This window comes from Coptis chinensis, chromosome 2 (assembly GCF_015680905.1).
Source record: "Coptis chinensis isolate HL-2020 chromosome 2, ASM1568090v1, whole genome shotgun sequence".
NCBI lineage: Eukaryota > Viridiplantae > Streptophyta > Magnoliopsida > Ranunculales > Ranunculaceae > Coptis > Coptis chinensis.
This window is the reverse complement of record NC_141457.1, coordinates 44712058-44784146: the sequence shown is the minus strand read 5'-3', so window position 1 is coordinate 44784146 and position 72089 is coordinate 44712058. Positions and strand designations below refer to the sequence as shown.

The following is a 72089-nucleotide window of genomic DNA, read 5'->3' as shown; positions in this document are numbered from 1 at the left end:
CAGCAAGATTTGCCAAAACACATCAGTTGAGAGTCGGAAGTAATGTTTTTGGAGATGGTTGTTGGGGAAAGATGAGACTGGACTTCAGTATGAAGTTGCCTACGTACCCAAATGTATTGCTTAGGATCAAGTCTCGATGGCGTAGTTCTGGAGAATGACGAAGGTTGGATTTTATATGTCGGATTGGTGATAGTTACTTCATCGTCCTCCAATATTCCAATTGTGGGATAAAGTTGGAGAACTTGTTGGAGAACCGTCACACGATTTGAAGTTGATTGAAGTGAATCTTGAATGTGAACGAAGTTGTGGAAGTTGATTGATTCGGTCAAACAACTTCCTCTCAAATGTTCAAGACATTTGTTTAATTGAATAGACTTTGCGTTATGCGGGTAGGTAGGATATAAATTAAGTCTGAGCGTGGGTTTTATTGTAAATAAGCTCTGAGCATGGACTCTGAGCGTGGGCTTTATTATATATAAGCTCTGAGCGTGGGCTCTGAGTGTGGGTTTGTATTGAATTGGGTTTTTATTGGGCCACATTTGTGGGGGGCCAGAACAGAGGCAACCTCTACCTGTTATTAGAAAATGAAATTATCGATTACAGATTTTTTTATTCCTCTGTAAGAATAAGCAGGATTTCAGTATGTACAGCAAATACGTATCCGATTGTCTGAGTCCGAATCATACGTTTGAGCGTTGGGTCTTAAGGTTGCCGTCATGGCCGGAGAGCACTGGAATGGTAGGTTTCTTCCTAATATCGTAGTTTTAGTCTAGGCTTGAAAATGAGATGCCCTTACTTTTTTCTGCAGTGCACTATTACCTTATTTCTTACAGAACGCCTTGTAATAGCAGAGCCAAAACATTGTATTAAAGAACTAGGCATAAAGCAAGAACTAAGGGATTAAGGATAAAAGTCATCTCTGAACTTGTCCTTGATTGTCATTTACATCCCCAAACTTTTTTCTAAGCAAAGAAAACCTTGAAGTTGCAAGTACTATATGATCCCATTTCATACACACTAATCTTACAAGTCTCCACTCCTCGGTTTCCTGCCGAAGATGAGAAATCATCGCGATTTGACTTGATTAGCTGAACCCATTTGAGTTGCTAACATACCCCCGAACCCTTCTCGAAGGATCAAGCTGTGTCGTAGTTCTCCTTTCTCTTTTCTCATCCTTTTCCTTTATAACTTCCCTTCTCCTTTTTAACCCCCTCTTCTTTTGGGTCGTTGATCTCCCTTTCATCCCGCGTTCCCTCTCTCTCCACGTGTCGCTTCGGTTTCCCTAGCGGTTAGGGTTCCGCAGAACTGATATACTGCAGCATGTCCTCTCTTCACTATTCCGCATCCGGCCCAGGCCACTTGCCACTAATAACCTCTCAGGTCACGAATATGACCACTACAGATGCCCCCTCTCGGGGCAATCGATGAAGACAGTGGACCCGATAAGACATTGACCTCTCCTGTATTCGTATTTGAATTCCAAACCTTGATCTCACTTTTTTTGTGTATTCCTCTGACACTAGCTGGATAGCGCGAAGCATATCCGTGAAGGGCTCATCCTCCCCGTGGTCTCTGGCAGTTGGGAGCAGCTCAGTTTGCCCCCAAGTTGATTCTGGGAGGGCGCATCCCACTACCATTATGCGAAGGGTCTCTTCCCTTTGGCACTCACTCTTCACAATCCATCATCATGCCCGCGAACTATCTCAACCCAGTCATCAGCTCTCTATCACAGAACACACTACTCTCTCCGCGAAGGGTCTCATCCCCTTCGCTCTCACTCGTCTAACTCCATCCTCATTCCCGCGAAGGGTCTCAATCCAGCTACCAACTCTCATTCACATAACTCATTACCATATCCGCGAAGGGTCTCATCTCCTTCGCTCTCCCTCGTCAAACTCCATTACCATGTCCGCGACGTGTCTCAACCTAGTCATCAGCTCTCTTTCACATAACTCACTACCTCATCCCCTTCGTTCTCATTCTTCAAACTCAACACCATGTCTGCGAAAGGTTCAACCCCTCCGTAGAATGTGTTCTTGTTGTGGTTTAGTCTCTGGGTATCATGCACCTTAGGTACATTGAACCCCCAGTAGACTCCGAGGTTCCCCGTATAGCTAGTCGGATAGCACGAAGCATATCCGCGAAGGGCACCCCCCCTGCAGTCTTTGGCAGTTGAGGGTAGCTCAATTTGCCCCCAAATTGATTTGGACAACCCGTCCGCGAAGGGCTCATCCCCACCGCTGTCTTTAATCAGCTGTGAAGCCTGATGAGGGTAGCTCAATTTGCCCCTAAGTTTGATTCGGACCTCTCGTCCGCGAAGAGCTCATCCCCACTCGCTGTCTTTAACCAGCTGTGAAGCCTGATGGGGGCAACTCAATTTGCCCCCAAGTTTGATACGGACCTCTTGTCTGCGAAGGGATCATCCCCCCTCACAGTCTGGCTTAGAGGCAGGTCATTTTGCCCCCAGCTTGATACGGACACTGTGGTCCACGAAAGGCCTATCCCCCCCGCTCTCTAGCTTAGAGATAATTCATTTTGGGCTTAGAAGCAACTCAACTCTATCTCTTCCCACACAAGAGTAGACCAAGTATCCTCTAGTAAATATGTGCGGACAAATTCTTAAGGCATTAAGAGATAATAGTGTACCTGTATGTAACTCCGTGCAAAGATATCATACCCTTAATGTGAACTGTAAGTGATAACTGCATAGAGATACCAATAGACTCTGAGGTTCCCCGTATAGCTAGTACGGGGCACGACCCCGGTCTTACTTAATGCAATATCATGCAATAAACATTTAATGCAGAAAGTAAACTCTTTGATGACAATATAGTGTATGCAAACAAGGTAGTAAATGGGGTGAGATGGATCCATCTCTCAATTCCAGCTCAATCTCAACTCTGTTCCACGGTACCGTGGATCTTTCTCTTTCTCTGTAACCTAAAACTTTCATATTTGAGTTTTGCACAAATAACACGTGAGTTTTAACGAAGAATATTAATTCAGCATAAGCATTTGCATACAAATATAATGGTGATCATGTGCTCCAAATAGTGTACCATCCGTCTTACCCTGAGGTGTACAACCACATTTCTCATTCATGGTCCGCAACCTCTCAGAGCGAATAGATTTGCGGAATACCACGAGGTCTGGGAACAATCCCAATCTGTCCCTACATACATCTCTGCCAAGGACGGGGACAAGGCTTGCTTGCCCCCAGTGTAACTATGGCTGACGGCCTAATCGCTACTCGTTTGTCCATTATGTACATGACGGTAAAAGAAACGAGTTACCTGCCACGGTGTATGCCTCTCTACATTTTTTGTAATCATCTTACCATCCGTATTCAGATGCTCCAAGCCATTGATCTCAGCCCCAATCTATTGATCTCATCGTTCCTCTGTCTCCAACTTCCTCGCCGTCAATGTTGTTACATTGAATACAAACTAAAATCACCAATAGCACAAAGGAGGGGACTATGCTTCCCTTTGTTAGACCCGTCACCATTCTGGCAATACTCGGTGTGATTGTCAACCCCTTTTTAATAGCCCCGCACAAACCCGAGGTGGTACACCTATCCTGCTACCACCGTCCACACCCTACTAGTCCGCCAATGCCCACACTATACCCCCAGTTCCCACACTATGTGTCACCTCCCGAATTTCGACATAATTCGGAAAAACATTATTTGTTCCCGACTCTTCGATCTCCGAGGTGTGACGCACTCTCCACTTCCAAAAACCCATAAACAGTTTAAAAAATGCGGATAATGAAAAACCAATAAAAATTTTAACTTAAACAAAAGTTCTCTTCATTACAAAAATTAACAAATGAAAAATGAAAATAACCTTATCTCAACTGAAAATCTATATCACCTCAAAGGAAAACAAAGCCTATCTTGAAATGCGACGCTAATGCAAACCATAAGCAGCAACCAGTCTTCTTCAACACTAAACCTGTCAAGACTTATCAACTGCGTTCATTTAATGAACACACCCGATAAGCAAACATGCAAATCGGGTCAGCATTATAAAAATGCTGGTGTGAGTAGCTCTAAAATACAACATATAATTATATATATATATACACAATCCATACGGCAGTTAGTTCCTCCATCGAGGCGCCTTAACTTTCAACAACTAATACGACATCCTTAAGTACAATAACTAAGGCAGGTAGTTCCTCCATTGAGCCGCCTTAACTTCCCACTAACCACACAACAAACTATCCGCATAATAAATAAGGCATGTAGTTCCTCCATCGAGGCGCCTTAGGTTTGAACTAAACAAATAACCAACCAAACATATTCTATACTTACCTCATTTCATGCTCAATTACAGAGTGGGTCGTCTCTGCCTAAGTAATTAGTTTGAGCCACCCTTCAAAGAAAAAGCCATATACAATCATATATTTACTGGATATATAATTAACCAACATATTACCATAATTATATTATTTACGGCTTTCTTTGTGTGTCCCTAAAATCACGTCGTATCTATGTCTTACCTAGTTTCCCTGGCTACCACAATCGCTTCCCAACGCCGAACATGTACATCCACATGCCTCCCCTTACATAATGAACCACTCCGTGTGTAACTACCATGAGCGGGATGCCGCACACCAGGTAACCCTCACACGAAAGCCATTATGTAAGTACTGCCACTATTCGGCATAAAATATCGCGAGTCTCGTTCTATTTTGCGAACGGAATAATCAAGCCACTATTCGGCTACGCCAGAAGGGCCATTCAGCTTTACTAAAATGCCAGAAGGGCCAATCACATTACTTACGCTCGAAGGCCATTCAGATTCACTGAAACGCCAGAAGGGCCAATCAAATTGCACACGCCCACACAGGGCAAATCACATGAGTTGTGGTAGCTAGGTTCTAGGATTTTCGTTACGTAATTTATTCAAATGTCATACCTTTATGACTCATAATAAATTCTACTATATCACGTGCAGGTCAAATACCTTATTGCACTATGCCACAATATTTAGAAATATCTTAATTATATCTCATAACCACTTTCATTCTTTCACGTGCCAATATATTATTGCACTAAGCTATAATATTTAGAAATATCTCAATTATATCTCATAACCACTTTTATTCTTTCACGTGCCAATATATTATTGCACTAAGCCATAATCCCGTGGGAAAATATCCACACATACTATACTACCTCATAGTAGCATCTCATATATAAAATAATGAAGCGTTTATACATTTATTCCTCCAAAACTATTGTATTTAATATATATATATCCCAAGATATTATATAATGTTACAATATCAACGTCAAATCTTAATTAGATAAAGACAACCAAATTTATACAATTTCCGACAATATTTTATTACTACATTTGTCCATATTCTTAAACATGTGAAAAAAAACTGGAAAAAGTCAACATTCCACAGTCAACGGTCAAAGTCAAAGGTCAACGGTCAAAGTCAAAGTCAACACATCATGGTCAAAGTCAACACATCATGGTCGAAGTCAAACTGTCATTTCTATGTTCAACAAGTTCATGGTCATAGCCATGGTTCATGGCTAAGGGCAATGTGCATGGCTCATGGGCTCATGACCAAGATAATGGTTCGGACCCAACTAGCCAAGCCCAAACCTTAGAATCCGGAAGTCTAAATGTTGAAAGACCCATTTGGATATCTATTTTAAGTCCTAAAGACTGGCCCAAACAATATTAGAAATCGGCCCAAAACTTTAAAACAAAACCGGGCCCAATCAAAACAAAACAAACTGGCCCATTGAACTAAACCAAATTGGTCCAAAACTTAATTGAACTGGTCCGGCCCAACAACTTCAAACAAAATCGGGCCCAACCAAAACAATTGAAATTGGTGTGGTTCGACCCAAAGAAACCAACCCAGGCCCAAGCCCAATTCGTCATCTCCCTCACCAGCAGCCTCCACCACCAGCTCGCACGCCGGCCACCACCCTACACAAACCCACCGATTTTAATCCTCATAGAAACCCCTACAACTTTAACAAAACCAAAAACTCTAATTCTTACATTCCGAATTCTTCAACCAAACTAGATCTGGAAGTTTCTCGCCGCCATTAATGGCTTCTACCACCTCCGACAGCCCCCACACACTCTTACACACCCCCTTCAATCGACAACCAACACAACTACATTATAAATTTCATTGAACCCTTCCTCCATACTAGATCGACATCTCGTCTGCCATTAATAGAGCTTCGACAGAGCTTCGACAGCTCTCATTTACCGCCCTCACACACACTACACGACCCCCATCACCATCAATCCCTGCAAATACACAACCAAACCTACCAACCAACAACAAAGTTTGAAATAAAACTGGGCGCCGCCATTAACAGAGCTTCGACAGAGCTTCTGCGAGGCTTCCAACAGCCACCCTATCCCACCGACTAACAACCCATAGCAAACACTTAACCCCCCGACCTCAACCAACACATCAAAACCGCAGGTCAAACAAAACAGAAAATACGTTTGCTTTATCTTGGCTCGAGACGCCATTGACGCTCTCTTGAGCTTTAACATTTCTATTAACTATACAATAGTTTAACACTCCAACCGAATTTACCAAATACAACAAAACGCTAAATAAAAACAGGAAATTTAGTAGTAATAACAGACATAAACCTTAGACAAAGAAAATGTCCGTATACACCGATACACGGAACACTGTAGATTTAGTGAAATAGTAAAAATAACTACTCACCTTAATCCCAAGCTCCACGAATCCTCATAGTCCGAATCGTCGCGTTCCAACGCTCTAGAAATCCACCTTCTATCTCTACCTCCATTTTTATTATTTTTTTATTCTCTAACAACCCTATTCTCTATAACAATGTGATTATATACTTGGGTTTGAAACCCAAGCCCAACACAGACTCGGGCCCAGAAATCAGGCCCACATATCCCAAATCCAATCCAATCAAATATTAAATAAATAATTAAATTAATTAAAAAAATAATAAATAAATACGTATTTTAAATACGGGCGTTACACTATGCCATAACCCACACTCCATAAGTCCACACACTACTCCACCAACCCACACACTTCACCACCAGTTCCCACCATGTCCTTGGGGTTTGTCAAGCAAATGGGACAGACCTGCTCCACGGGGGCCATATAAACGACTGGTTGGAAGCTTGTCATGGGCGGGTACATATTGACTACATTATCGTGATCAATCACTTCGGGTGGAGGAGGAAGTGGCATCGTACATGGTAATCCTACATTATCACTTTCCAATATACTGAGCCTTTGTGTCGCTTTGTATTGAATAGGTCTTTCCATGAGCACTGCAAGAGCAAATTCTAATTCCTTTTTCGACGTATCTTTGTTCTCAGACATGATCTTCATAAAGCTGACAAACTGGAAGTTAACAAAAGCTCTGTGTGGAATGTTATCATCAAATCGATGCATAGCATCCCAAGGTCCATCCCCCATGCCAACCAAAATTATTGAGAGAGGATAATGGCTAGCTAGCAGCAACTATAGAATTTATAGTGTCGTGTTCTCGGTGACTGACCCTTCCTGGTGAGTGTTTGGATTCCTTGTAACCTGTCCATCAGTAATAAAACAACGACCTGATATTGCCTGCTACTTTTCTCCACAATGTCAATTGCTGCATCAATGACAGGTGCCCTTGAGGTTGGCCCCTTTTTCAGATTATTAACATTTGATCCACTTAAAGTGATAAGGGCCCATCCCACAACAACTTAAGAATTGGCCCTAACTAAACCAAGCCCAACTGTCTAACATGGTTACACAACATCTGAGAGCACTGGATAGAAGTCTCTTTCTCCTTCCTCAACAACTTCTGCCACCACCCAATCGGTCACCACCGAATCAGCCTACACACACTACCACTCACTCGATTTTCATCACCACTGAAAACCCTACACCTTTAATGAAATCAACATCCCCACATATGTATCATCAATCACTCGGTTTTCATCACTACTGATACACTGGTCGACGGAAAAACGCTGAGTCTCGATCTCCTTCATCACCAAAAACCCGAATCAACCGAAGAACCAACATCAAAACAGACCCAAGCAATTGCCACCCATCCAACAACACACAAAACATCGTCTTCCATAATCTCGATCCAGCCCCCAATATCTGAACAACCTTGTACTCATTCCCAACTGAACCAAACCCAAAACAATAGACTTTTTATGTTGAAAACAATTGTTAGGAGATTTCAGTAGCATGATATAGTGTTTAGTACTCGGAAGCCGATGTAGACAACCTACTGACCTTTTGTTCTTTCCCCACAAACAGCGCTATTGTTTTCATACACACTAATCTTACAAGTCTCCACTCCTCGATTTCCTGCCGAAGATGAGAAATCATCGCAATTTGACTTGATCGGCTGAACCTATTAGAGTTGCCTACGTACCCCCGAACCCTTCTCGGAGGATCAAGTTGTGCCGTAGTTCTCCTTTCTCCTTTCTCTTTTCTCATCCTCTTCCTTTATAACTTCCCTTCTCCTTTTCAACCCCCTATTCTTTTGGGTCGTTGATCTCCCTTTCATCCCGCATTCCCTCTCTCTCCATGTGTCGCTTCGGTTTCCCTAGCAGTTAGGGTTCCACGGACCTGATATACCGCAACATGTCCTCTCTTCACTATTCCGCATCCGGCCCACTTGCCACCAATAACCTCTCAAGTCACGAATATGACCACTACAAGTACCAAACGCAACAGTTAGTTTCATAGATGACGTTAGATATATATGATGCCATTTTATTTTTTACGTACATGACGTCATCGATCATTTTATTTACCTTGTAATTTATTTTCCAATGTGGGAAGAAATAAATGGATGATGTGGAAATCAATCAGTGAGTCAACTCCAACGGTCACCTGTAATTGTATAAATTGATCATCTTCTTCAGCAATTCCAACGGTCATAGCCATAAGAAAAAAAACTCTAGCTACCAAATTGTTTGATTTCTATTCAATTCTACGAATAATTCAGGTATGTAATAGGTATTGTTATTCATTTTTCTTTCATTGTTCGCAAATTCTAATCAATTTCTTTTTGGAATCCATTTCTTTTTTGGTAGAAATGTCACTTGCATCATATCAGTGAATTACAAGTTAAATAAAATGATCGATGACGTCATGTAAAAAGAAAATGACATCATATATATCTAACGCTATCTATGAAACTAACGGTTGTGTTTGGTACTTGCAATTTCAGGGGTTTTTTCGCTTAGAAAAAAAAATTAGGAGTGTAAGTGACAATCAGGTCAAGTTCAGGGGTGACTTTTGTCCTTAATCTAGAACTAAGTAAATAGACATAGACTTTTAGCACACGAGAATTGAACTCCCGTCTCTAATATTGCTACGAACGGTGTTATCCAGATTGCTTTAGGCACATCTATAGTAAACTTATGGGTTCTCTAATCAGCATCAGAAAACATTCAAATTGTTCGAGAAAGAGATTATTAGATTTTTTTTTTTTTTGTTTTTTATTGAACTGTGGAAAATTCATTTCTGACATTACGGAGGGTCGGAGGGATATGGGCCTCATGTTGCACATACAATGATAAATGCCACGGTGATAAGAACTACAGTGAAAGGTCCTTTAATAAGAACTACAGTGATAAATGCCACATACAATCGGAAAGCTTTCTGCGCATCTATTTTGGTTGTGTATGGTCCACTCTCTTAGACTTCTCTCCATTATGCTCCTCACCCTCGACACCGCTCAGACTTTTATGCTAATATTCACCATCCCTCGGCTGCAAAGTATCACTGGAAGAGTCTTCAGTTGATTCAGTTCCCTGGTATACACCCTTTACCCTCGCTCTATATATGTATGTGTGTAGGCACGTTTCTGCAGGTGCTTTCCCCTGATTTCGTTGTTGCGAGATGATTGCGTGCTGTATAAATATATTAGTCACAGTCCAGAACAATCCTTTGAGCATATTCTGCAGTGTTGAAGGATCAATGAACTAGCCAAACCTTCATGAGCTGATCATATTAGCTCAACAGCTCCTTGACCATTTTCAGAAAGCATTAGTTACTCAATTACTCTGGATCACCATTAGACATTAGTGCCACCATTTGGGACTCAAACCTGATCATACAGGTTGCTTGTAGTCCTAAAACTTGTAATCTATTCTATCAAGTTCTTTTAGCGAAAAGCACAATTGAACGAAAAGAAAAGAAGTCAATACTCTGTAGTGCAAACTGTGCAAATCAGATTACCAAACCGTATAAGAGCTTCTTTGTGGGATATACAGCATTAAGAAGTTTCTTTACGATGGTTCCTTGAGGATATTCAGTTTTACAATGTAAACGATATTTCCAGATCCATGTATAAGGGTCATCCTTCCCTAAACATTTTGTGTTGAATCCAATTAGCATAGATGGAACAAATGATAATGAATGTAAGTCTCATTTCCAAATCCAGCCATTAATAATAAATAAATAAAATAAAATAATAAAATAAATAAATAATAGAACACTTCAATGATTTAAGTGACATACAGAAGTATGATTCCTAACAGATAAACTTACTAGACTTGCACCGACTCTCAATGGAAAAGGAGAAGTTGTACTATCGTCCCAATGTATATTGAAGCCACAAATGGCAGAGCACTCAACATTAATTCCTCTCTGCTTATTAGGAGAATTATCTTGAAAGCTGCCAGGATATTTGGAGAACCTTCTTCTAATGTGCCGGGACACTGATACTTCTCGTCATTGATTAAGTCCACTCATTTCTTCAAACTGGAGTTACAAAGCACACAATTGAAGATTTTAATGGGCAGAATTTGTTGGACAGCCATCCTGGTGGTAGTATAGTAGCTTGCTCAGGAACACATTGGCTCTTCCAAAAGTTGTTACTCCACTAAAGTTTGGACTTGTTAGTTCTAAAGACCTAATATGCAGTCTAAATGGTGAACTGGCCTACAGGTTTACACAAGCTAAGCAACAAGCTTGAGGCTTAATAATACGACAGCCACACCTTTTGTAGGAGGCATGAACCAAGCCGAGAGCCAATTTATGGCAAATACTATAGGAGTAACCTTAGTATTTGCTAGTTAGGTTAAAGAGATGGAGTGGAGAAGAAGAAGAAGAAAGGATGGAGGCACAAGAAGAAGGTAGGGTTTAGAGTATATTTACTCTAACCTACAATTCATATATTTATACTAGGTGATAGGTTTCACCGAAATGGAAACTACTAAATAAGATACGGTCTCACACTTATAGAATGTGTGAGACTCTACATACTTCAACACCCCCCTTTAAGCTGGAGCATAGATATCGCTTGTGTGTGCATATTTTAGCAAATAGATATGTAACACGTGGTAGCATCTTCGTAAGGCTCGGATATGGTCTTGGTGTGGGTAGAAAGTACCAGAACACACTTCAAGTCCAAATCCTCTTACTTCCTAGGTTCGGAAGTGAAATAAGAAGAGGAGGTTCGGAATTGGTTGGAATAGGCTCGGAGAACTGGAGGTTCGGAACCGGTTGGAGTAGTAGGCTCAGAGAACTGGAGGTTCGGATCTAGTTCGAGTTGTAGGCTCGGAGAACCAACTCCTGACTAGGAACACCAAATCGAACTACTAAGTTTGAAACTCCAACTCCCAATCCAACCTAAAACATGTTTTTTCATTGTTTAAGTCAATAAAGGAGACCTATTTGACTTGGGAAACATGGGGCTTCTAGAAGAGTCAAGATGAGACTTAACAAGAGACGGTCTCCTAGTTAAACACTAATTGGGAAACCTCATCTATTCATCAAGATGATACTTAACAAGAGAGGCTTCTAGTTAAACACTAATTGGGAAACCTCATCTATTCTTATAAATAGAATAGTTGAACTACGCTTTGAGTTTGATTCCTAGACACAGATAATGAGGGCAGCCATTAAAGAACGTGGTTCAACTCATCATCTTCTAAATCTCTTCTTCTTATTGATTCAATACTTCTAGTTGTTCTTTGATCATCAACAAAATATTTGTGTTTCTTGATTAGGAAAAATCATCACACAATTGGCGCCGTCTGTGGGAAACTATAAAGAATTGATTTGATTTCTTGGTCGAAATTTTTTCAGTTCTAGGTTTTCCTACCCACCATTTTTTTTTTTTGGGTTGGTTGTTCTTTAAAAAATATATATATATTTTCTTCACTTTGATTCAAAATCATGGTTACTACAAGAGCCAATGCGAATCAGAGTAACGAGGGGAATAACGAGATCAATAACCCACATGTTACTTCTCAAATACAATCTGAACGTAAAGGAGATCGTCGTTTTGGACAGGGTCGTGAAGAAAATGAGCCTAACAACGATACTCCCCAATCTGCCATAACCAACCAAGCCATCATGGATGCTGTGATGGCCGAACGTGGTCGACAGGAGGCTCGTTTGCGTTTCTTACAAGACTACTACCGCACGCAGGAGGGTCGCTCACCTCCAAGAGTGTTGCCCTCTCGATGGAAACGCCGGGGTAGTTCCGTCCACCGAAGTCTCGACCGGTGAGGGTTACGCCCCTACACCTTATATACCTTACTTCACTGGGTATCATAGCGACCAACCAGATTCGGATTATAATCCAGAATTGGATCCCACCCAACACTCGAGCTCACACGGAACTGACTTCTCTTGGTATTCAAGTTCTCAAGGTACGAGGGATGGACGTCCGAATGTGTTTGCCCGGACTCCACAACTATTGAGGTCAACCTCGGCACGAAGAAGACTTTCAGTTTCAAGGGAACCTTCATTGCCTCGGAATCCCTCAGTTCCCTAATCCAGTTTTGCAAACTCCTCCACTCGATCTCGAGAACCGGAACCACGTTATCATCAAGATGAGAACTATGTGAGTCTAGGTCTGAGGTACAACAACGAGAGAACTCAAATTCATGAACCGACTACTCTTGCACAACTCAAGGCGCAAATACTAGAGGAACTACGAGGTTCTAAACCAACCAAGATGGATGAGTCAGTTGTTCGGTCAAGAATCGAGGGTGACATTGGAACTCCTTTTCACGACATGTTATGAGTGGATACATCCCCATGATTATAAACCACCGGGTTCTCTAAATTTAATGGCAAAGGAGATCCAGTCTCTCGTGCTCGGTTATCGTCAAGCAATGGTGGGTCTTTCTACGAAAGATCATTATTTGTGCCGGTATTTTGCTTCAAGATTGACGGACTTCGGCACTCATGCGGTAACGGCTACCGTGGCAGCATTCACGAAGTTTAAGGTGCTATCCATCAATTTCATTCGCGAAATTCAGTTGCAACCGACCAAGGAATCTAACTCAGCGGTTGTTTTCACCGATGACGACGCAAAAGGGGTTTTCTTTCCACACTTTCGGATCGTTGGTTCTGTCCTTAGAAGTTCTTTGGGTGTGATATGCATAGGATCCTCATCGACCACGAGTTCTACGATATATACTTTACTATCATGCTTTCAAACAAATGCCGATTCTAGAAACGGAACTTCGGCCCCGTGAAATCTTCTTTGTATGGATTTAATGGTGACATGGCCGATGCAAGAGGAGAGATTGAATTGATCAAAAAGCTGCCGACGCCGCTCTAAATGTCAACTTCACGATTGTCGGGAGTTACGCAATATAATGCTATTCTTGGTAGGAGTTGGCTTCATCGGCAGAAAGCGGTTCCAAGTACTTATCACCAAACCTTGAAGTTCCCTCACCAAGGCAATATCGTGGTGATCAAAGGAGATCAACAAGCTTCCAAGCGATGCTATGCAGCTCTTCTAAAAAATGGTTCGAGAACTGCCCAATAACATCGGGGCGTGTTCGTGCACTGCCAAATAGCAATTACAGAGCGAGTCTCCCTCTCAAGACATAGTGTTGGGACCTTTGGATATAATTCCATTAGATTCTATAGGGCGGATGAGAGGAGGACTCCCCAACATTAGAACCAGTTGACGGTCGACATAGGAGATGGTTCGAACCTCAACGAAGTCTCAATTGGCACCATGTTGGACCCAAGACTAGAGAAGAGTTGATAAATTTCTTACAAGAATTCGAGATGTATTTGCTTGGAGTTATGAGGATATGCCTGAATTGATCCTCCATCGCCGCCATAAACTCAATTTGTATCCGAGCGTCATGCCGCTTAAGCGTAAACTCGTAAAGATGGGTCCCGAACGTCTCGAGGCTATCGACAAAGAGGTGGATAAATTGCTTAAGGCAAAGTACATACGAAAAGATCACATACCCTACTTGATCTCTAACGCGTTGTAGCCGTCAAGAAAAAGAATGGGAACGGCTAACGGTGTCGATTATACGGGATGTGAACAAGCACCGTAAGAAGGATTGTTTTCCTCTTCCTCGTATTGACACATTGGTCGATGCCACCGCAGGACATGAGATCTTTTCTTTCGTGGACGGCTTTTCGGTTACAACCGGATACTCATGTACCCTCCCCGATCAAGAGCATACTACCTTCATCATCACTGCACGGGAACATATTGTTATCGGGTTATGCCTTTTGGTTTAAAAATGCAGGGCAACATACCAACGCTTTGGTCACAACGATGTTCAAAGATCATATCGGTGATTTTGTCGGTCTATGTTGACGACCTCGATCAAAAGTAAACGTAAGTCCGATCATCTTGTACACCTTCGTCGCTTTTCCGAGATCCCGAGGAAGTATCGGATGAAACTTAACCCACTAAATGTACCTTCGGTGTTACCTCCGAAATTCTTAGGACATCCGGGTTACCAAACGTGGAATTGAAGCTAGCCCGACCAGATCAAAGCTATTCTTGATATGCCTTCCAAAGGTCTCCGAAAGAGGTACAATGGTTGGTTGGTGGCGCCTTTGCGCACTTAACAGTTCATTAGTAGAAGTTCGGATAAGTGTCGGGTTACGCACAAGTTACTAAGGAAGAATATACGCTTTGATTGGACCGACCAAATGTAAGATGGCTTTTAAGGACTTAAAAATTATTTGTCCTCCCCCCCCCGTGCTCACTACCCCGGCAAGGAAACGCTTTTAGGGTTATACTTAGCCTCTTCCGAGCATGGCATCGGTATTTGTATTACTACTTAATTGATGAGAGGAATATCGAAAAGCCCGTCTACTTTGTTAGTAGAGCCCTCCGGATGCCGAAAACACGATATCCGAAGATTGAGAGAATAGCTCTAGCTCTAATCTTTGTTTCTTTGAGAAGCTACGACCATACTTCCAAGCACACACCATCGAGTCATCACCGAGTATCCTTTGAAGTCGGTCTTGGCAAGACCGGATAGTATCGGACGCCTCTTGAAATGGTCCATTCAATTAGGGGAATTTGACATTATTTATGTGCCGAGAATTTCTGAGAAGGGGCAAGCTTTGGCTGAGTTCTTGATCAATTTTTCTCTAGATACCTCAGCCTCGTCAACGGTAGGAGATTCGGAAAAGTCACCTCCTGCTTTTATGGAGTTAGACGAACCTAACTCATTTCCTCATAGTCAGGTTCGACCTTGGAGTCATATCCCAGGTTGGAAGTTGTTCGTAGATGGATCTTCCAATGACCAAGGAGCGTATTGGTGCGCGACTCTTGACTCCGATAACACTAAGTTAGAAAAAATCGCATTTGGGGTTCAAGGCATCTAACAACTAAACCGAAAGTAACGGCTATGCTAGCGGGCTTGTCTATGACATTAAACTTAGGAGTACGACATCTCACAGTATTCAGCGACTCTCAATTAGTTGTGCAACAGATTGAGGGTGGTTACGAAGCTCGAGACCCTCGTATGGCTCAATACTTGGAGTTGGTTAGATCTCTTACTTCTCATTTTGAAGATCTAAATTTCATTAATTTGCCTAGACTGGACAACGGGCATGCCGATTCACTTGCCTACTTAGCTTCTTTGCTTGGGGATATTGAAGCTCGTTCCATTCCCGTCGAATATCAGTCAGCACCTAGTATTGAAAAAGAATTAGTTTGTCTTGTGGCTCCAATTTTGCGAGCTCCAAATGGGGACTGGATGGATCCAGATCGTTCTTATCTTTTAGATGGCACTCTTCGCAGAGAAAGACGTAACCGAGTAGTTGTTAGCCAAAGTGGGGCGTTATTTACTTGTTGGTGAGAACTTGTATAAGAAGTCTTACTTAGGACCTCACCTGCGATGTGTTACTCATGCCGAGGCTCATACTTTACTTGAAGAGATACACTTTCGGCTTAATGTGGAAATCATGTTTGGGGCAGATCTTTGGTACTCAAGATACTCCGGCAGGGGTACTTTTTTGCCTTATATGCTTAAAGATGCGGACGCTTATGTCCGAAGTGTGATGCTTGCCAAAGACATGCTAACTACATCCATGTTCCAGCCGAAGAACTCCATCCTCGGCATCTCCGTGGCCATTCACTCAATGGGGAATGGACATTGTTGGTCCTCTACCTATATCTCCCCGTAACATGAAGTTCCTTTTAGTTGCAAATGATTATTTTACTAAGTGGATAGAGGCGCCCTTTAGCTTAATATCGTGGAGGTTGATGTCACGGTTCATCCGAACAATATCATTTGCGTGTTCGGATTACCTAAAGTCATTCTTTTCTCGATAATGGGACACAATTTCGGGGCACCAAAACACACGCTTTTGCCGAGATTGGGGCATTGTGCAACTTTAATCTTCTCCCGATATCCTCAAGGTAACGGTCGCCAAGCCTCTAACCGCTTATTTTGGATAATTTAAAATGGAAACTCGTGGAGAGAAGCGGATTATGGGTTAAGGAGTTGCCTAAAGTACTTTGGGCCTACCGAACAACTCCTCGACGCTCGACCGAGAATCACCTTTCACTCTCACTTATGGTACCGTCGTCCTTCCTAATCGAGATGAGGGTCACTACCTAGATGTCGATTTAGTACTCACCCTCGACAATGAGGAAATTCTTTGTCGGAATTGGACTTGTTGGATGAAAAAGAGAATCAGAAGCCTTTACGATCGCATCTTATCAGCACTCAAAAAAAAGGTCTTTTGATAAAAGAGTACGACCTCGATCTTTCAAGGAAGGGGATTTGGTCCTCCGTATGGACCCCGCACCTAAGAAGTTAGGAGCTAATTGGGAAGGTCCGTATGTCGTTGATAGGATAGTTGGCAATGGTAGTTACTATCTTAAATCCATGGATGGTGAAGTTTTGTTAAACCTTGGAATAATCGCAAACTTGCAAGTATTTTCAATAGTAGTTATCTTTCTCTTTGTTAGAGTGTTACCCATGGAACACTGCGAATTTCCGCAAGTATTTTTAATAAAAGTTATCTTTCTCTTTTCAGAGTGTTGTTTCTTTTAATTTATTATTTTTATGTTGGGATACTTTTTGGATGTTGGGTGCGAAATCCCATATGTTGGCCACACTTGTATCAGAACCTTAAGAAAGCTTTCTTTGGATAATGAGTGAAAGATCTCATATGTTGTTCCATGTGTGTTCTTAAGAAAGTTTACACTTAGCTTGGATTTTATCTAGCTAAGCGCAATTCTAATGCCTTATGCTTATAAGTGTCGCTTTTATGCATTAGATGACTCTACAGAAATAATACAGGGCACACCCCTACGCTCCTACAAAGTCTTATTTCTTAACAAAACTAAAGGTTTTACAGAATTGACACGGGGACAAACCCTATTTTCCTACAAAACCTTGTTTTTCTAAGATTCGGAATATGAATTTGTATAAAATATAATTATGTATACATATTTATGCAAATAAGGAGAAAAGAACACCACTTCCTAGCTAGCCTGGAACTTCACGCTTGGAACTTGTCCAAGTTCCAAACTCCACTTCCTAGCTAGTCGGGAACTCCACGCTCGAAACTCTACTTCCTAACTAGTCCGAAGTCCACGCTCAAACTTGTCCAAGTTTGGAATTTCATTTCCTAGCTAGTCGAGAACTCCATCGCTTTGATTGCACGCGATACTTGATTATTTTGAATCAAATTTAGCAAAGTTTCACTCAAAAATAAATACTCAAGTATAGCTAATCAAAAGTCAATTGCTAATAGATAAGTAAATTGCAACTTAATAGCATTTTAAGGATTTACTTATCGGACGTAATCAGGTTTCTTCAGAGCTACAGCGAAGTTATCGGTCAATTCCTCCGCCGCATGCACATCTGCATCATGGTCTTCTTCAACCCTAATTCCAAACCTTCCCCCTCGGAACCTTGTTGATACTTTTGTGAGGCCAAATCATCCTCTAACTTCTCTTGAAGTTTGTCAACATCAATCTCAAGATCGGGATACGTGGACGCCATCATCATGAGGGAGGGTTCCGGATGCCCAAGCTTGATCGAAGTTTCTCACCATATCGCTTTGTCGTGACTCGTTCAAGAATGTCAAGCACGCGACAAGCGGTGGAGATACCATTCTTGTATGCTTCAGAACTCACCACATCAACTAGCTCGGTGTAGAATTCGCTCACCTCCTTTACTTCTCCTTTCATGAACTTCGAGAATCGAACTGGGGCAAGCAAGGAATTGGAAGGAGATGCAAGTTGATCTCTCAAGAGCTCAAGCTCTGCGTTAGCTTTGCTTAGTGATTCTCCCAACTCCCTATTTATCAACCGAGAGCCTATCAACTCTAGTTCTCATTAACGCGGCACTTTTGTTAACTTCGGTTAGCTCGGATTTTAAAGGGTCCAGCTTCTTTTGTAAAGCCGTGGCTTTATCCTCATAATACATCTTCGATTCTTCAACGCTGCAAACTCGCCATTCAAACGGTTTCGATCAGCTTGCCATGCCTCACGACGGCAGCCGGCAAAGTGGGAAGCTCATTCGGCTAAGTTGTTTTTACTTTAAGAACTTCTTGATGCTCAAGTTTGGTGAATTCAAGGTCTCTTTCAAGATTCTTGTTCTTCTCTCCTCGTCTTTCTAAGATCTCTCTCGAACGGCTCGACCTGCTCAATCTCATCGGCTAGTCTTTCATTCTTCCTCTTGCTTATATCATAATCACCTTCTAATCTTTTAATCTTTTGGTTGATATGAGGAGTTGCTTCGTCAAGTTACCTTTCTCTCTTGTGAATTTATCCACTTCATCCCCGATTCTTACGCAAATGAGCATAAGTTGTGGACGATCCATGCTAGCCTGCAGCGCTTAAGAATTACAATTTATGTATCGAGCTAGTGTATATAAACAAAAAGACAACCGAAACGATGTAAGGAATTGAAGTACAAAATGGTTACCTTCAACATATGTCGACACATTCGCTCCAGCCCGCCGTTCTATGAAAGTACTCTTTATGTTTTGCTTTCTCTTTTGGGAAGCCTCATAGATTCAACCAATCCCAAAGCAACTCTGTGGTCCTTAAAAGCGTATCTTGGTCAAGAAATCAAGGGATTCTCCGGTAATCCAAGCACTCTCGAACTAGAAAAAATGGGTTTGGAGTAAGTTTAGAGTTCAAAGATGTCGATTTAATCTTTTTCCTTAAGCGAATGTCCTCATCTTGGGAAATTGGAGAAGGAGATTTCTTTTTATTCGACTCAATGGATGGAACACGGTTATTGTCAGATACAATACTGGTAGAGTAGGTTTGTTCCACATTTTCGAGGTTCATTATCAATTCCGGATCGGATTGCATGAAGTCCACATTTTCAATATCAGTCAAAGGGAACTCGACATTACTATCTACCCCCATAGTGTCACCACCCACTTCAATATTTGACTTATTTGTATCATAAATAGAAAGTTGAAGGTTCGGTGTTTCCACTGTACTCTTGATTCCTGAGGATTGACCGCACTCTAGACTTTCAGTTCTAATGGGATTTTCATCTTCATCGAGAATGATAGCGTTGGAAGCTTGCCCAATTCCTCGTTCGGTATGTTTTTTTTTTATAGCCTTACTCACCTTCGGCTTACTCACCTTCGCAAACCTGACAACCTCGGGAGGAGGTTTATTTGATTTGCTCGGAGCTCCCTTTTTTATGATAGAATTTGACTTGGAAATAAGACCAAGGACCTTCTTTGCCATAAAGGCCTCCCTGGTACGGTTGTAGCAGTTTCGGGTTCCCACCCATATACCCAACTCCGGGCTCCAAAGCTTGCAACTCCATTGGTGACATAGTCGATACTCTCGAGATTAATAATGGGTCTGAACTATGGACGCCTTGGCGCTTCGAGTTTGGGAGTGCAATAAGGGCTATCACAAAGATCTCGCTCCACAAGAGTTAGAGAGGGGGTCCCACATCCACTCTCCTTTTGACAAAGAAAAGCCGGACCGGATCCTCTTTCGATTATTATCAAAGGTGACATCACCCCATTCACCACCGCTAGTTACACGGATAGCATATTTACGCGGTAGTCATCGTTGTTTTACCTTCGATAATATGACGATTCAACTCCCCGGTTTAGCGTAAAGAGTGCACCTCCAATATTTAGGATCATCGGTTTATAGAAGTATGATATCACTCCGCAAGTCACCAATATATTGTGCTTTTCGTCCCCAATATGTGCATGTATGTGACATTGCGAACAAACCAAGGCATTACTCGTTGATCGAGACTTGAAGTACTCAAGGGCATCCGCCATAAACGAAGGCAAGGGAGAGTTCGGAGTTCAGCTTTCAGCAGCCCAAGGAATATCAAGGGATTTTCATCGGTTCCAAGGTCGGCAGCCTATGGATATTCAATGTTGATTTCTTTTGGAATTGCAAATGTGTTACGGATCTTTTCCAAATCCAAATATCACCGAACGGGATAATATTCCATCAAAAGTGGGGATTTTAGTTTTCGGCGCCGGTCGAAAGAGAAACAAATGTAATTGCTTTATAACCTGAACTGCTATAGCAATTGAACCTGAAAACGACATTGCCCAAGATCAATCCAAAACGCCTTTGCTATTTAAAGGACCCGGCCGATGGGTGAGACATTGAAAGTAAAACTTTAGACAGAAAAAAACGCGGGTCGTTGACACCTTGACACCCAAAACTTCAAGTTCTTCTACACAAACCTTAGCACACTTTGGACTCAATCTCTCAATCAATCAAAGAAAGTACAGTTCAACACCTTGTGTATGGCACCGCTAATGGAGAAATTATCACGTAAAAGTTTAACTATAAATTTGAGGTGGTAATGGAGGCTCACAGAGGTTTATATAATGTTCGAACTATAAAAGAGCTATACAAATAGAAAGAGAAAAGGAGTTCAAATGAGGAAACGAATTCTAGTTGAAAGAGAAAAGAGAGTTCAAAGAAGGAAACGACTCCTTCCACAAGTATAAAGATTCTCCTTTATTCTCTCTTCAAGATGACTCAATTCCGGATGATTGGTGGGCTTCACATCTCCTGCTCAAGTATTCCCAACTCCGGATGAATGAGTGTGGTTCTGAGTTATTGCAAGTTGTTGCTTCATGTGCCGATGCACTGCCTAGCTTGTTCAGAACTAACTTTGAGTTTGTTACCTATCTTCCACTGAGAATGACTTTGCGAGCCTCAGATCGCTCTTGTTGGTAGAGTTTCTTCAGTTTGTTATGTTCAAATTATTTGATTCATCCATTATTTGAGTGGGGCAAAGAAGAAAATTAGTGAGAATTCGCTACCGGCAAAACTTAAAGGATGAAGGAAGAAGTTCACGGCGGTATCCTTTTGTTATATTTGTTAAACAAATTAATTCGCAAGGCCCATTCAAGTTTCGCAAGGCCCGCTTCGGTTTCACTTCCAGCCCGGGTTGACAAGTTACATTTCGGTTATGGGAAAATGGGATGTGAGCCTAAGTTCGTGGGTCCATGTCCGACCTAAAAGAGAAAAAAAAAAAAAAAAAAAAAAGAGGTTACAAACTCCGGTCACATGTCCGACCTAAAAAGAGTTACACTTACGGGTTATATAATATGAACGTGCCCGAACCTAAAAGAGTTTCATGTTCAACAATTCAAGTTTCGCAAGGCTCGGTTCCAAGTTGCACTTGCAGGAGTTCAAGTCCGGGTCATCATAAGGCATTGTATGTCCGGATTTCACCAAGTTCTTAATGTTCAAATCCGGATCATCACAAGGCATGGTAGGACCGGTTTTCACAAGGTTCGGCCTAATATACAAGGTTCGGGGCATGGTCATGGCAGGTCCGAATTTACAGTTCCTTGCACTAAAGTAATGCGAAATTTTGCCGATACATTTTTACCCGGCCTTTTTCCTTAAGGGTTTGATTCACAACCCATGAATAAAAAGGGGGCATCTGTGGTGTGCATATTTTAGCAAATAGATATGTAACACGTGGTAGCATCTTCGTAAGGCTTCTGGATATGGTCTTGGTGTGGGTAGAAAGTACCGAACACACTTCAAGTCCAAATCCTCTTACTTCCTAGGTTCGAAGTGAAATAAGAAGATGAGGTTCGAATTGGTTGGAATAGGCTCGAGAACCGGAGGTTCGAACCGGTTGGAGTAGTAGGCTCGAGAACTGAGGTTCGGATCTAGTTCGAGTTGTAGGCTCTCGAGAACCAACTCCCCGACTAGGAACACCAAATCGAACTACTAAGTTTGAAACTCCAACTCCCAATCCAACCTAAAACATGTTTTTTCTCGTTGTTTAAGTCAATAAAGGAGACCTATTTGACTTGGGAAACATGGGGCTTCTAGAAGAGTCAAGATGAGACTTAACAAGAGACGGTCTCCTAGTTAAACACTAATTGGGAAACCTCATCTATTCATCAAGATGATACTTAACAAGAGACGGTCTCCTAGTTAAACACTAATTGGGAAACCTCATCTATTCTTATAAATAGAATAGTTGAACTACGCTTTGAGTTTGATTCCTAGAAACAGGATACGTAGGCAGCCATTAAAGAACGTGGTTCAACTCATCATCTTCTAAATCTCTTCTTCTTATTGATTCAATACTTCTAGTTGTTCTTTGATCATCAACAAAATATTTGTGTTTCTTGATTAGGAAAAATCATCACACATCGCTCATGCCCAGCTTGTTACCAATATAATTCAGAACTAGACGAATCACTGGTTTGGTGAAAATATCAACTAACTGGTCTCAAGACGCCACATAAGGAGTACTTATGTCCTTTGTTTCAACCTTATGTCTGACATAATGACAATCTACCTCTATGTGCTTAGTTTGCTCATGAAATACTGGATTATAAGCTATATGAATGGCTACCTGATTGTCACAATGAAGAAGGATCGGTAGTTGTACCTTGAAACCTAACTCATGTAGCAGATTACGAATCCACATTAACTCACCAGTCCCCTGAGCCATAGCTCTATACTCAGCCTCTGCCCTAGACATTGACACAACTATTTGCTTTTTACTCTTCCATGTCACCAAATTTCCATAAAGGAAGGTACAATACCCAGTGGTGGATCGTCTATCTGAAATTGATCCTGCATAATCAGCATCTGAATATCCAACAACATCAAAATTTCCATTAGAACGATATACCAATCCACGACCAGGAGAACCTTTCAAATACCTCACAATACGAATAACTGCCTGGTAGTGAGGAATCCGTGGTGCATGCACATACTGAGATACTACACTGACTGCAAACAAGATATATGGGCGAGTGATAGAAGCATAGATCAGCTTTCCCACCAATCGACGGTATCCCTCAATATCAGTATACAACTCTCCAACATCTGACTAGAGCTTGTCGTTTGAATCCATAGGAGTCTCTACTGGGCGAGCTCCTAAATTACCTGTCTCACTGAGCAGGTCTAATACATACTTTCTCTGTGAGAAATGAATTTCACCAGGGAACCTTGTAACTTCAATGCCTAAGAAATACTTCAGTTCTCCTAGATCTTTGGTCTGGAACTGTCTTGAGAGATTGACTTTAAGTCGAGCAATACCTTGTTTGTCAGACCCTGTGACAATGATATCATCAACATACACAACTAAGACAATAATTCATTGCTAGGTCTTTAAGTAAAACACGGAATGATCATATTCAAACCTAGTCATTCCATTAGCCATCAAAACCTGGCTAAAATTCACAAACCAAGCTCTAGGAGACTGCTTGAGCCCATAAAAAGACTTCTTTAATCGACAGACTTTCCCCCCTTGAGGAACAAAACCAGGAGGTTGTACCATATAGATTTCCTCCAGGAGATCTCCATGTAAAAGGGCATTCTTCACATCTAACTAAAACAGAGGCCAGTGATGATGAACAACAAGAGAAATAACAATACGCACAGAGTCTAACTTTGCAACAGGAGAAAACATCTCGGAGTAATCAATACCATAAGTCTGGGTAAAGCCTTTTGCAACCAGGCGAGCCTTTAATTAAATGAGAAATAGTACCATCCAGATTATGCTTAATAGTGAAAACCCACTTACAAGCAACCGCTTTCTTTCTAGAAGGAAGATCTATAAGGACCCAAGTGTCATTAGAATACAAGGCACTCAACTCCTCGTCCATTGCTTGCTTCCAGACAGGATGGGATAGAGCTTCCATATAGTCAGAAGGGACAGAGACAGACAACAAGGATGTAGCAAAAGACTTGACACATGGTGGTAAATAATCAATGGAAACATACTGAGAAATAGAATACTGGGCATACTTACTAGGAAGATGCATACTGGCAGGTGGACATTCAAGTTTCCGTAGGGGAATAGGAACATCGAGGTCAGACGGAATGGCAATAGGATCCACAAAGACAAATGGGAAGAGGTGAGGGCAAATGGAGCATTGAACTTTCGCCTCAAACTTCGCAAAGAGCGGTACCGTAGGTAAAGGTAGCGCTGCGCCCATCTAATCGATCGCAAATAGGCAAAGGGCATGCACGCTTCTATAAGGCCATCTGTAGGGCGCACACACGCTCCGTCTGATGTAGCTTTAACCTGATTATTAACTCCCTTATTAACACTAATCGTCGCAGGAAGATCAACAACACCAGATGGCAGAACACAATTCTCAAATGGTTCAGAGGACACCTTCCTTTCGGAAGAGTAAAATGGGACATCTTCAAAAAAAGTAACATCAGCACAGACAAATATTGATTTGTGCAGATGAGGACTATAACACTTGTACCCTTTCTGTGTACAGGAATACCTAAGGAAAACACACTTAATAGCACGAGAGTCCAACTTATCATGACTCGGTTGAAGATTATGAACAAAGTAAACACAACCAAAAATACGAGAGGGGAGATAGAAAGAAGGTTGACCAGGAAAAAGAACAGAGTGTGGTGTTTTCCCCCCTAACATTGAAGAAGGTACACGATTAATCAAGTATATGGCAGTAAGGACTGCCTCTGCTCAATAAAACTTTGGGAGATTTGTTTGAAACATTAAGCACCGAGCGACTTCAAGAATGGGTCTGTTCTCTCTCTCAGCAACCCCATTTTGTTGAGGTGTATCCACACAGGAGGTTTGATGTGTAATGTCATGGTCATCTAAAAAACACTTGAATATTGCAGAGGTATAATCTTTGGCATTATCAGTTCGAAAAACATGCATGTATGCAGAATACCAATTAGTAATCTCAGCATAGAATTTTTGAAATACAGAGAATACTTGAGAACGATTTTCCATAATATATACCCAACAAACACGAGAGAAATCATCTATAAATGTAATAAAGTATTTGGCTCCAAAAAGGTTAGTGGTTCTACAAGGACCCCAGACATCGAAATGAACTAACTAAAAAGGAGCACTAGAACACTTATTTAACCTATATTTGTAAGCAGCACGATGATGTTTAGCTAACTCACAAATGTCACAACTTAAAGACTGAATACTAGAAGAAATACTGGGAACTAAACTTCGCAAACTAGCCAAAGGAAGGTGACCAAGACGTCTATGCCACTGAACAGGAGAGACTGAGACTGTGAAAGTCTGCTTCTGGTGAGAGTGCCCATAACTATCTTAAAAGTAATAGATGCCGCCGTGCTCATACCCCCCACCAACTAGTGTCTTTGTCTGTAAATCCTGAAACACAACATGAGTGGAAGAAAACATGACATTACATTGAAGAGATTGGATGAGACGATGAACAGACAATAGATTAAAGGGAAATTTTTGAATAAGCAAGACAGAGACAAGTGATATATTACGAGTTAACTGAATAATACCCCGACCAAAAATACTAGCCTTAGCCCCATTTGCTAATGTGACATATGATGGAGTGTGAATATACTCAAGATTAGAAAGCAACTGTGGATTACCTATCATATGATCAGAAGCTCCTGAGTCAATGACCCAAGAGTTGTTACCACTTGTATGAAGACATGTTTTACCTGAATCGACTAGGGTTGCAGTGGGTTGGTTGGATGAACTCGATGAACTGGCTGGAATAGCTTGTATCTGCTTCATCAGGGCTGCAAGGTCTTCTTGAACTTGTTGAAAATTGGTCACTTTCTGATCAACTATTGTGGCATTGTTGGCTTTGTGCAAAGGTGGGCGTCCTATTATATCCCAACAAAAATCAAAACTATGATTTGTATGCCCACAATGCTCACAAAGATCAAAACCGCCAATACCACGACCACGACCACTCCCTTGGTTACGACCACCTCCACGCCCACGACTGGCTCTACCCCCTCTACCTCCATTACCACAACCAGAGGAGGAGTTGTTATTGCTGCTTGGAGGGATCAATAAAGCCGAACTGTCATTGTGCCTTAGAGGAGGTGCAGTAATACGAGAAAGACGAGAATAAGCTTCAGACAGAGTAGGGAGCTTAGATTCAGCTTGAACTTGGGCTTTCACATTAGCAAACTCGGGACGTAGCCCAAATAGGAATTTTGAGACTCAAAATTCCTCTCTTTGTTTCTTCAACTGATTTATGCCTGTAATAAGTGGGTGATAAATATTCAGTTCTTCCCACTTACTATGAAGAGAATTGTAATATTCAGAGATAGACATATCGCCTTGAGTGAGATCAAAGATGTTCTCATACAACTGAAATATACGAGAAGTATTCTGAGATTGAGAGTATGATTCTTGTAGATACTCCCAAATCTCCTTAGAGGTTTTGAAAAACCGCACAGTATTACAAACATCCTTCTCCATGGTATTCCACAGGAAATTCTTAACCAAGGCATCATCTTTCGTCCAGGTTGTCTTTCCTTTATCATCTGGGGGATCTGTCAGATAATTTTCCTTACCTTTTCCAGTAAGATAAACAGTAACTGCCTCTACCCATTGAAGGTAATTGGCAACACCCTCCAATTTGATAGAGGTCATACCAACAGAGAAAACATATGTATTACCGAATTCATCAGATTTTAGAACAACATTAGTCATTGTAAAGAGAAGAAAAACTCACTTGATAGAAAGAATAAGAAACTGCGAGATACAAGACTCTCGAAAGGCAGCGCTTCAAGACTCTTTAATCGAAAGGTCTTTGACGACGAAATTGAGAGATATAGCGAGATAATGATACCACGCCTTCCCCTTTTGAAAATCTGACGTACTCCTCTTTATCAATACTGAGAGATTGCAGAAGCGAAACAATACTAAGACAGCAACTAATACTAAAACTGAAACCTTGAAACTGCGGATCTCTCTCCTAGCATTCTCTAAATAGAGTCGGCTCCGATACCATGTTAAATTATGCTAGGAGATACATATAGTGGTTAGCTAGTTAGGTTAAAGAAATGGAGTGGAGAAGAAGAAGAAAAAAAAAAGGATGGAGGCACAAGAAGAAGGTAGGGTTTAGAGTATATTTACTCTAACCTACAATTCATATATTTATATTAGGTGATAGGTTTCACCGAAATGGAAACTACTAAATAAGATACAGTCTCACACTTATATGTGAGACTCTACATACTTCAACAGAACCTTGCAGCATATTGTGGCCTAGTTATTAATAAGGTGGTTTCCAAGTAACTTGTGGGCATGTACAGTAGTGAACATGGAATCAAAATCTTAAAGGCAAGTTAACGTTTTTTTTTTACTAACAAATATACCAAAGAATTGTTCTTTGGTCTTGGAGGAGTATACTTGAGATGAGACCTATAGCTAGGGAATTTATCTCATATAATATCTACATAAACCACCACTTTGCTCTTGCATGATATATGGAGCAAGGATACCCCTCTAAAGGAAGATGCAACAGCATGGAACTCTTTATTTCTCTTTATGGTGCAACAATAAATGAGTGAATATAATAACTGATGGGCAATGTATGTAATTCTATGGTGCACGCTTTACCACAAAGCATCACTGAAGGAGAGTATCTTAGCAACAGAGATTAAAGAAAATTATTCTTGAAGAAGACAGAATTATATGGACCCTAGCTTCATCGCAATGGTATTTATGAATTAAAGTCTACTTATACTGCTATCAAAATCTAAATCCAAGGGAAACAATAAGATGGTATAATATGGTTTGTGGAAAGTTAGTAGTTCCTAAGCATTCTTTTGCAGCTTGGCAACTTTTTTCTGGTGATGTGCCTACTCAAGATGGGTTAAATAAAAGAACAGTGTTGCACTCATCTCATTGCCCTTCTGCAATAACTCAAGAGATAATTCAAAGTGCAAATATACAAAAACACTATGGAGTAGTGTAAACTGTAAAGCAACATATATGTCTCATTGTTCAAGCCCCTAATAATACTCATAATCTGAAGATTTGTCAGGGAAATACTATGGAGGCCGAAATTGTAAGTTGTGCAGCTTTAAGTTATATATGGAGGAAGAGGAACTATTGAAGGTTTAGAAGCACTACTACTCAAGATTGGCAAACAGTTAATTAGGAAAATTTACCTACAAAGTCTCTAGCAATTGTGAAATTTTCAAGTCAGTCTACTGGATAGATTGGCATTTACAGTAGAGCATACCACTAGAGAACTGATTCAATGCATGCATATGGAAAAATCCAGAGAGGGGAATAGAAAAGTTAAATACATATGGATCATTGACAGACAACATACGGGGGAGCTTATACAAGCGCTAGAGGCTTAAGGTTAGTATTATTAATTCATGAGCCTAAAACAATACTAGTTGGCTATAACGTTGTTAGAAGATTCAAATCCTCAAGGTTGAGGGTGCATCGGACTCCTTGAGAGCAGTTAACATATTGAAGAATAGTGAAAGAGCACCATGGCTATACGTGTGACAACATTACGGCGGCTATCATGTGTTTATAGCAACTAATAAGGCTGCAGACCACCTTTCTTTCACGAGCACTGGATCACGTAACAGAATATTTCGTACCTCCTTTCAGTTTAACTCTAATGACCGTTGCTGAGGAGGGCAAAAATGAAACATTTTAGGGTTAACTAGTATTACCCCCCACTAGATGAGCCAATTAGGATTTCCCCCTCACAGATGGGGAAATTAGGGTATGCCCCCTAAGTACACACAAAAAAAAAATCAACTTGAGTTGACCGTGTTTTTTATGTGTGTGTATTGAGACCTTAATTTTCCATCTAGTGGGGGGAAATCCTAATTGGCTCATCTACTGGGGGTAATACTCATTAACCCAACATTTTATTTAAGAACTTATATAAAAAAAACATGTTCCCTTAATGAACTCCTATACACTCATCCGAATGGTTAAACTGAAATCACCATATATCTATAGTGCATCCTCTCCTTGTGATACAAAATTGTCACTTTGACATGTTCCTTGCGCCAAATGTACATGACTGCGTTTACATTATTTCATGATGAGATAGATCTCTCAATTAACCTGTTCCCAGAGACCAAAAATAAATCTTCTACTTATTGTTGGCGATATTGTATATGAATCAAAATTCCCCCGATCTACTGAGCTTGCCTCCTATGTTTGAGACCAAATTAAACGATAAGGAAATCGTGGAAGAGATTGAGGTTTGGTCATCTCCTATTAAAATGCCATGATCTCCAGCTGGTAACAACTCATAAGAATCTTCACCAATAATGCTAAATGTCATGCAAGCATTTAAGTTGAACTCCACAGGAGAACTTTGTCCACCCTTTGGAATGCAGCAACTTTCTTGATTGGGACTCCAGGTATGTAAGATGGTGGTGACGTATACAACATCATCACATGTGCCCCATATGTATTTCCTGAGTTCTTCAAGTCGATAACAATCTTCACCGTGCCATGGCATTTTGAATCTCCAACTAGGATTAATGGGCACTTGGGTACTATTCCATATAAGGAACCAATTTGTCTGCATCTTACGAACTGTTGTCGTTCAAGTGAAAGCACTTTGGGTGTCACAGAAATGCTGGCATAACTTAAGCCATGGCCAAATGGAAATACAGTGTTTCCATTATAGAACTTATATGTCCTTCCAGGATAACTCTTTGCAGTGTCTGGTCTGAGTTGCATTGAAGTCATGGGGAGCTTGCTTATGTATTCTTGTAGATACCATGTGATTGGTGTTGGAGACAACGATACCAATCGATCCCCTACTAAGATAACTTGTATTTGGACAAACTACTACTCTAGACAAAAAACTAATCTTTCATTACAACCAACAACCTCAATCTTAATCTATGGATATAACTATCACAAACAAACAATAGAAATATAGAACAAGTAAAACATACCACAACACAAAGATGTAACGTGGTTCGGCCAATGATGTCTACTTCCACAAGAGCTAATCCTTTTATAAGTATGGAAAGGAAGATTACAATCACTCCTCTCTAGTCTCTCCACCTTACTAGATCACTCCTCTCTCCTTACAAGCTTTTCTAGATGCAAGAGTTCTCTCTCAATTTTGATCTCTCTCAAAGTTAGGTTTCTATTTCGTGACTTTTTGTGTTAGGTTTTCCAAAACCTAGTTCTGTTTTTATACTCCCAAAAAATGCGGTTTACTGACGAAATAGAATTCATGATTTTCGGACATGAGCGATCGCCAAGATCTCCTCGATTTTTCCTCAAACCAAAAGTCCAATAACTTTGTTTTGTGAGAGGCTCAAAAAAAACTATCTTCTTTTTCACGGCAAGGGGCCTTGGTCACGACCAATCTGAGCGCGTGCGCGCTTTAGACTTCTTCACACGAACAATACTGCTTTCTCTCCTCTTCCTCATTCTCATGTGAGGGATAACTCCAACAATTAAAAGCCGACTAGCTGAGAGATAGTTGAAACAAAACACAGAGAATTGAAGTACATAAATGTGGTCAGATTCAATTTAGCTAGCCATTTGATAAGAGCCCAAAACTGTAGTTTTAACCCCTTTAACAATATTGCTTTAGACCAATTATGTGATTAATAAGTAAGAGTTAGTACTGTTATCGTGCTTTTGTGTATTTTAGGCATTGGGGTCAAATATGTGCAGAAATGCGTCCCTTTTGCGAGATAAAGGAGCAAGGGTTGGTTGCTAAGAAGCTCTATGATAAAAAAACCAAGATTCAAGGAAAAAAAGCATTTTTAAAGCCCAGTCAAAGCTGAAAAGTCAAAGTCAACGCGGGCAGAAATAGCATATAAAAGTCAGCAGAATTTCTGAAGGCCGTATCTTTGGACTCAGACTTCAGAATTGGGCCTACCTTATGTCAAAACGACCGGCTCGGAAAGAGATTTCCAATGGTCCAAGCCTTAACCCAATCAGAGGAGCAGAAGTGGGCGAAAAGTCTATAGAAGTCAAATCCAACTGAAAAGACCTCTGTGGACTAAAGAAATTGGGTTTTTGGCTCGATTTTCCTGCCTAAAACATGGCTCCTCAGCCCATGCACGAAAAAGTGGATCTGGTCTCCTCCATTTGTATGGAGAAGACTTAACTCTTAAGATAACCTAGATCTAGATTAGAAAATTAGGTTAGACTCCATTAATTAGTTCCAATAACTTGTTTTAGATCTGGTTTTTTTTTACATTCAATTAATTAGTGTTAGAACAAAGTAGATTATTATTTAGAATCACAATTAGTTTAGAATTCAAGTAATTAGTTCTATTACCTTGTTTTAATTTAGATTTAGCTTTGTAGCCTCCATTATAACCATTTATATTCAATTCAATTGTTTCTCTTTCTATTATGTATTCTTTTCATTATTTTGTTTATGATAGTCCCATGAATCATTCAATTAATTAGTGTTAGAACAAAGTAGATTATTATTTAGAATCACAATTAGTTTAGAATTCAAGTAATTAGTTATATTACCTTGTTTTAATTTAGATTTAGCTTTGTAGCCTCCATTATAACCATTTATATTCAATTCAATTGCTTCTCTTTCTATTATGTATTCCTTTCATTATTTTGTTTATGATAGTCCCATTAATCAAAACTAAACTTCCATTAGAGGGAGTTGAATGAAGCTTTGAGAAGACTTGATTTGGTAGTATAGATTTGTTGTTTAGGATTTTAAGTTTATGTTTTTCTTGACTTAGAGATAAAAAGAGTTTAACCTAAACTAGAGAATAGTGAGTTTGCCATGAGAATGGGAACAAGCTTTCTCTCATGCTAATTATTTTATGACTAGAGATAGTATAAAGTAATTAGGGATCATTAAAAGTCTAGTACGTCTTTATATTTTAATCTTGTGTGAGAATATCTAGACAAGGGTTTTCTATACAAATCTATGCTAGCATGTTAAGAACTTAAAAAGTGGATTTCAATCTCTCTCTAGCTTTCTCCATATTTGATTCATCTATATTTTTATTAGTTTAGTTAATTTAGAGTTATTTGAATCCATAGTATAATCGTAGAATAGAAATTTCACATCACACATTACTCTCACCATTGTTCCTTGTGTTTGATTAATTGAATTCACTTATGTCTTGCTAGTTTAAGAGTGGAACGATTCCGTACTCTATATATTGCATGAATATATATGTGAAAGTAGGAAATAAATAATTGATACCGTAAGAATAAGGCTAGAGAAATTTAGTTGAGTTTTTACGGGTTATCACCATTTATGCATCAATTTAATAGAATCAACGATATATATATGCATTATCTAATTACCTGGGTTATATTTTCCATACAAGACATCAGCTATAGTGCGACCACCTTCTGCACCTGGATAACAAGCCCATACTATAGCAGAGGCCTGCTGAAGTTTTGAGTTGTTTAGTAACGTTGTAATGTCAATCCCTCCAACAGAGAAAATGGCCACAATTGTAGGAACGTTATTAAGCACATTGGCGTCTGCAAAATCTTCTACCATATCTTGTTGAAATCCAGGGAAACTTAGGTCAGACCGATCTAAACTCTCTGCCTCAACAGATAGGTCGAGTCCCACAAATAAGACTGTCACATTTGTATCCCTAGTAACCTCTATTGCTGGCTTAATGCCACTGTCATTCTTATATGGGTGAAATAGTGTTACTCCCCCCACTAGATGAGCCAATTAGGATTTCCCCCCTACTAGATGGGAAATTAGGGTCCCCCCCCCCAATACACACAAAAAAAAATTGGTCAACCCAATTTGACTTTTTTAACATCAACGCATCAACGCATCTCGGTGCATATTTAACATCCCTATAAGTTCCAAGTCCAGCAAGTGTACCGGCAACTCAGCAAGTAACACCACTCTTCACTGAAAATACCACAATAGTTTCCTTAATTACTTGGACTATATTTACTTATATATATTTTTTTTCAAAATATATTTACTTATATACTAGAGGAAACAAGACAGACAACAAAGCAAAAGAAACAAAAGTGAAACTTACTGGCATAATTCTGGCGACTGTGGCATTAGCATGAGGTCCAACTACACCTACGGTGAACTTCTTTTGACCACGGGGAGGGGGGCAGAGTGGCAAAATGTTGTTGTCATTCTGGAGCAACACAATGCCTTGTCTAGCTGCCTCTGCTGCCAACTCTAAGGAGGCTGGGGAGCAGATATCATCTCTTCCTAATGCACTATAATTACCAGGGATACCATCAAACCAGCCAAGCCTCATCAACACAATATACAGATTCTTCAGAGCTTCCTCGAGCTTTGCTTCAGCAACCTTCCCTTTCTTTATGGCTTCCCCTCCATATTTTGGAACATAGTCTCCGCAGTCTAAATCGAGCCCTGAGTATTTTTTGTATAAAGATATTATCATGAATGTCATGAATTGATCTGAGGAGACATACATGTTATTTACCTAAACCAAATTTAGAATTATATTGAAACGCTGGACCCTTAGTTTTATACCCTTTTAGCAGCTAGATTAGTGCCAAAGGATGATAAAAGGACGTACCGGCATTAAGGGATTGTGCAACGGCATCTACTGGTGTGTCGTTCAGGTATTTCTGACCCGATACCATTACTTCAACTGAATCGCAATCAACCACAATATAACTGCACAAATGTTTTAGAACAATTAGCAACTTGGCATATGTTGTATTCGTCTTCAATAGTTTGTCTACATTGATTTAACATTTTTTTTCAGCAAAGAATAGTATCTTCCTTACCTTATAAGTAGAAGTCTTAATATACACAGACTTACCCATGAAGATACGACAATCCCCTGACAGTATCATTTAAGAGCCTGGGATTGGCACAAGCTAGCACGCCGTTGACTCTGTTGTATGAACACATGAGACTGGCTGCGTCACCTTCTTTCACGCACATCTCGAACGGATAGTGCAAAGTCTCGATGAGATCCCTCTCCGCTACCTTCAAATAACAGCATGTAAATAACCAATATAAAAAAATGTACCTGTGGTATTTACATTTACTACTTTTCCATAGCAAGAAAAGCAAAGCAGTGCTCAAATTATATGTCTAGCACCTGCACATCGAAGTGATATCTGTCGATTCCATTCCAATTATCAACATCATATGCTCCATAGTGTTTGCAACACACTGCAGCCTTGATGGGTCTTGAATTTGGATAAGTGGTATTCACCTCATAGCCAACTACTTCTTACAGGCCTCTCACATAATTAACAGCATAATGACCAACCACGAAGGGGTCTTCACCAGTGGTTTATGTAGTTTTACCCCACCTCGGATCCCTAACTACTTTGATGGTTGGACTCCAAAATGTCAATCCTGATAATCCCGCATTGTGCAGTGCTCGGGCCTCGTTTGAAACAGCCTAATCAACGAATAAATATAAAACGGGGTGAGGTTAGTTAACGAATCCAAACATTGCCAACATTTGAACAACGCCCAATTAAATTAAATCATATTGTTTGTATTACAAACACTGCCAAGTACATTATTTTATTATTATTATTATTATTATTATTTTTTTTTTTTTAGATAAAAGGAATACACTTCCAAAACTAGGAAGAGCTTCCTACCTTCCTTACATCCATGCATAAAGTAATCAACGACCTTGCCGTAGCAGGGTTCAAAGTAAAATGCGGAGGGGCTTGTTGTCCCCTAGCCGCGAGTACATGGGCAATAATATTCGAGTTTCTGCAAATGTAAAAGAAATTACAATGATCAAACAAAGAGATACTGTAATAAATATCACATTCGACATTTTTGTTGTTGAGTTATATTTGTTGGCGTGTTGCATGGTGCTCCTAAGCATGCCGAGTGATTAAATGATTGGGATCAGCTCAAAAGTTTCAAGTCTAACTGATTATTAGAAACATGATCAGTTTCTAAGTTTGTCAAGTGGTGACAATCTATTATAAGTGACATATGATTAGGGCCATTAGTTTCTAAGTGACATTAGTTTATACATAGAGAAACTCTTTATACAGAGAGAAACTCTCCAGGACAAATCCGAGAAGAAAGTAACTCGTAAAGGACACCTTTTTTTTTTAATCACTGACAAGGACCGAGTAGATGAAAGTTCAAATATACTCTTGACGCGAAATTAAAAACGGCTCGGGTACATGAAATGTCAAATATACTCCTGGTACGAAATAATAAACGGCCCGACCCAACCGAAACGATCTAGCGTATATAGTATGAACAATGATTGTTCATATCTATTTCGGGTATGAACAATCACTGTTCATACATTAATATGAGCTATGAACACTCATAGTTCATATAAACAATCATTGTTGATTGTTCATACCTATTTGGGGTATGAACAATCAGTGTTCATACCTCAACATAATATATGATCAGTAAAAACACATATTGGAATATGAACAATTATTGTTTATACCTCAACATGAACTATGAACAATCATTGTTCATACTTATTTGGGGTATGAACAATCAATATTCATACCTCAACATAATATATGATCAATAAGAACATTTATTGGGGTATGAACAATCATTGTTCAGACATTAATATGAGTGATGAACAATCAATGTTCATACCTCAACATAATGTATGATCAATAAGAACACTTATTGGAGTATGAACAATGATTATTCATATGAGCTATGAACAATTATTGTTCATACCTATTTGGGGTATGAATAATCAATGTTCATATCTAAACATAATGTATGATCAATAAGAACACTTATTGGACTATGAACAATAATTGTTCATATATGAAAAATAATTGTTCATACTTATTTTGGGTATGAACAATCATTGTTCATACATCAACATGAGTTATGAACAGTCATTGTTCATACATATATTAGGGTATGAACAATTATTGTTCATACCTATTTGGGGTATGAACAATCAATGTTCATACTTAAATATGATGTATGATCAATAAGAACACTTATTGAAGTATGAACAATGATTGTTCATACCTATTTGGGAAATGAACAATCAATGTTCATACCTTAACATAATGTATAATCAATAAGAACACATATTGGAGTAGGAACAATCACTATGTATATCTCAACATGATCTATGAATAATCATTAGGGTTAGTTAGACTTACCCCCCATTACTAGTTGCAATTAGTGTTACCCCCATTGCAAGATCCAACGGTTACGAGATGATTTTTTTTTTCAGATGAAGAAATATGATCGTTGGATCACTCAAATGGGGGGGGGCGGGGGTATCACTAATATTTTTGAAAACGGGGGGTAACACTAATTGCAACTAGTAATGGAGGGATAAGTCTAACTAACCCTAATCATTATTCATACATCAATATATTGTATAAGGTACGTTCACTTATTTGGGTATGAACAATCATTGTTCATACATCAGCAGAAGGTATGAACACTTATTTCAAATGACATAAAGGGTAAAATCGGAAAATACTTATTTCAAATCTGAGTCATTTGTCCTTGAGGGTTATTTTCAGGCGAAAATTGGTTTTAAGGGTTATTTTCACCCGAAATTTGTTCTTGTGAGTGATTATAAAAAAACTCTGTCCTCTAGAGTTGTTTTGAATCGAAATTGGGTCAAGGCCCAATTTCTTGTAGTTTATAAGTGACAATCTATTATAATTTATAAGTGACATTAGTTTATAAGTGACAATCTATTATAAGTGGCATATGTCAAGTGGCGACAATCTATTCTAATCAGTCCTCGAGTTAGAATAAACAAAGATCAAATGTCCCTCACGAAAGGGAATGTATCGTAATAGTTAGATTAGATATATACCACGCCAATTGTTTTCCATAAACTTTCATTGAACGCAGCAGTAGTAAGAATAACAGGAGGAAAACTTGTGGCAGAGCGAGTAATGCCATCAAAATGTGTGCCATGACCAACATCTAACACTCCATGCAGAGCTTCGGACCACCACTCATACGCCAGGAAGATTAAGCCGTTCCACCCCTGCTGCTTTATCGCCAAGCTGTGCAACCTTCTCCTCCAGTGACATTCCATCCACTAAATCATTAGCACATTGTCTAAAGGGTAGAGCCTTATCACAGAATGCCAACATTTTCATATCCATGCCCAGTTCTTTAAATACATCAGCTTCACATATTATAGTACGTCTCACACTATCACCCTCCACATAGATAACATAATGAAAAGCAAAAGAAGTGAAACGAAAATTCGGATAGTGGCCATATTCGATTGTTAAAACAGACAAATTATCCTACAATGCTAGTCAGTTCTTAATCGGTAATCCAAGTCAAATATATTTTTTTTTTTATGTTTGGAGCACAACTCTCGAGAATTTTTATAGTGGTCTTAAGAATATAGGCTCTTCTAAACATAGAAAAGGCAATTTTTACTTTTATTTTTCTTTTCTTTCATACGTATATATTCACCTTGTCTTTTATTCATGATCCGATTTTAAGTTAGAGATCCGACTAATCTGATTTTCCTATTTTTAATCCAGCTGAATTGCTCTTTTTACGACGTGGAGTTTGTCTTTGGCTCCTGATATTCCATATAGTATTGACTTTAATGGATTTTTTTTCTTTGGTTCCTAATATTCCATATATAGTATTGACTGACTTCACCTCCAAACGAAGTCTTCATTTCTCTAGGTGTACAAGTCGTCTCCAATTTTAGACTTCTAACCCTATTCCATACGCACTATCCCCACTTAGTAAAGCAAATCTTCACTTCTCTTTTTTTATGGCTATATATAAGAAGAATCTAGGAAACACCACTAAACAGTCCATGAAACCTTAGAAAATTAGCTTTCCTCCAATAAAAGTTCCTATTATTGCCTGCAATATGGTGTTGCAAAAACCGTTATATTCGTGTTTATGGTCCTGTTTAGTTGGTATTAATATTTATGACTTGTTGATTTCAAGCAAGGGGTGATAGCTGATCGATCTATCAAATAGGCTATTGTCTTGGGTAGGCCAAGACTGCTATAAATGGCAAGGAGTGGGATGCAACAATAAAATTGGGAATGTAGTCAAGCTTGATCTCCGAACCCCATTCACATTCCAAGTTTTTAGATTTAAAGTGATTGAGGTAAATTCTTCACTTCTTGAGTTAGAACATTTGAATTATTTGGACTTTAGTTGGAATAATTTTACAGGAATCAAAATCCCAAAGTTTTTTGGATCGTTTAAGAAATTAAAATATTTGAACCTCTCTTTTGCAATGTTTGGAGGAACTGTTCCACATGATCTTGGAAATCTATCAATGTTACATTCTCTAGATATATCCTCTAGTTATGAACTAGTTTTAGACAGCCTCCATTGGGTTTCCAATCTGTTTACTTCACAACATCTTGGCCTCCGTGGTCTAAATCTTTTTAGTATGCCATCCAGTTCACTTCCTTCTTTATCCAGTCTAGTCTTATCATATTGTGGATTAGATGAGATTCCTTTGTTTCTTTCTCATGCCAATCTTTCATTATCTCTTGTGAACCTTGACCTTAGCGATAATAACCTTAAAGGTTCAATTCCACAACCTTTTCTGAACATGACTTCACTTAGGTACCTTGATCTCTCCTATAATGAATTAAGTTCTGATGTCCCAATTCTAAATGAACTAAAAAAACTATACCACCTTGAAACATTAGACTTGTCCCGTAACCTTTTTCAAGGAAAGGTTGGAGATTTTGAAAACTCTTTGTCCCCATCCATCGGATATAGTCTAAAAACTCTAAACTTGTGGAGGAATAATTTCAGTAGCTGGTTAACAAGAATAATTATATGGAGACCAAATAGAGCGCGGGTCACACCCTTAACACCAGAAAGAGAAAAACGTCTTTTTTCTCTACATTCTCCACCTCGGTGAGGTTTTAACACATAAAACTGAGTCGAACACATCCATCCAGAACTCGCAGTCAACCGCCCCGAAGGGCCATGCCCACAAAGGGCTCTTTCAAGCATGTAGGATTTGGAGCAAGTCCAAACAGTGTTGGAAGTTAACTCCGGTGACAACCTTTGTCAACATATCAGCAGGATTGTCATGGGTGTCCACTTTCTCAAGTGCTACATCACCATCCTCAATGACATCCCGTATAAAGTGATAACGGACATCAATATGCTTGGTCCGAGCATGATGAACCTGGTTCTTCGCCAAATGAATAGCACTTTGACTATCACAATACAAAGCAACATTGTTCTGCTCAATACCCATATCATCCAGAAGACCTCGAAGCCATAGTGCCTCTTTCACTGCCTCTACCACTGCCATATACTTTGCCTCAGTAGTAGATAGAGCAACTGTAGCCTGTAGCATAGACCTCCAACTAACCGGTGCACCATGCATCATAAACACATAATAACTAGTAGTCGATTGTCGTCTACCTAGATCACCTGCATAATCTGAATCCACATACCCACTGACATAACAAGTGCCTCCACCATAAACTAATCCCACATCCAAGGTACCCTTCAAGTACCTTAGTACCCATTTCACTACCTCCCAATGCTACTTCCCAGGATTTGCCATATACCTGCTTACAACACTAACTGCCTGTGAAATGTCTGGGCGTGTGCACACCATAGCATACATCAAACTGCCCACTGCACTAGCATAAGGAATATTAGCCATATGATTTTGTTCATCCGATCCACCGAACTAGGAGAGAACTTAGCTGAAAGCCTAAAATGCCCAACTAAAGGTGTAGAAACCGACTTTGCATTCTCCATACCAAAATGAGAAATTACTTTCTGAAGGTATTTCTTCTGAGATACAACTATTCGTCGCTCCTTCCTATCTCTGTCAATCTTCATGCCCAATATCTTCTTGGCTCTACCTAAGTCTTTCATCTCAAACTCAGAGCTAAGTTAAGATTTCAACTTGTCTATCTCCACCATGCTTTTGGAAGCAATAAGCATGTCATCCACATAAAGAAGGAGATAGATGAAGTCATTACCACGAAGCTTATGAAAGTAAACACAACAGTCATACTTACTTACACTAGTACACTTTGTGTGTATTAAACAGGACCAAGTGAGGTTGTTTCTCTTTATACTGACTGTATAAGAGAACAAACGCCTTTGTTATTATGGATGCTTGTCCTCTTAATCCGGATATAATAATGGGCACTTACGTGCATTGTACATTGCTTTAAATCATCAATGAGTGAGATTCATTTGTGAATCAACAAACTCGATGGATTGGATAATGACATTGTATGTAAGGTGTGCTGTTGATTATAGAAGGAATCCATGACCCGCAAGAAGTCGGGTTGATGATGTCCCCTTGAAGAGCTCAAAAACATTGTCATGTAAACCCTGCAGGTGGATTTATTCTGACATGACAATGAGGTTGAGTGGTACTACTCAAGGACATAAGAAGTTGATTAATGTAGTTGTCAGTAACTTGATTTAATCAATGGACATTCGATATCTTAAACACGGGGAGATCAACGAGCATATAATATGGAGCCCATAAACGCTGACACGTAATTTGAGATTAGGGCGGTAGTGCAACAATGGCCTTTAGTGGAATAAGTCATTTGTTGACGGACTTGGGCCATGTGTTCTGGGCGAACATGGGAAGCCCAAGCCCGCCAGGAGGCCCAACCCTAATTTCTCCTCATGGTCCCTGTTGTAGCCTATAAATAGAATCCTTCTACGCTCTGGACGAAATTAACCTATTCACTATTCACCTGGTTTAGAAAAAGAGGCAAGGAAAGATAGATCCAAAATTGGATCAAGCTTTATGAGAAAGAAGGGGATTGGTAGATCGTTGTCCACACAACGTCCAATCTATTCTAAAGGAATACAACAGAAGATCAAGGGGTTGATTTCGGATTTGATAAAGCTTTGATTCTCAGAGATTACATTTTAGCCGATTCTAAAAGGTATGATTTCTATCCAAAATCGTGAGAACCCCATTGATTCCGCTACGTGTGGGTTCTCGCGGTTTGTAGAAATATTCGTTCTGAAATAACGGTTCCTACAAATCTGTTGACAGGTGTTGTATATGAGGTGCACTTAGCCAAACTCTCGAAATTAAAAAGTCTAGCCTTGAGCAAGAACTATCTCTCTTTGAAAATAAGGTCTAACTAGATACCACCCTTTCAACTCGATGATATTTATCTGAGTTCTTGTGAAGTAAGAGCTCAATTTCCAAAGTGGCTCCGAACATAAACAACACTCATTGTATTGCATATGCATAATTCAAATATTTCAGATTCATTATAAAATTGCATTAGAAACCTTTCCTCCCTTACCCATTTAGATCTCTTTGACAACCAGATATATGGAAAGGTGCCTCATTTATCTCCCAATGTAACTATTTTGGACCTTTCAAACAACAAAATCTCAGGACCTATTCTGAAAACTATTGGCCATATGATCCCTTTTGTTAAGTTTCTCAGTCTTTCCAATAATTGCTTGAATGGAAGCATCCCTGGCTCATTGTGTAAAATGCAAAACCTGTTTGGTCTAGATTTAGCATTAAACAATCTATCAGGAACTATTCCTTGTTCAATTGGTCAGTTCTAGAAGCAACTAGGAACATTGCACTTGAACAACAACAATTTTCACAGAGAGTTTCCTTCAGCCTTGCAAAACCACACCAGGTTGAGCATTCTTGACCTTGGCGAGAATGCACTTTCAGGGGAGATTCCTTCGTGGATTGGAAAATACCTAGTTGCTCTGAAAAATTCTAAGTTTAACATCAAACAGGTTCAATGGTACTGTTCCTCCAAACGTGTGTGATATAGCTAATGATAAAAGGTAAAAACGCTAGTTTTACCTACGAATACAATTACAACAAGGTAATAAGTAAAACTAAAGCTAATTTTAGCTTAATATTATCAAAGTTTTCTACTCTCGATGCTATTGCAATAAGTGGAGTAGAGAATTCGTTCCACTCCTAGTTCTTTAGAATTCAATATTAACTATGATAATCAGTCTATCAAAGTCAATGAGAGTAACGATGGAATTTATACTATGATGGTAATTCAACTACGGAAATACTAAATTGATAATATGATAATGAATTAAGGGAATTTGATTCCACCTTGATTCGACTTAATAAACTAACGAAGAAATGTCGTAATCCGAATTGAAAATGATTTCGCATAACAATTGGGTGTTTCTAATCCCTAATTATTTATGGTAATCTCTACCAACTAACAACTAGCATGTGAAGTAATTAAACACATTCTCATGATGAACTAATTACTTTCTAGAATAAAATAATTTTTTACAACCAATTTCTACGCTAACGATAATCAAGTTTTATCAAGGCTTCTTCAAACCCCTCTAATGGAGGTTTTAGCCTTGAATCATCATACTATCATTTCTAAAACAAGAACAATCAAAACAAGTCATTATTGAATAACTAATTAACTTTCTTAATCTAATTTATCAGTAGTCTAAGATTCAAAATGGATTACAACTGAAATTCAAACTAATCTAGAACTAAAATTATGAATACTAATTATCAATTTAAAATAACTAAATCCATGAATCCAAGATTGAATTCAAAATTAAAGATTGAAATATAAACTGAGTATTTTATTCTAAGATTAAAACTTGTTCTAACAACTAATAGAATTGACAACTAATTAAATTAGATTAATCTATATAAACTAATTTAATGAATTAAAAGTAAGTATTTGGATCATTCACTAATTCAAACTCACTAGAAAAATGAATTCTCAGTAAAAACTAAGTTTTAAAACCTATTTCTCTGATCTCGATCTAACTATCTTTGAGAGCTAAGTTTTTTTTTTTTTTTGTTAAATGGAGGAGACCAGATCCACAAAATCGTGTATGGGCTGAGGAGCCTGTTTTGGGCGGGAAAATCGAGCCCAAAGCCTCAGTACTTCAGTCTACAAAGGGCTTTTCAACTGGATTTGACTTCAACAGCCTTTTAGTCCACTTTTGCTCCTCTGATTGGGTCAAGTCTGGGACCATTGGAAAGTTCTTTCCAAGACGATCGTTTTGACATAAGGTAGGCTCAATTCCGAGGTCCGAGTCCAAAGATACGGCCTTCGAAAGTTTTGTTGACTTTTGTGTGTTATTTCTGCCCGCGTTAACTTTGACTTTCCAGCTTTGACCGGGATTTAAAAAAGTTTTTTCTCCTTGAATCTTGGCCTTTTATCATAGAACTTCTTAGCAACCAACCCTTGCTCCTTTATCTCGCAAAAGGGGAGCATTTCTGCACATATTCAACTCCAATGCCTGAAATGCATAAGAACACGATAACAATACTAACTCTTACTTATTAATCACATAATTGGTCAAAAGCGATATTGTTAAAGGGGTTAAACTACAGTTTTGGGCTCTTATCAAACCACCCCCAACCAGCATTTTGCTTGTCCTCAAGCAAATATGAGAAATTAAAATAAATGACAAAAAATGGAGTTCTAACTAATCTCATTTCGCCGAGTGCGATTGCATTGACCATATGCAACAAGGCCTTAAACCACTAGGAATTCTCTAGTGGACGAGTTATAGCCTCGTGAGAGTTTTTCAGTGAAGATACACACAAACTTCATCTATACTACAACGACTAAGAAATAAAACTAGTGTTTCCTTATTTATGTCTCAATTATCTATACATCTCACTAGCAATGAATACAGAATAATCAAGTCGAAACCTAAGCTAATATATGCATAATAATCAATCATCTTCGAAGAAACATATATACAATGAGTAATACTATGAAATGCACTAACAGGTCCGTTTCTGAAACTTTGGAATAAGCCCTCCTTAGTAGGTCCCTCACATAAAAGTCAAGATAAAAATACTCGATTTTTCCGCTCAAGTTTCAAGCTACTCCGATTAATGCAGTGGGCACACTTTACCTTACAAACTCAATGACACACAAGGAAGCCGAAATCGATCAAACACATCTGCCACTTACTATCACACTAACCTATTCCTAATTGAGCTAGAGGTCTTTATTAGGTATTACGGGGATTAGGTGATGGTTTAAGAATGAAGAAAATGGATATTCAAAAAGAACTAGTCTGAGATAATAGAATCTTCATATTCTGTAACTAGAGAAAACATTGTTCTTTTGCTTCTACACTTTGTTTCCATCCTTAGCCTTTTATTTTGGCTTTTTGACTCATTTTATTATATTTTTGGAGTTTTTATTTTGTTTCTATTTTTATTTTTCTTTTCTTTTCTTTTCTTAGGATGGAAACTTTTTTCTTTTTCTTTTCGAAAGCAACTAACTAATTTTTGTTTACACAGGTTTTTCTCTTCTCTTTTCTTCACTCATCCTATTCTCAGATTCATTCTAAAATGGGTAGGTTGATTTTTTATTTTGTTTTGTTTTTGTAAAAGGGTAAAGGAATTGTGGTTTATGAAAGGTTAAAGAAAGGCTCAGAGGGGCGACTAGCAGAAAATAATTCATAGGTTTGAATTTTTGGCTATATCAATCCAAAGAGGGCCTAAATTCTCGCTTAGGATAAGGTATAGTGATCAAGCAAATAGATGTGTGATTTCTCTATCCGGAATTTACTTCTCCCTTGTGTCATTTTTCTCAAATATTTCACTCATATAAGGCTTTATGTTATATTCTCACAGGATTTGTAGAATAAGTACTCTAGCCTAGATTTCATAAACTTACTGCCAAACAATCATAGATACTCATGTAATATATTTATAGAAAGATGCAAAGATTATCACCTACATATTAACGTAAGTTTCTAAAAACTATTCTAATGCAAAAGCTAACGTGAAACTTCTAGATTATTAAGAGCATAGAGAAAGAAAACAATATAAATATTCTTAAGTGTATAGCATAACTTTTTATATATTATTTTTTATTTATTTATTATTATTTTTTTTTGAACTTTTATATATCCTAACAGGTGCCTTAATTTACGCGTGTTTCTATGCCACCCCCAAACAAAAAGATGCTTTGTCCTCAAAGTAAAGAATTAAGGAGGATCGGAGTTACCATTGAAATGCGTGAAAATTTAGTGCATTAGCAAAATAAAGTTAAAACATACTAATATAGAAAAATAAAAACAGACGCAACTCTATATGAGTTCCACCCGTTATGAGGTTAACAAGAATCAAATTGCTTGGGACATAAGCAGACACTAACTAAAATAAAAATTTACCTTATCTCCATCGTTTAAGTGTCATCCTCCTCTTCATAAGACCAAGGCTCTTTTGCGTCCTGCCACGGTATGATAATTTGCCAAGCGCTTTGCCGTGTATCATCAACCTGTGCTAACCTATCAAGTGTTACTCGGTCTGATGGGGTGTAAGGAGCAACCAAATGAGGTTGCACCTGCCATCCCGGCCAAGTCATAACTCGAAATGAACAAACCACGCAATTGGTGGGTCTCATGATTTCAACCCTAACCCAATCCATGAACTGGGTACTGAATTCAGGTAAACAACCGCGCATGATGCGACAAACCAAAGCAGGCATAAGAAGATACTTATGCCTCATGATATGGGCTCTTTTTAGACTAGCCACTACAACTCTGGGAATGTCATATAGGCGACGTCCCTTAGCTAAAGCAAGGAAAATGTCACCAGCAGTACTATTTGCAGAAGTAAACTGCCAGTCCCCTAAAATATTCATCAGGATGAATAATATGGTGGTGCCTACATTCAGGGACAAGCTACCAAGGGTTATGTTATATCGCCCTTGGTACATTACACGAAACACCCCTCCCCCATAATACTCCTGGAAATACGCATAGTCATAGAGGTATGCATTATCAATCATATATCCCCACGTGTTTGTAAGATTAGGCAAAGGCAATCCCGAAACCAACGCTACCAAATTCTTACTGAATTCCATTATCGTGTCATTAACTACGACAGAGAATTTTTGTTTTCCATCAAGTTGACAAAAGAAATTAACATTATTGTAGAAATATGCAGTAAGCTGGGGTGAATACGAGTCGTCATCACTTACCAGTAGATGTTGCCATTCTAACTGTAAGATCTTGTCGTGGAACCAACCTCCATAGGTCTCGCTTCCCAATAAGTCTTCGAAAGACTACTCAGGTATGACTGTAGGAGATGCCATCACAATAATTACTCTCTAGAAGAGCTGCAAACGACCCTGGAAAACTCTCAAAAAATCAGAAAATTATAGTGTTTGCGAAGGTCAAGGCGCAGGGTGCGCTCCGAAATGGCCTTTGAAGGGCGCGGGTCGCACTCCTTTCTAAATCGAATTACAAGCGTTTCAGTGCTAGGCGCGCTCAGAAATGGTCTTGGTAGGGCGCGGGGCGCGCTCTGTGTGTGAAGAGCAGGATGAAATGAAAAATAAAAGGAAAAATGTAGAGGTTTAGGGTGAGAGATGAAAGTGAGATGTGTGGGTTTTGTGTGTAGAATGAATCAAGGATATATAGGGTTTTAGTTTCTAAAACGAATCGACAAGTTGCCAAAAAAATTTAAGACAATTGCCGGAAACAAAATAATTCCAAAACCTAAAACGGAAATAACCCATATTCCTTATTCCAAAACAAATCTAATATCTTTTAGATTGAATTTAGAATAGCAACTTCCTAACTCATTGAAATTTCATCCTACCACAATATCTAATCATAGCCACACCAATAATAGCAATATTCTCGACCAACTCATTGCAAAATTACTTCTAAAATGGTGGATCAGATAAAAGCAATGCTAACAATAAGAATACCACCCCCTAACAGCTCGGGAATGTGGGATTTACGCAAAAATCATCGCATGCTTAGACAAAACCCAATTTAAATTAAAATAGAAATTAAAATAACAATTAACTACATAATTCAAATTTAACTATTGAATTTAACAACTTAACATCCAATCTACTAAAAACAATAAAAACAACATCAAAACAATAAATTTCCTAAACAACTAGCCACGAGATGAAGATGGGCCCTAGGAGATGGACCCGAGCTATCCGTCCTTCGGCGACGACGCTCATGCCTCACAAACTCCTCTGAGGAAGAACCCCCCCCCCCCTATGGGTGGCATGCATTCTAGAATTTCCACTTGGAACCGGCGATGTGCCTCCATAAATGCCTTCATCTCTACCCAATGTGCATCCTCACGTTGGGCGAGAGTCTCCATGTTAGCCTAGAGATCCTTTTCACCATCGTTGAGCAATTCAAAATTCGTCTGAAGGTTCTTTTGTTTATTTTGAATTCTAACCTTCCTAGTCCGTAAGTCTTCACAGATATTATTAATGGAACGCAAGCCATGATGCAACACTGACATGCGTTCTATATAAGAAGTACACCTCTCCAAGGCATTGGCATCAAAACATGTCGTATCCTCCTCCTCATCATCCGAATCAACTACCCTATCCTCCGGCAACCTCTGTATAAATTGGATACACTCTGTATAAATAGTTGCATTTGAATGTAACTTTAACATAATACGATCAGATTTTGTAACAGTCCCAAAAGACATCATGATCTTAGTGATCAATACAGGGAAGGGTGCAATACTTTTTCCAACTCCTCTAATCATATGTAATATAAAATCGAGGATGCAGAATTTATACCTCTTCTCCTGTAATATCCAGAGAACATGCAGATAGTTCAACCTGATGTCGCTAACTTTCTCTTTCCCAATGACGTTCTTACCAATCCACTGAGCTACAGCCAGCTGGTTGGTTCGCAGAGATGACTGTCGGACACAATGTGATTTCGGATTGTACTGTCCCTCCAAGACAGTGTCTTTCATCAATGCAGGAACTTCAGCATACTAGGATTCTTGCAAGGTGGCTTCGAGATGAGGTTCTGGCGTATTGCCTAAAATCTCAGCCAACAAATCTCTAGAAACTTCTCTCCTCGCCCCAGACATCTTCACAATAATTTTCTGACCCTCCAACTCCCTCTTCTTATAAAATTGCGACACCAAATCGGAGTGGTAGAAGTAATTCTCCGAATACCACAACCTATTCCAATCCCCCCTAATCATCTCGTCATTAAAAAACGACGTAAAGTGGTCGGCGGTAAAAACCTGTTCCAGCAAAAGTCTTTGTTTTTTAGCCATTGAAGTTTTGAGTCGATTTGTGGGCTTGAGTGCAATGTGGGGAATGAGTTTAAATCAAACTCACTCAAAAATTTGGAATGGGTGAGGTGGTCGCGATGGTATTTGGATTTTTTTTTTTTCGGTGGTTTAAACTATTGGTAATGGTGGTGGAGATGATGTAGAGAAGTTTTGGAATGGGGGAAACTTTTTTGGCGTGGTGGTATTTGGTTTTTTTTTTTTTTTGTTAGGGTTTGGTTTTTTTTTTTTTTTTTTTTTTTTTTGGCGAAATGAAGAAGAAACTCGCGATCTGTTTTTGTTTTGAGGAAGGAGACGCACATGTGTGCGCTATTTGGGCCCAAGCATAATTCGATTTTTAACAATTCCGTTTTTATGCGCGCAAACTTCAAACTAAAATTGCTAATTCGTTACCGGTCCGATTTTTGCGAATGAGATATGGAAACGATCAGGAGAGAATTTCCAATCCAATGATCCATAAAATACTTTATTCTAACTATGGTTGACATATAAAAATGTGAAAAATGCCTCGAAGTGCCTGAATGACATAAATTATGCGAACAAATGAAATCTAAATTCATAGATAATGTCAACCCGAATCAAAATACGATTAAACGTCATACGCAACAAAAATGGAAAGTTGAACAATCAAAGACGGAAAAACCAACACGCCACCCCCAAACAAATTTTATATAACAGAGTTTAGAAAATTTGTTTTAAACGTGGGTCTTTTAAAGTCAGATTCCCAAGACTTCCTATATTGCTATTTTTATGGTTTAAATTTTTTTTTCCTCTTTTTATGAATACGTATTAATATAAGGAAAACGAAAAGCAATAAAGATATAATTCACACTATAAAGGAACATGACTCAAAAACCATGAAAACATGCAATAGTGGAAAACGTGAATTATGTTAAACGTGGTCTTAGGATCCGGTACTTACAGCCACACAATCCATATGGAGGGCCCGGTTATCTGAATGATGCACTTACCAATATATGGAAGTGTAAGGAAGTACACCAAACAACAAAGGTCAGTCCTCATAGACAGGGTCCTGTAAAAGAACTTCTTCCACATCAGGGGACATTAACTCGTGAAAATGTTTTAACCGTTGGCCATTGACTTGAAAGATATTGTTGTCCTTGGGATTTACCAAGGTGATTTCCCCGTAAGGGGTGACTTCAGTAACCAGAAAAGGACTGGACCAACGGGTTTTTAATTTCCCGAAAAAAATATGTAGACGGGAGTTGTAAAGCAAGACCTTTTGACCTACCACAAACTCTTTGCGCAAGATTTGCTTATCATGAACACGTTTCATGTTAGCTTTATAATCCTTCACGAGATCATAAGAATCGCTACGGATTTCTTCAAGCTCATTCAATTACAACTTGCGCTTGACACCCACCTCATCAAAATTGAAGTTAAGGCTTTTTATAGTTCACATAGCACGGTGCTCCAATTCAACGGACAAATGACAAGGTTTCCCAAATACAAGTCTGAAGGGAGACATACCTATAGGAGTTTTTAAAGTAGTCATATACGCTCATAAGGCATCAGTTAGACGCTTAGACCAATCTTTCATATCAGGATTTGCAGTTGTTTCTAAGATCTTTTTGATTTCCCTATTAGAAACTTCTACTTGGCCGCTAGTTTGTGGATGATAAGGAGTTGTCACTTTATGTGTAACTCCATACTTTTTAATTAGAGATGCAATAACTTTGTTGCAAAAATGTGTTCTCCCATCACTAATGATGGCTTTATGAATGCCAAACCGACAGAAAATGTATTCCTTAACAAAAAATACAACTGTCTTATGGCCATTGCTACGGCAAGCCACGGCTTCTATCCATTTAGACACGTAGTCCACGACAACTAGAATATAAATGAAACCGTGGGAAACAGGAAAAGGACCCACGAAATCAATGCCCCATACATAAAATATTTCTACCACCATGATTGGATTTAATGGCATCATATTACGCTTAGTGATTCGCCTAAGTTGGTGGGCACCGAACACACGTCTTGCAATGCACTTGGGCATCTTTAAAAAGAGTAGGCCAATAAAACCCACATTGAAGAATTTTAGCAGCTGTTTTCATACCACTAAAATGGCCACCACACTCTTTGTCGTGGCAGAACGATAGAACCTCATTATATTCCCACTGGGGAAACAATGACGAATAATCTGATCCGCACAATACTTAAAAAGGTAGGGCTCATCCTAGTAGTACAGCTTAACTCTGGCCAAGAACTTCTTACGTTTATTTCTTGACCAAACATCAGGAAGAATATCAGACGCTAAATAATTCACAATGTCAACATACCATGGTGCAGAAAAAAAAACATACAGATGCTCATCAGGAAAGGAGTCAGGTATTGACTCATAATCACTATCATCATCATTTGTTAGTCTAGATAAGTGGTTGGCAACTACATTTTGTACCCCTCTTTTGTCTCCTCAATGTCGTCTAGGGACCAACCAATCGCTGAACGATGTTCCCTAATTACCCTAATCAAACGTGCCTCTTCATCTGCAGACAACAAAGAAGATATAATTACTGGATGACTACCATCCAGATCAAGTTAAATATCCTTCAACTCAAAAGTAAGAGGTTTAAGCACCGGGGTGGTGGGAGTGTCGATAAAGGCTTCTGGTGGTTCCTCATCTTGAGTAGTGAAGACTTGTTTAGGTAACAGGTCTTCAAACTCAGTAGATGGAGCAACAGAAGGGTCTATGGTAGGTGTAGACTCGAAGAGGGCATTGACTTCCTTTATGTAGTAGTCATCCTCAAAATTTGAACTTTCAATGGAAAGGAATTTATGCATCTAGTTTTCTGGAAACGTGTTATTAAAATAGTCTTGAGCCAAACTCTCGATCATGCTAACCTCCCCATCTATAGACAAATCTGGTAACTCTTTCATCATTTTAAAAACATTGACCTCAACAGAAAGATGGCCAAAAGACATGGACATCGAACCATCACGGCAATTTATAAACGCGTTGGCAGTTGCCAAGAAGGGACGCCCTAAGATGATCGAAACAGAGTCGTTAGCGACTTCTGTATCGAGGATAACAAAATCAGCAGGATAGTAGAAATCATGAACCTTAACAAGCACATTTTCAACCACACCCTTAGGATACTTAATAGACCGATCCGCTAATTGCAACATCATTTTAGTAGGTTGCATCTCCTATAGACCTATTTGTTTATATAAATAATATGGGAGTAAGTTAACACTTACCCCCAGGTCTAATAGAGTAGTCGTCGTGTGGGAATCTCCTAAGGTGCATTGTACAGTAGGACAACCAGGCTCCTTGTACTTAACGATTCCATTATGTTCAGATAAGGTTGGAAACTGTTCAGTTAAAAAGGCGTTTTTAGGAATATTTGTCTTACGCCTAGTAGTGCACAACTCTTTAAAAAACTTAACATGGTGAGATAACTATTTAATCGCTTCCAGAAAGGGTAGGTTTATCGTTAGATTTTTGAAAACCTCTATAATCTCATCGAAATTCGTATCATTGGTTAACATGGCTAATCTCTGGAGAAACGGTGGTTTCTCTCTATATTTAGCGTATGGATCAATAGGATGTCTAACCTTGGCTTTTTGTTTCTTAGGTTGTGGTTTAACTGGTACCTCTACAGGGGTAGGATCTTCAGTTTCTATTTCGGTATCTAGTTCAATATCCGATGTAGGGACTACTGGTGGGGTAACTACAGGCATAGTTATGGCGTTATCAACCACTCTGCCAGAACGGAGAGTGGTGATGGCATTTAGCTCACCTACATTTCCATTTTTATTACTAGTATTTCCGTTTACCTCAAAGGCTGTGTTTGTTATTTTAGGATTAGGTATCGCTTGTCTTGGAAACACGCCTTTGGGTTGTACTTTCTCTTGGGCTAACTACTGTAAGGAAAGTTGGATGGACTATAAAATCAGTTGTTGCGTTTGCATAAGGCGTCGAAACGATCCGGTTGTGGAGGAGTGTTTGTTACAGGTTGTGTGACAAGAACTATGTCACATTAATTATTAACAGGTGGGTTGTGATAGTTATGATTAACCAGAACGATACCTCTATTAGCATTATAATTATTATTGTTATAATTATTATAATTCCCTTGTTCTTGTCCTTGTCGTGGTGAAGCTTGGTTGTAATTGTTTGCTGGCCTAACATTTTGATTATTAAACCCTAGAGGTGTAACTTGTTGATTATTTCTCCAGCTGAAGTTGGGATGTTGTCTCCAAGGGGCGTTAGGAATAGAATAGCTATTAATAGAGCAAACATTATCTTATTGTGATGTTTGTTGTTCATATGCGAGAGGACAATAGGAGTCGAGATGCTCAGGACTCAAACAGAAATTACATGGGTTAGAGTTAATATTCATGACGGGGATAGGCTTTTGTTGAATAGAAATAGCTTCTACCTTTCTAGTGAGAGATTCGATTAAAGTTTTAAGCTCAAGATTGGGTTTAATCTCAAACATACTAGCAGCCTTAACTGTTGAAGAAGAACTAGCAGAGCGGGGATATCGTCACTACCCCCCACCCCCCCAATTATTATTATGCTTTGTTTGACCTTCTAAAAACTTATAAGCCTCTGAGGCTCCTTTACTGAGGAAGCTACCCCCATTCATTATATCAAGGACCTCTTTATGGTGGTGTAAAAGTCCCTTGAAAAAGGCACGAACTAATGTGTCTTTCACAAGGTTATGATGTGGACACTCTATAAGAAGGTCAGTGAAACGATTCCAAGCCTCTGAAAAGGATTCATGAGGATTCTGTCGAAAAAAATGAATCTTGGAAAGCATTTCATCTGTCTTCAGTGGTGGGTAAAAATGTTCTATAAATAGTTGAACAAGTTTGGCCCATGAGTCCATAGAATTAGGCGCTTGGGCAGTTAACCAAGACGCCGCCTTGTCAGCTAGGGTGAAAGGAAACACCCTCAGTTTAATTTGTTGCGCACCAACCGTAGGATGATGGCATGTGGTAAGGACTTGTTCAATCCTACGCATATGCTGATAATGTTTTTTATGGTCTAACCCATGAAAAATGGGTAACAAATTAAATATATTTGGGGGAATTCAGAAATCCCCCACTGGGTCTGCAAGAACGATGCAAGATTTTGGGATATCGTTCAAGGCTTTGTAATAGTCAGAGAGAGGAAACTCTCTTTCTTCAGCCATTATTTTAGGTGTAGTGTGTGGTATACTAGATAGGTTTGTGTGTTGACGTTCATGATAGATTACGTTAATCGTTTTTTCTCTACCTAACCTTAATCTCATGCAAGGCTAAGTCCAATATTAAATAAACATGACAACAGTCAAAACAACCCTGATATGCTAGTATAAATCCTCTAATAGGATATGCAAGGAGTGGAAGAAAGAAGTATCTGAATGCCTCCTTGCTTCGCTTATGAATAGTGTCTTGTATACGCGAGTTCAGTGTATTTTTCAAGCTAGAAACACTGAATAACTTTAAGAAATGGAAGTTTGTACTAACCGGTGAAAATCGGGCTGTTCATAAGAGGGCGCGGGTCGCACTCACAAGTAGCCTAGATAGGGCGCAGGTCGCGCTCCTTGTGTAACTCGAGTTCCAGGCGTGTCAGCGCAGGGGGCGCTCGAACTTTGCCTTGGATAGGCGCAGGTCGCACTCCTTGTGTAACTCGAGTTACACGCGTGTCAGCGCAGGGGGTGCTCGACCTTTGCCTTGGATGGGCACAGGTCGCGCTCAGGCTTTTTCATGGAATTTTTTTTAGTTTCTGAACCAAACAATCGCTGTTAGAACCAAACAAGGGTGGGTGGGTTTAATGGGACTTTGGGAATACTAACAATACGAACAAAAACAATCTAAATAGAACTAAGATGGCAGCTGCACTATTTGATAAAAGGTAAAAAAGCTAGTTTTACTTACGAATACAATTACGGCAAGATAAGTAAAACTAAAGCTAATTTTAGCTTAATATTATCAACGTTTTCTACTCTCGATGCTATTGCAATAAGTGGAGTAGAGAATTCGTTCCACTCCTAGTTCTTTAGAATTCAATATTAACTACGATAATTAGTCTATCAAAGTTAATGAGAGTAACGATGGAATTTATACTACGATAGTAATTCAACTAATCAAGATACGATAATTCAACTACGGAAATACTAAATCGACAATATGATAATGAATTAGGGGAATTTGATTCCACCTTGATTCGACTTAATAAACTAACGAAGAAATGTCGTAATCCGAATTGAAATGCTTTCGTATAACAATTGGGTGTTTCTAATCCCTAATTGTTCATGGTAATCTCTACCAACTAACAACTAGCATGTGAAGTAATCAAACCCATTCTCATGGTGAACTAATTACTTTCTAGAATAGAATAGATTTTTACAACCAATTTCTACGCTAACGACAATCAAGTTTCATCAAGGCTTTCTCAAACCCCTCTAATGGAGGTTTTAGCCTTGAATCATCATACTATCATTTCTAAAATAAGAACAATCAAAACAAGTTATTATTGAATAACTAATTAACTTTCTTAATCTAATTTATCAATATTCTAAGATTCAAAATGGATTACAACTAAAATTCAAACTAATCTAGAACTAAAATTATGAATACTAATTATCAATTTAAAACAACTAAATCTATGAATGCAAGATTGAATTCAAAATTAAAGATTGAAATATAAATTGAGTATTTTATTCTAAGATTTAAAACTTGTTCTAACAACTAATAGAATTAACAACTAATTAGATTAATCTATATAAACTAATTTAATGAATTAAAACTAAGTATTTGGATCATTCACTAATTAAAACTCACTAGAAAAATGAATTCTCAGTAAAAACTAAGTTTTAAAACCTATTTCTCTTATCTAGATCTAACTATCCTTAAGAGCTAAGTCTTCTTTTTGTTAAATGGAAGAGACCAGATCCACAAAATCGTGCATGGGCTGAGGAGCCTATTTTGGGCGGGAAAATCGAGCCCAAAGCCTCAGTACTTTAGTCCACATAGGGCTTTTCAGCTGGATTTGACTTCAACAGCCTTTTCATCCACTTTTTCTCCTCTTATTGGACCAAATCTGGGACCATTGGAAAGCTCTTTCCAAGTCGGTCGTTTTGACATAAGGTAGGCCCAATTTCGAGGTCTGAGTCCAAAGATACGGCCTTCGAAAGTTCTCCTGACTTTTGTGTGCTGTTTCTGCTTTATCTGCCCACATTGACTTTGACTTTTAAGCTTTTACCAGACTTTAAAAAGGCTTTTTCTCCTTGAATCTTGGCCTTTTATCATAGAACTTCTTCGCAACCAACCCTTGCTCCATTATCTCGCAAAAGGGGCGCATTTCTGTACATATTGGACTCCAATGCCTTCAATGCATAAGTACACGATAATAGTACTAACTCTTACTTATTAATCACATAATTGGTCAAAAGTGATATTGTTAAAGGGGTTAAAACTACAGTTTTGGACTCTTATCAGCTAACCTACACATATTGGATGTCTCACAGAATAATCTATCAGGGACCATACCTACTTGCTTTCGCAATTTGAGTGGCATGGTTTTCAACCAAAGAGCAAGAGAAACTGTCGTTGGTAGTGTTTCCTTCGGTAGAGACAAAATTACGCAAGTGATCAAAGGAAGAGATTTTGAGTATCAAATATTTAATTTCTTGCGTTTACTAAGAATTTAATATGGACTAATAAAATTAACTACTTAAGCACTTAAGTCATTAGTTGATACTACTATGTCTATATATATATCTACATAATCTAGTCCACAAGTCTACAACAATTCAATAAATTGTTAACTTCCTATAATATTATAAGGCTATATACATTATATAGACTTCTATTATATATAACATATTATATATAACAAAGTCTATATAATGTTAACATGCAAAGTTTTTTTTTTAATCTTTCATATAAGTAGTTTTTAGTTAGAAAATTGAAGCCACTCATGATCCTTTCAACATTTAATACTTCCGAACCTTTCAATGATTCGGAATAATTCACGTTTTTTTCATTATAAACGTATAAAACACGAATTACCGAATTATTCAAAAATACTTCATATAAAAAAAAATTAAAAACCAAACTCTTGTAAGGATGAGTAGCATGAAGAAACATAAATAAGAAACAAAAAATAAAATGGAAAAGAGATATGAGATTGACCATGACTTAAAAACTTTTGTATATCTATGAAAGACATTCTTTTTTCTTTTTGCAAATCAAATGATCGAGTAAACTAACATAACGACATGAATGTGTTGTTTCTAATTCTTATTTTCCTATATAATTTACAAATCTACATTCTAAAAGAGATGTAAATATAAAAGAGAGGGAAATATTGACAAATATATATTATAAAATTATACTAGAGTAAAATTAGTAGAACATTATAATAAGTAGAGCATTATATATTTGTAGTATATAGTTATAAGTACAACATTATAATTAATATATAGTTATAAGTAAAATTATGAGTAGAACATTATAACATATAGGTAGAGTAAAATTATAATAAGTTGAGTAAAATTAGTGGAACATTTTAATTATATTGACAAATATATATTATAATTTTCTCTTTAAGTTTACCGAATTTTTATTTCAAAACGTTTAATACTCGTATAAAACTTACTACATAGTATTAACGTATTTCAAATTTTTTTATCGAATTATTGACCGAATGTTTCTTACATGTAAACGAATAAATAAGAATCTAGAAATCCTTCATCTTTCTTGGAATTCTTTTGATGGTCTAATTCCGACCTTTTTTGGAAGACTATCAAGCTTGACACAACTAGATATCTGCTCCAATAGACTGAGTGGCCAGATTCTGACCTTTTTTGGAAGACTATCAAACTTGACATATCTAGTGTTTGGGTGGGAACTCACACAAACACACCAATGATCTTGTTGGAGAGGTTGATAGAGAGTGAAAGAGACTGTACCACCAATGGCTGCCTACGTATCCAAATTGTTCTCGGGAATTAAGTATCAAAAATACACGTAGTTCTTTGTTTGAAATGATTGTTGGGTATTTATAGGAATCTTATTGCTTAAAATACCCTTTCCTTATTTGATGAGATATTTCCCTCTTTGTATGAAATCTTTTCAAAAGCTTCATATGGAAAAAATCCCTTAACATATCTCCAAACCTGCTATATATAACTTGGGTGCCATATTAGTGGGTAGTGTCATTGCTCCAATAGAGGGCATGCCCGAATGCCACACTAGTAGGCAAGCGGGACTGCCACAGTAGCGGGCAAGCAAGCCCGCCTCACTAGTAGGCAAGCGATGCCACAGTAGTGGGCAAGCAAGTACGCCTCACTAGTAGGCAAGCGGGACTGCCATGGTAGTGGGCAAGCAAGCACACCTCATTAGTGGGCGGCTCTTATAGTAATACCCAATGATAATCGTTTGTAGGGGTACAAGTACACTGGTATATACACCGCCCCCTCTTTGCCGGATGGAATTCGTTCCTTGCGGCGAAGAATAGACATCATATTACTGCAAAAGAATGAAACAGTGTGATTGAAATTTCTGCGATGCCATGTGAATAACTTGGTTAAGGTTAACTTAACTTAGAATACTTTGTATTAAGTGTCGGTGCGTGCACATTCTCTTTTATAGTGAAGAACACCTAGGTGATAATTCAATATTGTTGATAGACATGATAAACCATTTTGCATTTATATAGTCATTCTAGCTTGATTGCTATGTGATTTGTGATGAGTGGGGTAAGGTATTGCAAATGCCCAACTCCACGACTTTCTGGTGAGTGGGGCAAGATGTTGCATATGCAAGCCCTGATAAACACCCAAAAGTGTATTATGAAACCATGTTGAGACATATAAATTTGGTTAACTATGTGTTTAATAATCATGAAATAAATATGTTTTCATACTTTTGCAAGTATTCGCAGTAAACATGGAAATATGGTTTAAACCTGCAATAAAGCACGAGGAACGACATGTATATGAATTTTTCCAAATCCGCACAGAAGCATCAAACTTCTGAAGCTCCTACCTCTTGAACCAGGACTCCGAATGCGACAAGTGAGCTGCTTTCGCAATCGTATGCGATGAACTCTACGCGATAGGCGGAAGTTGTAAAATTGCCCAAAGACCGGACCGCCAATCGGATCGCACATAGGACCCACTATATATGGGGCCGCAAGATTGGATGAGTCATCAATCATGGAGCATGTCAAGACAAAAATGACAAATTATTGGTGCAAAGTTGACACCTTGCATGTAATTAATTAGATTAGGTGTTAATAGTGAAAAAAAGGCAAGGTGTCACTTTGTTTTAATGTGGTGGATAAAAATGAAGTAAATGTGGTTTGATGTTTCACATGGGAGGAAATGAGATGTCTCTCAAATGAAGAAGAAAACAAAACAGGGGGGGGGACATTCCATTTACTCCCTTGACTTCTTTTCCTTACCTTGTATTATTTTAGTTCCTTAGTCATTCTTATTATTTAGTTTTTAGTTTTAGAAAAAAAAAAAAAAAAAACTTGTAATAGTTTTAATGGAGGAAACCTTGGTTTTCTTCTAGAAAATAAATAAAAAGCAAGTGAGTTTAGTTAGGTTTTCTTCTTCCTCTTTCTCTCTCTCTTTTGTTCTTCTAGTTTGTAATCCTTTATCCCAAGGATCATGAGCTAACTTCCCTTTTGGGGAGTTAATCCAACTCATGTGAGGGAAAATAATTGTTGTTGGTTTGGTAGGTTGTTAGGAAGAACAACTAGACCTACATCTTATCCCAAAATGATAGTTGGTGTAGTGTCTAGTTAAGAATCAAGGAATGAGCTTAGAGATAAGTCATTGCTTGATTCCAATTGCTAACATGTATGAGTTTAGAAATGAGTCATACATGTTAGGGATCAAGTTTTCGTCCATTAGGGCTTGTATATGAGTCTAGGAAGAATCAAATGAACTTTTTCAAATCAACAACTAAATATTATTTTCACATGAGGAGGATTAGCTCTCCACCTTTTTATTTAGTAAATTGTATTTTGTCTTAGTTGCATATTTCGAATCTTAATGTTTTTATTTAATGTTTGTGTAGGTAAGAATCCTAGTTTTAATATAAACTTACTCACTAGTTCCCTAAGAGTAACAACCAACTTGTAGTTGTCCTAACCTTTAGGTTGGTTCAATCCTTACTTCAACTTTACGAACGCGAAGATCATGAGTAAGGAACTTTGAATTCGCTTTTGCATCAAATTAGAGAGTCAAATCTCTAACGTAGTAAAAAAAAAGCAAATATCAAAATGGCGCCGCTGCTGTTCTAAAGGCATAGGACTTTCTACAGATTGGAAGTTGCATCAAGGGGGAACCCCCACTCTCTTCCTTTCTTCCCTTTCGTTTTTTTTTACGTTTTTTTTTTAAATTTTCACTCGTAAACAACCTGTTCCCTCACGGATTTTTTGCTCTACTTCCAGGTACAAAAAGTTAGGACTGGGAACGTAAACTACATCCACATATAAGGTTGCTCTGAAAATTTGAGCTTACTGTGGGATAATCATCCGCGTGCGCGTGTCTGGACTCGCGTCCGCTAGTGTAACCCGCGTCCGCGGGTGCATTTGTTCTGTTGGTGCTAATAATTTACCTCCAACATTCCCTGATCTACCTTGATCCATATCCAGGCCTAAATCTCTGGACCTGTACCTGAAATTTCAAATATCTATTGGGATTAATCAAGTCGATGATTGAAACATCTGTTTCACTCTTTGGCAGACTAGCGGGAAGCTACAGGTTCCAACGTTTTACTGTTTTTTTTATTGCATGAATGTCATGTACGTAGTTATTATAAATTAGTTTATGGATTATTATTTACGTCTTAGGCTAGAAATATGCATGAATTATATTAATACGCCCGTAAATGTTTATGGATCATATGATGACTTTCCTAAAGAATCTTTAATACCCACTCTGCCCACCCCTAATTTAAAACCTCTTCCTTCGGAATTAAAATACGTACAGCTTGATCCAAATGGTCATCACCCAGTTATCATTTCTTCACAATTAACTGACGATCAGGAAGCTCGTTTAATTAATGTCATTCAACAATATCGTTCTGCTATTGGATGGTCCCTCGCTGACATTAAAGGCATTGCACCTACTGTATGCACCCATCGCATACACCTTGAAGAAAATGCTAAGACGTCGCGTGAACCGCAGCGTCGACTAAACCCTACCATGAAAGATATGGTACGAGACGAAATTTTAAAATTACTCGATGCGGGTATTATTTACCCTATCTCTGATAGTGTTTGGGTGAGTCCAATACACGTTGTTCCCAAGAAATCTGGCATTACAGTTGTGAAAAATGATAAAGATGAATGCATTTCCGCCAGATTCCGATTGAAATGGCTTATATGCATTGACTATCGCAAACTTAATGCCGCCACTCGTAAGGATCACTTTCCACTCCCATTCATCGATCGGATGCTCGAACGCGTTAGCCGGTCATGCATATTACTTGTTTTTCTTGATGGTTATCAGGTTATTTTCGATAGTCATAGACCTCGCCGATCAAGAAAAGACCACGCTCACTGTCCATTTGGTACATTTACATATAAATGAATGCCTTTCGCCTTTGCAATGCACCGGTACTTTCCAACGCCGCATGTTTCACATTTTCGATATGGTTGAACGTTTTATGGAAGTATTCATGGACGACTTCTCAATATATGGAGATTCTTTCGATAGCTGTCTATCAAATCTTGAAAAGGTCTTTACATGTTGTGAAGAGAAAAACCTTGTTCTTAATTGGGAAAAATGCCATTTCATGGTTACTAAAAGAATAGTTTTAGGGCATATCGTTTCAGAAGACAGAATTGAAGTCTACAAAGCTAAGATAGAAAAAATTGCTTCACTTCCTATACCAAAATCAGTTCGAGACATTCGCGTATTCTTAGGACACGCAGGTTTCTATAGGAGATTTATTCAAGATTTCTCAAAGGTTGCTCGACCCTTAACCAATCTCCTGCTTAAAGATGCCATTTTTTACTTCAGTTTCAATTGCAAACAAGCCTTTGAAATTTTAAAAACCGCATTAACTACCGCTCCCATAATTCAACCACCTGATTGGTCTAAACCTTTTGAATTAATGTGTGACGTGAGCGACTATGCTATTGGAGCTGTATTAGGGCAACGCCAAGAAGATAAGCCAGTTGTCATTTACTATACGAGTAAAACCCTTAATGAAGCTCAACGTAATTATACCACCACTGAGAAAGAGTTTCTCGCTGTTGTATATGCTTTGGATAAGTTTCGTCCTTACCTAGTGGGTTCTCCAACTATTGTCTACACTGACCATGCGGCACTTCATTATCTATTAGCGAAAAAAGATGCAAAACAAAGGTTAATCCGATGGATTCTCCTTTTGCAAGAGTTTACTCTATAAATTAGAGATAAAAAAGGTTGCGAAAATGTGGTTGCAAACCATTTATCACGACTTGTCAGTGATGTTGATACTAATACCGAACCTATCTGTGATTCCTTTCCAGATGAACACTTGTACTCTATTTTTTCGTCCCCTTGGTATGCTGACTTAGTAAATTACTTAGTTACCGAAGAAGTCCCTTCATTTTGGTCTCGTAATGACCGGAAAAAGTTCTTCTCCACTGTGAAATTTTATTTCTGGGATGATCCCTACCTCTTCAAGTATTGTTCAGACCAACTAATCCGCCGTTGCATCCCTGATTGGAAACACAATGATGTGTTATCCTTCTGTCATGAACAATCTTGTGGTGGTCATTTTAGTGGTAAGAAAACTGCTGCCAAGGTCCTACAATATGGATTCTATTGGCCAACTCTGTTTAGAGATGCACATGAGCATTGCAAAGCATGCAATCGCTGCCAACAGCTAGGACGCATTACTCAACGAAATATGATGCCCTTAAATCCCATTTTAATTGTGGAAATCTTTGATGTATGGGGCATTGATAAGAGTCCAAAACTGTAGTTTTAACCCTGTAACAGTCATACTTTTAGACCAATTATGTGAGTAATAATTAAGAGTTAACACTGATTACGTGTTTTTATGCATTTCAGGCTTCAAAGTCCATTATGTGCAGAAATGTGCCACTTTAGCGAGATAAAGGAGCAAAGGCCGGTTACTAAGGAGTTCTGTGATTAAAGGCCAAGATTCAAGAAGACAAAGTCTTTCTACAGCCCGGTCAAAAGCTGAAAAGTCGACGCGAAAAGCGTAAAATGACACAAGTCGTGAGAACTTCCGGGGGTCAGATCTTTGGACTCAGACCTCGGAATAGGGCCTACCTTATGTCAAAACGACTGGCTCGGAAAGAGCTTTCCAATGGTCTAAGCCTTGATCCAATCAGAGAAGCAGAAATGGACGAAAAGTCTATTGAAGCCAACTGCAGCTGAATAGGCCTTTTTGGACTGAAAGAATTGGGTTTTGGGCCTGATTCTCTAGCCCAAAACATGGCTCCAAGCCCATGCACGATTTTTGGATCTGAAAGTATAAAAACCAAAGCTTAACTCTTTGTTAATGGTAGCTAGTTAGACCTAAAAAATATATATAATTCTAGATCTAGTTTCAGTAGAGTAATTAAGTTTAAGTTCCAATTTCAATTCTTGTTTTAGATTAAGTCTTGAATCATTGTTCTTGATTGATTAGATAAATAAAATAGTTATTTCTATCAATTTCGATTTTTGTCATTTCAATTTATAGATCTAATTTTAATTCTTGTTGATTATCATTTCGTAGTTTAAGTAGATTGAAACATTGTTAGTTAAATTAGTTAAGTTAGAATTTTAATATGATGTGTAGTTATAATTCAATGGGAAATGATAGGTTGATGACTCAAGGTTAAAACCTCCATTAGAGGGGTTAATGAAGCCTTGATGAAAACTTAGTGGTATAGTGTAGAAGCATTGTAGAATCTATTCCACTCTAGAAGGTCGTGATTAAGCCATGAGAATGGGTGGACGACCTCACATGCTAGTTAGTATTTGGTAGAAATGCCATGAACACTAGGGATTAGAACTCGAAATTCTTGCCGTGAGAACGTGAGAATCGAGATACAAGAATCTATGCTAGGTTACTAAGTTGGATTCGAGGTGGATTCAATTCCCCTCTAATCCTTTATCTAGATTAAAAAACAATCATATTTCCATAGCATTTGTAGTTTAAATTCAACATAATCAATTTCATATTGTATCGTAGTATAACATCATTCGTAAAGCTCTCATTAGACTTAAGACTGATTAATTAGACTAGAAAACATTCCATGCTAGAGAACTAGGAGTGGAACGAATTTGTTACTCCACTCTATTTCGATAGAATTGAGAGTAGAAACTTTGATAAATATAGACACATAAATAGTTTTAGTTTACTTACATTTTGAGAGTTCATCGTTCATTTTGTAGGTAAACTATTCAATTTTATCGTTTATCAAATGGCGCCGCTGCCATCTTAGTTTCACTTTAGCATTGTTTTCATAGTATAATTAGACATTTTTAAGTCCCATTAAACCCACCCACCCTTGTTTGATTCATACTGTGGTTGTCCGTTTCAGCGTTGAAAAGTTCCGCAAAAATATACACGGAGCGACCGCCCTATCCGAAGCACTGCGCCCAAAAAAGCTCGAACCTTGAGCGACCATACCTAAAACACTAGAATTTCAAGTTACTTGAGCGACCGCCCTCTAAGCTAAATTTTCCGTTTTCTCTAGGTTTTGTTTCAACTTCGATTTTTAAGTTTTTCGGTGTTCTAACTTGTTATTTACATCAACACGCCAAAACAAGACGCTATTTCATAAGCGAAGCAAGGACGCTATCGTGGTATTCCTTTCTTCCATACCTCGCATCTCCAGTTAGAGGTTTATACTAAAATATCAAGATTGTTTGGAGTGTTGTCGTGTTTAGACTTAGACTTGCATGAGATTAAGGTCTGGTCGGAGAAAAACACCGAACGTAATTAACCGTCAGCGTCAACAAACAAATCTATCGAGTATACCAATCACTACACCTCTAGCTACTATTCCACCAACCACACCTGACATAATGGCTAAAGAAAGAGAGACTCCTCTCTCCGACGTTTACAAAGCCTTGAGCGATAGCCCTAAATCTTGCATCGTTCTAGCAGACCCAGTGGGGGATTTTCAAATTCCCCCAAACATATTTAATTTGTTACCCGTTTTCCATGGTTTAGATCATGAAAAACCTTATCAACACATGCGTAGGATTGAACAAGTCCTTACAACATTCCATCATCCTACAGTTGGTACGGAACAAATTAAACTGAGGGTATTTCCCTTCACCTTAGCCGATAAGGCAGCGTCTTGGTTAACTGGCCAAGCGCCTAACTCTGTGGACTCGTGGGCTAAACTTGTTCAGCTGTTTATGGAACATTTTACCCACCCCTAAAGACGGATGAGATGCTTTCCAAGATTCATTTTTTCCGACAAAATCCTCATGAATCATTTTCTGAGGCTTGGAATCGTTTCACCGATCTGCTTATTGAGTGTCCACACCATAACCTAGCAAAAGACACGTTAGTTCGTGCCTTTTTCAAAGGACTTCAACATCACCATAAAGAAGTCCTTGACATAATGAATGGGGGTAGTTTCCTAAGTAAAGGAGTCTCGAGAGGCTTACAAATTTTTAGAAGATCAAACTAAACGTAATAACAATTGGGGGGGTAGTGATGATATCCCCCGCTCTGTTAGTTCTTCTTCAACAGTTAAGGGCACCGGTATGTTTGAGATGAAACCCGATCTAGAACTTAAAATTTTAATAGAATCTCTAACTAAAAAGGTTGAGGCTATTTCTGTACAACAAAAGCCTATTCCCGTCATGAATGTTAACTCCAACCCATGTAATGTCTGTTTGAGTCCTGAGCACCCTGAATCCTATTGTCCTCTCGCCTATGAACAACAACAATTAGAGCAAGACAATGTTTGCTCCATTAATAGCTATCCTATTCCTAATGCCCCATGGAGACAACATCCTAACTTTAGTTGGCGAAATCATCAACAAGTTTCACCTCCAGGGTTGAATAACCAAAATGTTAGGCAAGCAAACAACTATGATCAAGCTCTACCTAGGCAAGGACAGGGACAAAGTCAGGGAAATTATAGTAATTATAACAACCAAGCGCAACCACGACAAGGTTTAGCACAAAGTCAGGGTAATTATAATAGTTATAATACCAATAGAGGTATCGTTCCGGTTAACAATAGTAACTATCACAACCCACCCATAAATAATCAACGTGAGATAGTTCCAAACCACCGTGACTACTACACCATCACATCCGGATCGTTATAGACGCCTTTATACAGGTTACCCAACAACTTTTCCAATCAATGACTCAATCAAACCAACAGACCTTACAATCCATAAATCAGGGCATACAACAGTTAGCCTAAGAGAAAGCCCAACTAAAAGACGTGTTTCCAGGACAAGCGATACCAAACCCTAAAACAGCAAACACAGCCTTTGAGGTAAACGGTAACACTAGTACTGAAACTATAATCGTAGGTGACCTTAATGCCATCACCACTCTCTGCTCTGGAAGAGTGGTTGATAACACAGTAACTATGCCTATAGTTACCCCATCAGTACTCCCTACACCGGATATCGAACTAGATACCGCAGTAGAAACTGAAGAGCCTACCACTATAGAGGTACCAGTTAAACAACAAACTAAGAAACAGAAAGCCAAGGTAACACATCAAGTCGAGCCATACGCTAAATTTAGAGCGAAACCACCATTCCCTCGGTTAGCCATGCTAACCGGGGATACAAACTTTGAGGAGATTAGGAACGTTTTCAAGAATCTAACGATAAACCTTCCTTTTCTCGGCTATTAAAAGCTCTCTAACCACGCTAAGTTTCTTAAAGAGTTGTGCACTACTAGGCGTAAGACCAACATACCTAAAGACGCTTTTTAACTGAGCGGTTCCCAACTTTATCCTAAAAATAATGGAATTGTTAAGTACAAGGACCCCGGTCGCCCCATCAGTAAAATGCACCTTAGGAGATTCCCACACGACGGCCGCTTTATTAGACACGGGGCGAGTGTTAACTTACTCCCCGTATTACTTGTATAAACAAATAGGTCTACAGAAATGCAACCTACAAAAATAACGTTGCAATTAGCGGACGTGTCAATTAAGTATCCTAAGGGTGTAGTGGAAAACGTGCTTGTTAAGGTTCGTGGATTTTACTATCCCGCTGATTTTGTTATCCTCGATACGTAAGTCGCTAACGACTTGACTTCTGTATCGATCATCTTAGGGCCCCTTCTTCTTGGCAACCGCCAACGACTTATAAATTGCGGCGATGGTAAGATGTCCTTATCTTTTGGCCATCTTACGGTTGAGGTAAATGTTTTAAAATGATGAAACAGATTACCAGATTCGTCTATATAGATGGGGAGGTTAGCATGATCGAGTTTAGCTCAAGATTATTTTAACAACACGTTTCCGAAAACAATATGTACAAATTCCTTTCTTTTGGAACTTCAGATTTTGTAAATGACTCCTACTTAGAGGAAGTCAACACCATCCTTGAGTCCACACCAATTGTAGACCCTTCCGGTTGATTCATATACTCGAAGATGAAGACTTGCTACCTAAGCAAGTATTCATTATGCAAAATGAGGACCCCGGACGAAACATCTATTGATTTTCCTTCCACCCCGGTCTTAAACCTCTTCCCCGGAGTTAAAATATATTCAACTTGATCCGGATGGTAGTCATCCGTAATTATATCTTCTCTCATTATCTAAGAATGAAGAGACACGTTTAATCCGGGTGATTAGGGAACATCGGTCGGCGATTGGTTGGTCCCTAGCCGACATTAAGGGAATTGACCCTAATGTTTGCACTCATCGTATCCATTTGGAGGATAACGTGAAGACTTCTCGCGAACCTCAGCGTCGCTTGAACCCTGCCATGAAAGAGGTGGTTAGGGAAGAAGTTTTACGATTACTCGATGTGGGTATCATATACCCAATCTCTGATAGCGAATGGGTAAGCCCCATTCATGTAGTTCCTAAGAAATCGGGAGTTACCATGGTACGTAACGGGAAGGGTGACTATATTGTCACACAAGGTCCTATGAAATGGAGGATCTGTATTGATTACAGACGTTTAAATGCTATGCCATGGAAGGATCACTTTCCTTTACCTTTTATAGATCAAATGCTCGAACGCCTAGCTGGTCATGCTTTTTATTGTTTTCTGGATGGCTACTCAGGCTATTTTCAGATTATTATTGATATTGATGACCAAGAAAAGACTACCTTCACATGTCCCTTTGGAACGTATGCCTATAAACGAATGCCTTTTGGCCTTTGTAATGCTCCTGGTACCTTCCAGTGGTGTATGTTTCATATATTTAGTGACATGGTAGAGCGCTTTATGGAAGTTTTCATGGATGATTTTTCTATTTATGGAGACTCCTTCACAGACTGTTTGTCTAACCTGTCTAAGGTTTTGACACGGTGTGAAGAAAAGAGCCTCGTTTTAAACTGGGAAAAGTGTCATTTCATGGTGAAAAGGGCATAGTACTAGGTCACATCATTATCTAGTGATGGCATCGAAGTAGATAAAGCCAAACTAGATAAGATAGCGACCCTACCTAAACCACGGACTGTCCATGATATTAGAGCCTTTCTAGGCCATGCAGTTTTATAGGCGGTTTATTAAAGACTTCGAAAATAGCTAGGCCTTTAACTAATCTGCTTTTGAAAGATGCAATCTTTGATTTTAATTTTAACTGTATAAGGCTTTTGAAACTTTAAAAGCCGCCTAACCTCTACACCAATTATACAGCCCTCCCCATTGGTCTAAACCTTCGAACTCATGTGTGATGCTAGTGACTATGCAGGTTGGTGCGATCTTGGGACAAAAACTAGATAATAAGTCCATCGTTATTTATTATGCTAGTAAAACCTTAAATGATGCTCAACGGAATTATTCAACTACCGAAAAAATTCTTAGTCTGTCATTTATGCTTTAGATAAGTTTAGGTCCTTATTTGGTTGGTTCTAAAACTTTAGTTTACACGGACCATGCAGCCCTTAAGTACCTTCTTGCAAAGAAGGATGCTAAGCAGAAATTAATCCGATGGATCCTTCTCCTGCAAGAGTTCACATTAGAAATAAAGGACAAAAAAGGGTCGAAAACATAGTTGCCAACCACTTATCTAGACTCACAAACGACGATCAGACTGATTCTGAGTCCATACCGGACTCTTTTTCTGATGAGCATCTGTATGCGATTTTTTCAGCACCATGGTATGCTGACATTGTAAATTATTTAGTGGCTGATATTATGCCTTATAATTGGTCAAGAAATGAACGTAAGAAGTTCTTGGCCAGAGTTAAGTTATACTACTGGGATGAGCCATACCTTTTTAAGTATTGTGCGGATCAGATTATTCGTCGTTGTATTCCCCAGTAGGAATATAATGAAGTTCTATCGTTCTGCCATGACAAAGAGTGTGGTGGCCATTTTAGTGGGATGAAAATAGCCGCTAAAGTTCTTCAATGTGGATTTTATTGGCCTACCCTTTTTAAGGATGCCCAAGTGCATTGCAAGATGTGTATTCGTTGCCAACAACTTGGGCGAATCACGAAACGTAATATGATGCCATTAAATCCAATCTTGATAGTAGAAATTTTTGACGTTTGGGGCATTGATTTCATGGGTCCTTTCCCTGTTTCCCAAGGTTTCATTTATATTCTAGTTACCGTGGACTACGTGTCTAAATGGATAGAGGCCCTAGCTTGCCGTAGCAATGACCATAAGACCGTTGTATTTTTTATTAAAGAATATATTTTCTGTCGATTTGGCATTCCTAAAGCCATCATTAGTGATGGTGGAACACATTTTTGCAACAGAGTTGTTGCATCCCTAATGAAAAAGTATGGAGTTACACACAAAGTAGCAACTCCTTATCATCCACAAACTAGCGGACAAGTAGAAGTTTCTAATAGGGAAATCAAAAAGATTTTAGAAACAACTGTAAACCCCGATAGGAAAAGATCGGTCGAGCGTCTATCGGATGCCTTATGGGCGTATAGAACTACTTTCAAAACTCCTATAGGTATGTCTCCCTTTAGACTTGTATTTGGGAAACCATGTCATTTGCCCGTTGAATTAGAGCACCGTGCTCTGCGGGCTATAAAAAGCCTTAACTTCAATATTGATGAGGCAGGTGTCAAACGCAAGTTGCAATTGAATGAGCTTGAAGAAATCCGTAGCGATTCTTACGATCTCGCGAAGGATTATAAAGCTAACATGAAACATGTTCATGATAAGCAAATCTTGCGCAAAGAGTTTGTGGTCGGTCAAAAGGTCTTGCTTTACAACTCCCGTCTACATATTTTCCCAGGAAAGCTAAAAACCCGTTGGTCTGGCCCGTTTCTGGTTACTGAAGTCACCCCTTACGAGGCAATCACCTTGGTAAATCCAAATGACAACAGTACCTTTCAAGTTAATGGTCAACGGTTAAAACATTTTCACGAACTTCTGTCCCCTGATGTAGAGGAAGTCCTTTTACAGGACCCTGTCTATGAGGATTGACCTTTGTCATTGGTGTACTTCCTTTCACTTTCATATAGTGGTAAGTGCACCATTGAGGTAACCGGGCCCTCCCTATGGAGTGTGTGGCTGTAAGTACCGAATCCTAAGTCCACAGTTAACATAATTCACGTTTTCCACTTTTGCATGTTTTCTCGGTTTTTGAGTCATGTTCCTCTATGGGGTGAATTATGTATTTATTGTTTTCGTTTTTCTTATAATAAACTAATAAAATATATATATATAATCAAATAAATAATAATAAAAAAAATTCTTAATCATAGAAATAGCAATCCAACAAGTCTTGGGAATCTGACTTTAAACGACCCGCGTTAGAACAAATTTTGTGAGTAAAAATTTGTTTGGGGGTGGGCAATCGGTCTTTCCATCTGGATTGCTCGAACTTTCCATTTGTGTTGCTTACGCCCATTACTTGTAGTTCAATTGGGTTGACGTAATCTAAACTTAGATTTCCTTTGTTCGCATAACTTACGTCACACACGCACTTCGAGGCATTTTTCCACCCTCTTATACGACACCCATGGTTGGAATTGAGTGTTTTATAGATCATTGGATTGTAAATTCTCTACTGATCATTTCCATAACTCATTCGCCAAAATCGGGCCAGTAACGAAGCAGCAAATTGAATTTGAAATTGCGCGAAAAATCAGAAAATTTCGGAATTCAAATTGGGCTTGGGCCCAAACCACACGCACGACTGTGCGTCTCCTTCCTTCCCAAAAACGTGCAATTCTTTCCCTTTCAATCCTGCCGGTTACCAAGTTTAAATCAAACCTTAAAAACCAAAATAAAAAAAAATAGAGAGAGAGAAGAAAACCTAACTACACCCACACCAAGATAATCAAATCAAACTAAAATCTTCTCTAAACCATTACCACCACCACCCCAACTCCGAAAAATAGCGACCAATTCAAGTAACCACCGCCACCACCGTTGTTTTTAGTAGTTTTTCTTCAAACTCGCCTCCCCCACAGTCTACAAAACCATTAGTTGTCTCGAAACTTCAATGGCGCTTACTGACGAAGAATTTTGCGAGCACGCGCGTTTGCTTCCGATAAATTCGCCCATTTTATGACGCAGATGATTAAGAGGCATTGAACGGACTGTGGTACTTTCGACCGAGGAGTTCTATCACTATGATTTGGTAGAACAGTTTTATAAGAAGCGAGAATTGGAGGGATAGGATTTTCATAAAGGTAGCGAGAACGAGGAGGAAGTAACGAGGACGGTTGTTGGGCCGAATGTTAGGAATTACGCTTGAAAGCAACTCAGTAGCGACAATTCGGAATCCCAAAGATATTGGAGTTCCCGCTTTGATGAAGGATACCGTCGTGGAGGGTGAATACAATCCGATATCTCATTCGTCCCCGATCAATCCACGAGAACCAATCAACCGGTCAGAGCTCGGTGGATTGGTAGGAACGCCCCTGAAAAGACAAAGTCGGTGATATCGGCCCGCAATGTCCGCGACGTTCTCGGATTTTGCAAACAAATAAGTATAATTTCTGCATCCTCGATTTAATGTTTAATGTGATTCGAGGAGTGGGGAAGAGCTTGGCGCCTCTTCCCGTATTGATCACTAAGATCATGCTCTCCTTTAGAGCTATCGCAAGATCTACTCCTATTAAGATCAAATTGCATTCTAATGCAAGTATCTATACGGATTGCATCCAAGAGACTTGGCCGTTGTCTGAAGAAAAAATGGTTGAGACGGAGGATGAAAGGGAGGATATGACATGTCTGGATGATGATGCATTAGATAAATGTAGTTCTAATTTAGAACGCATGCAAGTGTTGCAAACTACCTTGCGTTGCGTTTATGGTATTTGTGAAGATATCCGAGATAGATAGATTGTAGTTCGAAAGAAGCAAACGAACCTTCAGACGAGATTTGAAATGCTCGAAGGGGTTCAGGACGATATCTTGTCTAACATGGAGACTATCCACCAGCATCAACAAGCCCAGTATGCAGTACTCAGGACTGAGATGGAAGCACATCGCTTGTTCCGAATAGAGATGCTACGACGCATGCCACCCGTGGAGGACTCTGTTTCAGCC

The 72089-nt window shown here is 38.9% G+C and overlaps 1 protein-coding gene and 2 pseudogenes across 2 annotated transcripts; all 3 read right to left on the bottom strand.

Annotated features, from left to right (window-relative positions):
• Positions 1 to 7053: 7053 nt before the first annotated feature.
• LOC147516190 (E3 ubiquitin-protein ligase RGLG3-like) lies at positions 7054 to 8937 on the bottom strand (annotated as a pseudogene).
• Positions 8938 to 22967: 14030 nt separating this feature from the next.
• Positions 22968 to 27182, bottom strand: LOC147516189 (uncharacterized). Its single transcript, XM_086593185.1, has 6 exons — positions 26768 to 27182; positions 25834 to 26596; positions 24777 to 24987; positions 24273 to 24687; positions 23633 to 23800; positions 22968 to 23476 (listed from the first exon to the last, which is right to left on the bottom strand). Exons 1-6 carry the CDS (start codon positions 27180 to 27182, stop codon positions 22968 to 22970), a joined length of 2481 nt encoding a protein of 826 aa, XP_086449311.1.
• A 2625-nt stretch (positions 27183 to 29807) lies between these two features.
• LOC147516188 (putative beta-D-xylosidase 5) lies at positions 29808 to 37550 on the bottom strand (annotated as a pseudogene). Its single transcript, XR_015213021.1, has 7 exons — positions 37256 to 37550; positions 34544 to 34852; positions 34259 to 34428; positions 34010 to 34110; positions 33487 to 33840; positions 32781 to 33152; positions 29808 to 30283 (listed from the first exon to the last, which is right to left on the bottom strand). The product of XR_015213021.1 is annotated as a putative beta-D-xylosidase 5 (transcript).
• Between the last annotated feature and the right edge of the window lie 34539 nt (positions 37551 to 72089).

Bases quoted from the DNA above. Each gene is read 5' to 3' on its own strand.
- LOC147516189 (XM_086593185.1), bottom strand. From the start codon at position 27,182: ATGACTAATGTTGTTCTAAAATCTGATGAATTCGGTAATACATATGTT. The intron at 24,988-25,833 runs GTATGAGCACGG...TGTTTTCCTTAG, and splicing joins AAGACACTAGTTGGTGGGGG to GTATTCCTGTACACAGAAAG. The intron at 23,801-24,272 runs GTAAGTGGGTTT...TCATTGTCACAG, and splicing joins TAGAAAGAAAGCGGTTGCTT to GGTCTGACAAACAAGGTATT.